The sequence below is a fragment of the Triticum aestivum genome, chromosome 5B, assembly GCF_018294505.1.
Source record: "Triticum aestivum cultivar Chinese Spring chromosome 5B, IWGSC CS RefSeq v2.1, whole genome shotgun sequence".
NCBI lineage: Eukaryota > Viridiplantae > Streptophyta > Magnoliopsida > Poales > Poaceae > Triticum > Triticum aestivum.
In genome coordinates, this window is record NC_057807.1 from 228,680,808 (window position 1) to 228,752,896 (window position 72,089).

General features: G+C 43.9%; 2 protein-coding genes and 1 long non-coding RNA gene across 6 annotated transcripts; 1 reads left to right on the forward strand and 2 right to left on the reverse strand.

Moving 5' to 3' along the window:
* Nucleotides 1–21,984: 21,984 nt before the first annotated feature.
* Nucleotides 21,985–25,440, reverse strand: LOC123115910 (uncharacterized). 3 transcript variants are annotated; one of them, XR_006456826.1, is made up of 7 exons: nt 25,155–25,440; nt 24,957–25,036; nt 23,964–24,844; nt 23,725–23,805; nt 23,588–23,632; nt 23,260–23,339; nt 21,985–22,327 (listed from the first exon to the last, which is right to left on the reverse strand). It is a non-coding gene; the product is annotated as an uncharacterized lncRNA (long non-coding RNA). The 3 variants fall into 3 exon arrangements; XR_006456827.1 differs by lacking the exon at nt 21,985–22,327 and adding an exon at nt 22,745–23,144; XR_006456828.1 differs by lacking the exon at nt 21,985–22,327 and having other exon boundaries at nt 22,745–23,339.
* A 5,776-nt stretch (nt 25,441–31,216) lies between these two features.
* Nucleotides 31,217–41,269, forward strand: LOC123111123 (uncharacterized). Of its 2 annotated transcripts, XM_044531813.1 has the most exons (7): nt 31,219–31,638; nt 36,440–36,522; nt 37,746–37,834; nt 37,921–39,522; nt 39,608–39,820; nt 39,907–40,031; nt 40,272–41,269. In XM_044531813.1, exons 4-7 carry the CDS (start codon nt 38,189–38,191, stop codon nt 40,697–40,699), a joined length of 2,100 nt encoding a protein of 699 aa, XP_044387748.1. In that variant the 5' UTR covers nt 31,219–31,638; nt 36,440–36,522; nt 37,746–37,834; nt 37,921–38,188; the 3' UTR covers nt 40,700–41,269. The 2 variants fall into 2 exon arrangements, with proteins under 2 accessions (XP_044387747.1, XP_044387748.1); XM_044531812.1 differs by lacking the exon at nt 37,746–37,834 and having other exon boundaries at nt 31,217–31,638.
* Nucleotides 41,270–45,653: 4,384 nt separating this feature from the next.
* LOC123111124 (transcription factor LHW) lies at nt 45,654–57,608 on the reverse strand. The gene is made up of 10 exons (XM_044531814.1): nt 56,995–57,608; nt 56,238–56,384; nt 56,052–56,133; nt 55,267–55,308; nt 55,114–55,173; nt 47,457–49,160; nt 47,223–47,324; nt 46,592–46,732; nt 46,359–46,484; nt 45,654–46,177 (listed from the first exon to the last, which is right to left on the reverse strand). The coding sequence occupies exons 1-10, from the start codon at nt 57,084–57,086 to the stop codon at nt 46,016–46,018; spliced, it is 2,658 nt and encodes an 885-aa protein (XP_044387749.1). The 5' UTR covers nt 57,087–57,608; the 3' UTR covers nt 45,654–46,015.
* Nucleotides 57,609–72,089: the final 14,481 nt, after the last annotated feature.

Here is a 72,089-nt window from a genome sequence, read left to right on the forward strand (position 1 = left end):
ACACTCGCCATCATAGTGATTTTTGGTCGCATTTTTTCATCCTCGTTGCCCTGATTTCTGGAAAAAAAATTGTCAAAATATTTCGTGCCTATCCTGTTACTTTGACTTGGGAAGAGTTTTGAGACACTCGCCATTATAGTGAATTTTCGCAAAAAAAAACAAAAAATAGGAGTGCAAAAAAAGAGCAAAAAAATCCAAAGTGTGCTTTTCCTTTGTTTTCGTGCCACACCGTGATTTTGTTAGTGTTCTAGGATTGCGTCTCTAGCACGATCTAGCCTAGGGCCAGAACAGTACCGTCGTCGAGCATTTATTCAACTTTGCATCTCTGAATTGATTATTGTTGACCCTTTTTGCTACCATATTATAAGCCTTCCTAGATCCACATACATCTACATCATGCATTTGACTCTCCCTGGTAACCGCTTTATCCAAGCTTTGAGAGTTTTGACTACAACGGTTGCCGATCACCACCTGCTGCTGGGTAAGAACTGGTAAGAATTTGAGATTTGCTTGACGGATTTGTGACACACTGCCACTTACTAGTAGTCTGTAGGATCATATTCTTGTGTGTTTCTATTGCTGCTAACCATGGCAAGATCACAAGCCGATGAGACTGATTGGGAGAACATGAAAAACAAATAGCTAGATGATAAATTTCAGCAAATGATGAGTGGATAGGTGCAAGATGTGCTAAATAGATTTGAAGATGCCATGGAGAAGATAGATGGCATTGAGAAGACTTTTGAAACAAAGCTCGATAACAAGTTTAATGAATTGCTCGCGCGTCTTCCACAACCATCGCCGGCTGCACCTGTCGCACCTCTACAACAACAACAACAACAACAACAATGTCGCCTTCCAAATCAAGTGGGACGAGCACTGCGCGTTCCCCTTGAGCCTAGTCAAAATTCTGGTGCCGCTGCACCTATCGTTGATGCTTCTGTGGCACTGCTGCCAATGAGGACGATGTTCAGGAGGGAGATTACGAGGATGAGGTTGATCAAAATCAGCACTATGTACAACCACCAGCACCACACTAGGTCGTCCTCATGCCTATATTCGTCATGGTAGGGCTGCACCACCACCTCGGGTACGAGATTATGACCGTGTTCCTAAACTAAAATTGAATATTCCACCATTTGAGGGTCGATACATTCCTGATGTCTATCTTACTTGGGAGTTAGAAACTGAACAACGTTTCACATGCTTACAATATCCTGAGGGTATATGTGTTGCTACTGCTGTTTGTGAATTCGCTAGCTTTGCTTCTGTTTGGTGGTCTGAACATTGTAGATTATATCCTATTCCAGCTACTTGGGCTGCTTTGAAAACTGCTATGCGTACTTGTTGGGTTCTACCATATTATCAACGCGAATTGCTTCAAAAAATTGTAGCGTTTAAGACAAGGAAAAAATTCTGTAGAGGAATATTATCAGGAATTGCAAACTGGTATGATTAGATGTGGTATTGTTGAGGATAATGAAGCTATGCTTGCACGTTTTATGGGTGGATTAAATAAAGAGATTCAAACCATTTTAGAGTATAAGGAATATAATAATATCATTCAGTTATTCTATCTTGCTTGTAAAGCTGAACGTGAAGTGCAGGATCAACAGGCATTGGCGCGAACTAATTTTTCTGCAGGTTGATCTTCATTATGGACACCACATACATCCCCTACTCCCACACGTCCAACTGCACCACCACTGACTTCAGCTGCCAATTCCAATCGAGATACAAGAAAACAGGCACCACCACCACCATCTGCCAGGAGTACACCTTTCGGTCCCGCACAGAGCTCTTCCTCATCCATGGCATCAACAGGGCAAAAACATGATATTATTTGTCGTTGTTGCAAGGGTGGAGGTCATTATGCGAGAGAATGCCCATCTAAGCGTGTGATGATTGCTACTAAGGATGGTGGGTATGAGTCCGCTAGTGACTATGATGAGGAGACTTTGGCTCTTATTAGAAGTGAAGAACATGGTGGAGATGATTCTGATCATGAGACTCAATACATGGTTGCTAAAGATGCTGACAGGTATGAAAGTTTAGTTGCTCGATGTGTTTTAAGTGTGCAGGTCACACAAGCTGAGCAAAATCAGAGGCATAATTTTTTCCATACAAAGGGAGTTGTGAAGGAACGTTCTGTCCGCGTCATTATTGATGGAGGGAGTTGCAACAACTTGGCTAGCATGGAGATGCTGGAGAAGCTATCTCTCACCACAAGACCACATCCACATCCTTACTACATCCAATGGTTCAACAACAGCAGCAAGGTTAAGGTAACACGTGATGTTCCTGTGCATTTTAGTATCTCTATATATGCTGATTATGTTGATTGTGATGTGGTACCTATACAAGCATGTTCTTTATTACTTGGTAGACCATGGAAATTTGATAAAAATTCTGTACACCATGGTAGAAACAATCAGTATACTCTTGTTCATAAGGATAAACATATTACTTTGCTTCCTATGTCTCCTGATTCCATTTTGGAAGATGATAACGAAGCCAATAAAGCAAAACAAGAGAAAAATAAGAGTGAAAATCAGATTGTGACAAAAGAATTTGAGCAACAAATGAAACCTCATAATAAACTGTCTAGTGTTGCTTCTGAAATTAAATTGAAAAGTTCATGTTTACTTGCTACCAAATCTAATATTGATGACCTAGATTTCAGCAAATCTGTTTGCTACGCTTTTGTGTGCAAAGAGGCATTATTTTCATTCGAGGACGTGCCTTCCTCTTTGCCTCCTGTTGTCACTAACATTTTGCAGGAGTTTGCTGACGTCTTTCCACAAGACGTGCCACCGGGATTACCACCTATTCGAGGGATTGAGCATCAGATTGACTTAATTCCCGGTGCTTTGCTGCCAAACCATGCACCATACCATATTAATCCAGAGGAGACGAAGGAGATTATGCGTCAAGTACAGGAGCTGCTCGATAAAGGTTATATATGCGAATCTCTTAGTCCTTGTGTTGTTCCTATTATACTAGTGCCAAAAAAGGATGGTACATCGCGTATGTGTATTGATTGTAGAGGCATTAATAATATTACTGTTCATTATCGTCATCCTATTCCTAGGCTAGATGATATGCTTGATGAATTAAATGGCTCTACAATATTCTCCAAAGTTGATTTGCGTAGTGGATACCATCAAATTCGTATGAAATAGGGAGATGAATGGAAAACATCACTTAAACTAAGTTTGTATTATATGAGTGGTTAGTCATGCCTTTTGGGTTAACTAATGCACCTAGTACTTTCATGAGATTAATGAACAAAGTTTTACGTGCTTTCATTGGATGATTTGTGGTAGTCTATTTTGATGATATACTGATTTATAGCAGATCTTTGGAGGAACATTTGGAACATTTACATGATGTTTTTATTGCTCTACGTGATGCACGTTTGTATGGTAACCTTGGGAAGTGCACCTTTTGCATCGACCGAGTATCTTTTCTTGGCTATGTTGTTACTCCACAGGGAATTGAAGTTGATAAAGCCAAGATTGAAGCTATTGAGAGTTGGCCGCAGCCCAAAACGGTCACACAAGTGAGGAGTTTTCTTGGCCTTGCTGGATTCTATAGGCATTTTGTGAGAGATTTCAGCACCATTGTTGCACCTCTCAATGAGCTTACAAAGAAGGATGTGCCTTTTGTTTGGGGTACCGCACAGGAAGAAGCCTTCACGGTATTGAAAGATAATTTGACACATGCTCCTTTACTCCAACTTCCTGATTTTAATATGACTTTTGAGCTTGAATGTGATGCTAGTGGAATTGGATTAGGAGGTGTGTTATTACAAGATGGCAAACATGTTGCATACTTTTCTGAAAAATTGAGTGGGCCTAGTCTGAATTATTCTACTTATGATAAAGAATTATATGCTCTTGTTCGGACTTTAGAAACATGGCAACATTATTTATGGCCCAAAGAAGTTGTTATACATTCTGATCATGAATCTTTGAAACATATTAAAAGTCAAGCTAAACTGAATCGTAGACATGCTGAATGGGTTGAATTCATTGAGACTTTCCCTTATGTCATTAAACACAAGAAGGGTAAAGCAAATGTTATTGCTGATGCATTGTGTCGTCGATATACTATGCTTTCACAACTTGACTTCAAAATATTTGGTTTGGAGACCATCAAAGATCAATATGTGCATGATGCTGATTTTAAAGATGTATTGCAGAATTGTAAAGAAGGAAGAACATGGAACAAGTTCGTCGTTAATGATGGATTTGTGTTCCGCGCTAACAAGCTATGCATTCCAGCTAGCTCCGTTCATCTTTTGTTGTTGCAGGAGGCGCATGGAGGAGGATTAATGGGACACTTTGGCATGAAGAAGACGGAGGACATACTTGCTACACATTTGTTTTGGCCAAAGATGAGACGGGATGTTGAGCGTTTTGTTGCTCGCTGCACTACATGTCAAAAAGATAAGTCATGACTCAATCCTCATGGTTTATATATGCCTTTGCCTGTACCTAGTGTTCCTTGGGAGGATATATCTATAGACTTTGTTTTAGGTTTACCTCAAACAAAGAAGGGGAAAATAGCATATTTGTTGTCGTGGATAGATTCTCGAAAATGGCAGACTTTATACCATGTCATAAAAGCGATGATGTTGTTAATGTTGCTGATTTGTTCTTTTGTGAAATTATTCGCTTGCAAGGTGTGCCAAATACTATTGTTTCAGATCGTGATATTAAATTTCTTAGCCACTTTTGGAGATGTTTATGGTCTAAGTTGGGGACTAAACTGCTTTTTAGTACTACTTGTCACCCCCAAACTGATGGACAAACTGAAGTAGTCAATAGAACATTGTCTACTATGCTTAGGGCTGTTTTGAAGAATAATAAGAAAATGTGGGAAGAATGCTTGCCTCATATTGAATTTGCTTATAATCGTTTGTTGCATTCTACTACTAAGATGTGCCCTTTTGAAATTGTGTATGGTTTCCTACCTCATGCACCGATTGATTTATTGCCTCTTCCATCTTTGGAGAAGGTTAATTTTGATGCTAAACAATGTGCTGAATTGATCTTCAAAATGCATGAGTTAATTAAGGAAAACATTGAGTGTATGAATGCTAAATATAAACTTGTTGGAGATAAGGGTAGAAAACATATGGTGTTTGCACCTGGAGATCTTGTTTGGTTACATTTGCGTAAAGATAGATTTCCTGATTTCCGCAAATCAAAGTTAATGCCACGTGCTGATGTGCCTTTTAAAGTGTTAGAGAAAATAAATGATAATGCATATAAACTTGAGTTGCCTACAAATTTTGGGGTCAGACCCACTTTTAACATTGCAGATTTGAAGCCTTATTTTGGAGAGGAACATGAGCTTCCGTTGAGGAAAACTTAATTTCAAGAAGGGGAAGATGATGAGGACATCAATACCAGTTACACCCACAGCCCCTGCTGCTATACATACTGGACCAATTACTAGATCTCGCGCATGCCAATTAAATTACCAGGTACTTTCATTTCTTGGTAATGATTCTAATGTTCATGAGAATATGTTGTTGCCTAAATTGGATACATTTGTTTTGCTTAAAACTGAAGGGCCTAGCTTGGAGAAGGATGAACATTGGAGCAAGAACAAGCATGGAGATGATGGCATGCGCAAGGGGAACAAGAACGGAGTTTCAAGTGATGATTTCAGGACTATGAAGCCACCATAATGAGTGCATGAAGGCTTGGACGAAATATACAAGATGCCACTTCACAAATTTCGTCAAGAGGCTATTATAGGTGCTGCGTCACCTTATTATTGGGCCAGGCCCATGTAATTTCAAAATACATAAGTATAGGTTGTTTTTAGAGTCCGTATGTGTGGGCAAACAAGGGATAGGGTTGTTTCTTCTAAGGGTCACGAAATTCACCCCCTCTTCCTCCATATATACAACCCTTAGGGCATCGTTTAGACTTTGGATTTTTTTTAGATTAAAGTTCTCCATAGCTGCAACTTCACGTACTTCGTTTGTGTTCAACGACCAGACAAATACGTCACAGAACCCCATGTTCATCAATAAAGCTTTCCTCTTATATTCGCAATATCAAGATTGCAATCTCAGTTTCTTGCTTGTTTTTCATTTGCTTGCAGGAAATAGACCCTCGTGGTCAGGTTGATCATGCTCCTACATGGTCAATAACCTCTCGGAGTTGGTTTAGCGATTGCTAAGGCGCGACGTCTACTCCAACCAAAACGATAGCCACCATCTCATCAAAAGACGGGACACCTTTGCCTCTATCACATGCACACCGTTGCAGTTTGCAAAGCGTGTGCAATGTCAGACAATATCACAAATGGTGCAGGCAAACTAAACGTTTGTGATAGTTGCCTTATCATACACGATTCGCAACCATGAACTATTTCTGATGTGGTATGCATCGTAAATGTTGCACCACAGAATAGCGTGTGTGATAGTTGTCATGTACGATGATGTTACAACGGTCTGAAGTTTTGTAATCATGTCCGACACTTAGTTATCACATACGGTTTGGGAAAAGGGAATGTGTGTGATTGTCTGCTTATCATAGACGTTCTATCATAGTGGCTTTAATACTCAAGCATATCAACAAGCAACCATGTCTTTCAAAATATCAACGCTAAAACAAGTTATCCCTAGCCCATTATGCTCATTCATTGATCCATTCATGAAACACACTCGAATACTAGCTATAGCCAATGCTCAAGTACGATCATAGTGCCCCTTAGTTGGTGCTTTATAAGAGAAGGTGGAGACTCAAATTGAAAATAAAAATTGCATAAAGTAAAAGAAAGGCCCTTAAAGCGAAAATTGAGAGATAGAAACATTTTGGGAGGCATACTTTTCCCACCAATGAAAACGACTTAGATTTCCCAACACTTTCCATGTTAGATACATCATAGGCGGTTCCCAAACAGAAAATAAAGTTTATTCCTTTTTCCACCATCTTTCACTTTCCATGGCTAACCGTATCCACGGGTGCCCTCCATACCAACACTTTCCAAGGAATTTATTATTTGACAAGATAAAGTGAATTCATTTTTCATTTCGGGACTGGGCATCCCTAATAGCTTTGTCGTACTCTCGTGCAATGACAAGTGAATAAACACTCATCATGAGAATAACACATCTACAATGGAAAACATCGGCCACCCCTCACCGCCTCGTGAGTGGTACGAGCACACAAAAGATAAATTTATTTTGAAAATTAGAGATGGCACATGCAAATTTGCTTAGAACGGCACGAAAATACCACATATAGGTAGGTATAGTGGACTCATATGACAAAACTGGTGTAAAGGGTTTTGGATGCACAAGTAGTGATCATACTTAGTGCAAATGAAGGCTAGCAAAAAGGTTGAGAAGCGTCCAACCAAGAAACGAAAAATCTCATAAGCGAGCATTAAGCATAATTAACACCGAATAATGCACCACAAGTAGGATGTAATTTCATTGCATAACTATTACTTTCGTGCTTGCATAGGGAATCACAAACCTTAACACCAATATTCTTACTAAAGCATAATTACTCATCAACATGACTGACATATCATATCGTCATATCTCAAAACCATTACAAAGAACCAAGGTTATTTTGTCCAATGATCTTCATGAAAGTCTTTAGTATATCCTCCTTGGATATCTATCACTTTGGGACTAATTTCATATGTTGCTTTTAATAAGCTCAAACAAATTTAAGTCAAGAACATGAGCATAATATTTCTTTCTCTCAAGATAATCTAAGTGAAGCAAGAGAGAATTTCTTCAGAATTTTACTAACTCCCAAATAAATCTAAGTGAAGCATGAGAGCATTTCTTCAAAAGTAACAAAGCACACCGTGCTCAAAAAGATATAAGTGAAGCACTAGAGCAATTCCAAGGCTCTAAAAATTTAAGTGAAGCATAGGAGCAAGCATAGCATAATTTGTGGCTCTCTCAAAAAGGTGTGTCCAGAAAGGATTCAAGACTTAAAACACAAAGCAAAACAAGCAAAGACTCATATCATACAAGACGCTCCAAGCAAAGCTCATAATATGTGACGAATAAAAAAATAGCTCCAAGTAAAATACTGATGGTTGTTAGAAGAAAGAGGGGATGCCACTCGGGGGCATCCCCAAGCTTAGTCGCTTGCTTCTTATTGAATATTATCTTGGGGTGCCTCGAGCATCCCCAAGCTTAGCCTTTTGCTAATCCTCGTTCCTTCATCCATCGTAATCTCACCCAAAACTTGAAAACTTCAATCACACAAAACTCAACAAAACCTTTGTGAGATCCATTAGTATAAGAAAGCAAACCACTACTATAAGTACTGTTGAAAGCCCATTCATATTTTATTTTTGCATTATATCTACTATATTCCAACTTTTCTATGGCAAAAACTCTTCAAAGAAAACCATAGAATCATCAAAATAAGCACACAACACAAAGAAAACAGAATCTGTCAAAAACAGAACAGTCTGTAGCAATCTAACTACTTTGAATGCTTCTGTAACTCCAAAAATTCTGAAAAATTAGGACAACATGAGCAATTTGTTTATTAATTTTATTAAAAAGAATCAACTCAAAATCACTCTACTATTAAAAATGGGAATGATTTTCGTGAGCGCAAAAGTTTCTGTTTTTCAGCAAGATCAAATCAACTCTCACCCAAATCATCCCAAAGGCTTTGCTTGGCACAAAAACTAATTTAAACCAAAAAAACACATATAATCAGAGTCGTAATTGGGTATTTTATTGAAAACAGAAAGAAAACCAAAAAGCAAAAACATACAAGTTGGGTTTCCTCCCAATGAGCGTTATCGTTTTATGCCCCTAGCTAGGCATAACGCGTAGGATCTAAGTTTTGCCATCTTTATCCTTATTTTCCTTGGGGGTATTTTTGTCAGGGGTTTTGCAAATAAAACATAAAACATATTATCAATGGAAACCTTAGCACTATCAAGTTGCTTATTATCATAACCCTTTTGATTTCCTGCAGCATTCCAAGAACAATGTTGATTAACATCATTGAAAACTTGTTGGATCATGTCTAAAACAGGGACTTTCTTTTTAAGATTCTCATCGAAAATTTGGTTATCCCCAAGCAAATGTCTCAATGCATAATCACTATCATAAAGAATTTCATCAATCACAGGTTTTCACGATTCATACCATAAAAATCAAAGATTTCCCTAGCTTCCCATTTTATGTAGTCAAATTCATTCATCAGAACAAGAGTGGCTAACTTTTTAGCTTTAGGATTCTTTATAACGGGCAACTCATAGAACAATCTTTGCAAGGTATGATGAGTATGAATAAATTTGGTTTCAAGTTTCAGAACTAGTGCCGAAATAGCTTCCGCATAAGATTTAGTCTTTTTAAGTACAGGAGCATCATCAAGACTTAAATGTCTAACACAATTGAAAAATTCTTGGATACATTCTTTTCCCATAAAATTACCTTGCCCCAAGACGAAAGTTTTGGCATCCAGATTACCCGTATGCTCCATTTTAGCAGTTAGGCCATCATCTGTTTCTACCATACCAAAATCACTCATGGTGACTTCACAACAAGATTGCACCCAAAAAGAAGGCGAATAAAATGACATTTTTTTGTGAAGTGTGGGAGAGGAAAACAAGAGGCAAATGGCAAATAATGTAAATTGCAAGGAGATGAGATTTGTGATTAGGAACCTGGTTGATGTTGATGATGTCTCCTCGGCAACGGCGCCATAAATTCCTTTTGATGTTTGCTTGAACTACATCGGTATTTCCCCAAAGAGGAAGGGATGATGCAGCACAATAACGATAGGTATTTCCCTCAATGATGAGACCAAGGTTATCGAACCAGTAGGAGAACCATGCAACACAACGTAAACAACTCCTGCACACAAATAACAAATACTCGAAACCCGACGTGTTAAAGGGGTTGTCAATCCCTTTTGGGTAACGGCGCCAAAAATTGGCATAGAGACGTGATAAAGTTGTAATAGATTGGATAAATAGATCACAAATGAAATAAAGTGCAGCAAAGTGTTTTTGTATTTTTGGTTTAATATATCTGAAAATAAAAGCAAATAAAAATAGATCGCCGAGGCAAATATATTAAAGAAGAGACCCAGGGGTCGTAGGTTTCACTAGTGGCTTCTCTTGAGAAAAATAGCAAACGGTGGGAAAATAAATTACTGTTGGGAAATTGATAGAACTTCAAATATTCATGACGATATCCAGGCAATGATCATTATATAGGCATCACGTCCAAGATTAGTAGACCGACTCCTGCCTGCATCTACTACTATTACTCCACACATCGACCGCTATCCAGCATGCATCTAGTGTATTAAGTTCATGGAAAAATGGAGTAATGCAATAAGAACGATGACATGATGTAGACAAGATCTATTTATGTAGAAATATACCCCATCTTGTTATCCTTAATAGCAACAATACATACGTGTCATTTCCCCTTCTGTCACTAGGATCAAGCACCGTAAGATCGAACCCATCACAAAGCACCTCTTCCCATTGCAAGATAAATAGATCAAGTTGGCCAAACAAAACCCAAATATCGGAGAACAAATACGAGGCTATAATCAATCATGCATATAAGAGAAGAAGACTCAAATAACTTTCATGGATAAAAACATAGATCTGATCATAAACTCGAAGTTCATCGGATCCCAGCAAACACACCGCAAAAAGACTTACATCATATGGATCTCCAAGATACCATTGTATTGAGAATCAAGATATATATATATATATATATATATATATATATGTATAGAGAGAGAGAGAGAGAGGAAGCCATCTAGCTACTAACTACGGACCCATAGGTCTACAAAGAACTACTCACGCATCATCGGAGAGGCACCAATGGACATGATGAACCCCTCCGTGATGGTGTCTAGATTGGATCTTGTGTTTCTGGAACTTGCGGTGGTTGGAATTGATTTTCATTGACCCCCTTAGGGTTTCTAGAATATTGGGTATTTATAGAGCAAAGAAGCGGTGCGGGAGGCCACCGAGGTGGGCCTAACCCACCTGGGCGCGCCTGGGCCCCCAGGCATGCACTGGTGGGTTGTGCCCCCCTCAGGGCACCCCTCTGGTACTTCTTTGGCCCAACTTGTGTCTTCTAGTCAAGAAAAAATCCACACAAAAAATCACTGCGTTTGGACTCCGTTTGGTATTGACTTTCTGCGATGTAAAAACAAGCAGAAAAAAACAACTGGCATTGGGCACTATGTCAATAGGTTAGTACCAAAAAATGATATAAAATGATTGTAAAACATCCAAGAATGATAATATAATAGCATGGAACAATAAAAAATTATAGATACGTTGAAGACGTATCATTGATTTATCAGCCATTTGCAAAGAGATTTCAGTAGGTGTCAACTTATTCAAATCAAGTCTACGATATAAAGAGAAAGGCATAACACTATCATCGGCTCCCAAATCACATAAAGAAGTTTTAACATAGTTTATTTTAATGGAGCATGGTATAGTAGGGATTTCTGGGTCTCCTAGTTTCTTTGGTATTCCACACTTAAAAGTGTAATTAGCAAGCATGGTGGAAATTTCAGCTTCCAATATCTTTCTTTTATTTGTAACAATATCCTTCATATACTTAGCATAGGGAGGCATTTTTAGAATATCAGTCAAATGCACACACAAAAAGACAGGTCTAAGCATTTGAACAAAGCGCTCAAAATCCTCATCATCCTTTTTCTTGGATGGTTTAGGAGGAAAGGGCATGGGTTTCTTAACCCATGGTTCTCTTTCTTTACCATGTTTCCTAGCAATGAAGTCTCTCTTATCATAATGTTGATTCTTTGATTGTGGGTTTTCAAGATCAACAGCAGGTTTAATTTCCACGTCATTACAATTACTAGGTTGAGTATCAACATGAACATCATCATTAATGTTAGCACTAGGTTCATGTTCATCACCAGATTGTGTCTCAGCATCAGAAATAGAAATATCATTTGGGTTCTCGTGTGTATCTATAACAGGTTCACTAGAAGCATGCAAAGTCCTATAAGTTTTCCTTTTATTTTTATTACTAGGAGGACTAGGTGCATCAGTATTAATTCTTTGAGAATCTTGCTCAATTCTCTTAGGATGGCCTTCAAGATACAAAGGTTACTGGGTCATCTTACCACCTCTAGTCATAACCCTAACAGCATTATCATTGTTCTTACTATTCAACTCATTGAGCAAATCATCCTGTGCCTTACGTACTTGTTCTACTTGAGTTTTTACCATGGAAGCATGCTTACTAATAATCTTAAGATCACTAACAGTTCTACTCATGTAATCACCCAAGCAGTCAAGCATGTAAGCATTACGTTTCAATTGTCTACTAACATAAGCATTGAAAATTTCTTGTTTAACAATAAAGTTATCAAACTCATCCAAGCATTGACTAGCAGACTTATTATGAGGAATATCACCTTCATCAAATCTATAGAGAGAATTTACCTCTACTACCTATGTCGGGTTATCAAGACCATGTATTTCTTCAATAGGTGGTAAATTCTTAACATCTTCGGCTTTAATACATTTTTCTTTCATAGATTTGTTTGCCTCTTGCATAGCTTCAGGACTGAGAAATAGAATACCTCTTTTCTTCAGAGTTGGCTTAGGAATTGGTTCAGGAAGTGTCCAATCATTATCATTACTCAATATATTATTCAATGGCAATTCAGCTTGCTCAACAGTTTGTTCCCTGAAAACACAACTAGCACAACTATCTAGGTGGTCCCTAGAAGCATCTGTTAGTCCATTATAAAAGATATCAAGTATTTCATTTTTCTTGAGAGGATGATCAGGCAAAGCATTAAGTAATTGGAGAAGCCTCCCCCAAGCTTGTGGGAGACTCTCTTCTTCAATTTGCAAAAGTTAAATATTTCCTTTAAACCAGCTTGTTTCTTATGAGCAGGGAAATATTTTTCAGAGAAGTAGTAAATCATATCCTAGAGACTACGCACACAACTAGGAGCAAGAGAATTAAACCATAACTTAGCATCACCCTTTAACGAGAAAGGAAACAATTTAAGAATATAGTAATAGCGAATTTTTTCCTCATGAGCAAATAGGGTGGCTATATCATTCAATTTAGTAAGATGTGCCACAACAGTTTCAGATTCATAACTATGAAAAGGATCAGATTCAACCAAAGTAATTAACTCAGGATCGATAGAGAATTCATAATCCTTATCGGTAACAAAGATAGGTGAAGTAGCAAAATTAGGATCATATTGCATTCTAGCATTCAAAGATTTTTCTTTCCACTTGCATAATAATTTCTTCAGATCACCTCTATCATTACAAGTAAGAATGTCCCTAGCTACCTCACCATCCATAACATAACCCTCAGGCATAACAAGAAGTTCATATCTAGGAGAGCTAGTCTTATCAGGTGTTTCAAAGTTTCCAGTTTCAATCATTTCATTAGTTTCAGAAATATCATCATCTTCAGCATAATCAATAGTTCTAACTCTAGCAAGATGTTCATCAAGTAATTCACCCAGTGGCACAGTTTTATCAAGCAAAGTAGTAGCATCATAAGCATCATTAATATTAGAAGTAGCATCATCAATAACATGAGACATATCAAAATCAATAGCAGGTGTAGGTGTCGCAAGCTTACTCAAAACAGAAGGTGAATCAAGTGCAGAGCTAGATGGCAGTTCCTTACCTTCCCTCGTAGTAAAGGAAAAAAATCTTGGTTCTAGTATCTTTCAAATTCCTCATAGTGATCAACAGATATAAATTCCAAGTAACTTAGAGAATAGAGCTACTCCCGTGCAACGACGCCAGAACAAGGTCTTATAACCCACAAGTATAGGGGATCACAAAAGTTTTCGAGGGTAGAGTATTCAAACCAAATTTATTGATTAAACACAAAGGGATCCAAAGAATATTCTCAAGTATTAGCAGCTGAGTTTTCAATTCAACCATACCTGAAAGACTTAATATTTGTAGCAAAATATTTAGTAGCAAAGTAGTATGGAAGTAACGGTAACGATGGCAAAAGTAATAGTAGCAGTTTCGTAGCAATTGTAACAGTGGCAACTGATGACCCACAAGTATAGGGGATCTATCATAGTCCTTTCAATAAGTAAGAGTGTCGAACCCAACGAGGAGCAGAAGGAAATGACAAGCGGTTTTCAGTAAGGTATTCTCTGCAAGCACTGAAATTGTAGGTAACAGATAGTTTTGTGATAAGATAATTTGTAACGAGTAACAAGCAATGAAAGTAAATAAGGTGCAGCAAGGTGGCCCAATCATTTCTGAAGCAAAGGACAAGTCTGGACAATTTCTTAAATGAGAAAAGCGCTCCAGAGGACACATGGGAATTATCTTCAAGCTACTTTTCATGACGTTCATATGATTCGCGTTCGGTACTTTGATAATTTGATATGTGGGTGGACCGGTGCTTGGGTACTGCCCTTTCTTGGACAAGCGTCCCACTTATGATTAACCCCTATTGCAAGCATCTGCAACTACAAAATAAGTATTAAGGTAAACCTAACCATAGAATGAAACTAGTGGATCCAAATCAGCCCCTGACGAAGCAACGCATAAACTAGGGTTTAAGCTTCTGTCACTCTAGCAACCCATCATCTACTTATTACTTCCCAATGCCTTCCTCTAGGCCCAAATAATGGTGAAGTGTCATGTAGTCGATGTTCACATAACACCACTAGAGGAGAGACAACATACATCTCATCAAAATATCGAACGAATACCAAATTCACATGACTACTAATAGCAAGACTTCACCCATGTCCTCGGGAACAAACGTAACTACTCACAAAGCATATTCATGTTCATGATCAGAGGAGTATTAATATGCATTAAGGATCTGAACATATGATCTTCCACCAAGTAAACCAATTAGCATCAACTACAAGGAGTAATCAACACTACTAGCAACCCACGAGTACCAATTTGTGGTTTCGATACAAGATTGGATACAAGAGATGAACTAGGTTTTTGAGAGGAGATGGTGCTGGTGAACATGTTGATGGAGATTGACCCCCTCCCGATGAGAGGATCGTTGGTGATGACAATGGTGATGATTTCCCCCTCCGGGAGGGAAGTTTCCCCGGCAGAACAGTTCTGCCGGAGCCCTAGATTGGTTCCGCCAAGGTTCTGCCTCGTGGCGGCGGAGTTTCGTCCCGTAAGCTTGCTTATGATTTTTTCCAGGGTAAAAGCCTTCATATAGCAGAAGATGGGCACCGGAGGGCCACCAGGGGGCCCAGGAGATAGGGGGCGCGCCCAGTAGGGGGGGCGCCCCCCACCCTCCTGGCCAGGGTGTGGGCCCCCTCTGGTATTTTCTTCGCTCAATAATTCTTATTAATTCCAAAAGTGACTTCGTGGAGTTTCAGGATTTTTGGAGCTGTGTAGAATAGGTTTCCAATATTTGCTCCTTTTCCAGCCAGAATTCCAGCTGCCGGCATTCTCCCTCTTCACGATAAACCTTGTAAAATAAGAGAGAATAACCATAAGTATTGTGACATAACGTGTAATAACAGCCCATAATGCAATAAATATTTATATAAAAGCATGATGCAAAATGGACGTATCGGCAACGGCAAAGTAACATAGCAAAGATCAATATGTGAAAAGCTCGGAGGCAATGGATCAATGATGGATAATTATGTCGGATGTCATTCATCATGCAATAGTTATAAACTAGGGTGACATAGAACTAGCTCCAATTCATCAATAAAATGTAAGCATGTATTCCGAATGTAGTCATACGTGCTTATGGAAAAGAACTTGCATGACATCTTTTGTCCTACCCTCCCGTGGTAGCAGGGTCCTAATGGAAAGTAAGGGATATTAAGGCCTCCTTTTAATAGAGAACCGAAACAAATCATTAGCACTTAGTGAATACATGAACTCCACAAACTACGGTAATCACCAGAAAGAATCCCAATTATTGTCACCTTGGGGTATGCGGATCACAACTCATAATAGGTGTCTACAACTTGCAAGATAGGATCAAGAACACAAATATATTCATGAAAACATAATAGGTTCAGATCTGAAATCATGGCACTCGGGCCCTAGTGACAAGCATTAAGCACGTCAAAGTCATAGCAACATCAATCTCAGAACATAGTGGATACTAGGGATCAAACCCTAACAAAACTAACTCGATTACATGATAAATCTCATCCAACCCATCACCGTCCAGCAAGCCTATGATGGAATTACTCGCACACGGCGGTGAGCATCATGAAATTGGTGATGGAGGAAGGTTGGTGATGATGATGGCGATGATTTCCCCTCTCCGGAGCCCCGAATGGACCCTAGATTTGCCCTCCCGATGAAGAACAGGAGGTGGCGGCGGATCCCTATTGTAAAACGCAATGAATCATTCTCTCTGATTTCCCCCCTCCCCCCCCCCCCGAAAGTGAATATATAGAGTTGGAGTTGAGGTAGGTGGAGGTCCAGGGGACCCACAAGGCAGGGGGCGCACCGTGGGGGGCGCCCCCACCCTCGTGGACAGCTGGTGGGTCCCCTATGGTTGACTCTTCCGCCAATATTTTTTATTTATTCCAAAAATATTCTCCATAAATTTCCTGGTCATTCCGAGAACTTTTATTTCTGCACAAAAATAACACCAAGGCAATTCTGCTGAAAACAACGTCAGTCTGGGTTAGTTCCATTCAAATCATGCAAATTAGAGTCCAAAACAAGGGCAAAAGAGTTTGGAGAAGTACATACGATGGAGATGTATCTGTCACTCTAGCAACCCAACATCTAATAACTACTCCACAATGCATTCCCTTAGGTCCAAAGATCATGAAGTGCCATGTAGTCGACGTTCACATGACACCACTAAGGGAATCACAACATACATATCATCAAAATATCGAACACATATCAAGTTCACATGATTACTTGCAACATGATTTCTCCTGTGACCTCAAGAACAAATGTAACTACTCACAAATCATAATCATACTCAAGATCATAGGGGTATTAATAATGGATCAAAACATATATAGTAATCAACTACAAGATGTAATCAACACTACTAGTCACCCACAGGTACTAATCTGAGGTTCCGATACAAAGATTGAACACAAGAGATGAACTAGGGTTTAAGAGGAGATGGTGATGTTGAAGATGTTGACGAAGATTGTCCTCCCAAAGATGAGAGGGTTGTTGGTGATGACGATGGATTTGATTCCCCCCTCCGGGAGGGAAGTTCCCCCGGCGGAATCGCTCCGCCGGAGGGCAAAAGTGCTCCTGCCCAAGTTTCGTCTCGAGACGACGGTGCTCCATCCCGAAAGTCCTCTCCTATTTTTTCTAGGTCAAGATGACCTATATACCAGAAGATGGGTCGGGCTGGCCACAACCCACGTGGGCGCGCCCGGGGGGCCTGGCACGCCCTGGTGTATTGTGGTTACCAGGTGGCCCCCTCCGGTAGTTATTTGCTCCAGTATTTTTTATATGTTCCAAAATAATTCTTTGTAAATTTTCAGCTCATTTGTAGTTGTGAAGAATAGGCAACTCTGACGTAGCTTTTTCAGGTCAGAATTCCAGCTGCTGCTATTCCCCCTCTTTGTGCAAACCTTGCATCTTATGAGAGAAAAGGCATTAGAAATACTCCATAAAGCATTATTATGCATAAAAACATTATAAATAACAGTAGGAAAACATGATGCAAAATTGACGTATCAAGTATCCCAATTATTGTCACCTTGGGGTCTACAGATCAGAAAAATAACAAGTGCATACAACTAGCAGACATGATCAAGAACTCAAATATATTGCTGATAACATAAATGGTTCAGATATGAAATCATGTCACTCGGGCCCTAGTGACAAGCATTAAGCATATCAAATGTAGCAACCCGACCACAAACGATCAAGCCTGTGTATCTGTGCCATCCCTGGATCAGTATGCTGGCGCACACAGTACATCAATGTATATATCAAAGTGCAATCACATGTATAAATAACGTAAAACTGATATATACTTGATAAATCTTAGTGGGAACAAATAAATGGGTGTGAAGTCCCATCAACACCATCAGCAGGTTGAGTGTATACCTTAACCCTACAACGAAACTCACTCGTCGTAGAAAATCCTGCAAGATGATACGTTGCAGCCGTGTAGGTCAGTACATTGAATGTACCGGCAAGTTCACCATAAGAAAAACAAATGATAAAACTATTCTATATGCAATATGGCTTTCTGGCTCCATGTCTGAGTTTTGTTTGCATAAAATCTGGATTTTATTTTCCCTATAACAAAGGAATATCAGGAGTCTTCACTACAAAGTTATCTACTATGACATGGTTCCGCCAACTGATGTCTCATAGCCAAAATCATCATAAGTTGCCCACAATTAAGTTATCAGTCTCGTGTTGAGAGTTCCAACATAGATCCAAGTACAGAGGCTCAAATTGTCCGTAACCGTGGACACGGCTAATCGATTAGGTTTTAACCCTCTTAAGAGGTTTGTACACTTTACCCGCAAGATTCGATCCCTTCCTTTTTGTCGTCGCACTTCAAATTGTTTGAGAACAGGACAATTGAAACACGGTGTCCTGAAGAGTTCCCCTGAACACTGTCCGGTGCCCATCCAATCCTACCATAGTTCTACATCTGCTGGCATCGTCCCAGCCAGAGTCACCACTAAGGTCAACCAAGCCAGAGCCCATAGTGACTTGCAATTGCACAGGTAATCTTCGGGCATGAAGTATTCTTCCGTCTCTTTGAGCCTAGGTGGAGCTTTCCACATGATATCATGGCGCTTCTCTGGAATCACTGAGTATTGGGTGCACCAATGTACCCTTCTTAACCATTCTCCACCCAGAGGTATATTGAGTTCTTGTCTCGAGTCTTGAAGTCTTAAGGCCTTGAAGATGCAGTCCTTGTAGATGCCATCATGGAGTTGTCGTCATTGACGTAGAGTCCTCGTTCTTCACACCACTCCCGAGCACTCATACCAAACCTCGTCTACTATAGCGTAGCATTGAAACTATATAACGTCCCAGGCTTGATAACATGGAGATGGGTTCCTACCTCATGTATTCTACTCAACTATAAGAAGTCAATATCACTATTGGAGGGATTATGAATGGTGACACTAGATGCAATAAAAACATAGGTATGAACAACATGGTCAAAGTGAACTTGCCTGGTAAGGTTTGATGAAGATAATATCGCTCTCAGAATAACACTTGGGTAAAACTATTCGTCACTCCGATGAAATCTATAATAAACAAGCATGGCATTCACATAACCATCATTCTAGCATACAACGCTAGCAATCATGATAGCAAACAACAATTAAAATGAAATCAAAAAATCAACAAGAAAACCCAATACAAAGCAAAGAACATGATCAAAAGAACTAATAGGCAAAACTATAAAGAACCTACTAGGAAAACCTTTTGCCTTAACTACAAAAATAGTTGTGTCCTAAGTAAAACTTAACAAAAAAGAAAACACTAAACTAATAATTTTAACAGAAAAGAAAATATAAAACAACTAAGTTAACAGAAAGTATTTTTTCATAAACTTTATTTGCAAAAAGAAACAAATAAAAAGCTACCGTATAACTCTATTTATGACCTAATCAAGTTTTCTTACAAAACTAAACAAAATAATTTTTTAAATAATAATAAAATTGTCTACTGTTCAATAAGAGAAACAAAACTAAATTTATCAAAAGTGACAAAAAGAAATAATTTAAAACAATTAAAATTAGAAGTTTAAAGGTAAAACAAAACTAAGTCAAAACAATATTGTTTTGCCTAAAACCCTAGTTTAAAATAAACTCAAAATAAATCACTATATGCTACTGCGTAGACAAAACAAAAACAAAACCATAGCAAAAAGAATCAATCAAAAATCTATTCTAGAATTCAAACTAGAGCCAAAACAGTTTTTGAAGCATATTTGAAATGAGTCAAATTTAAATAAATCAAATTTTAAAACAAAGTACGCAAATAGAAACTCCAAGAAATTTTGAATCTAGTGCAAAAAGAATCACTCAATTTGGATTTAAAACCTAAAAGATATAAACAATCTAAGATTGAAACTATTTCTGTTTTTAAAACATGAACGAAAAAAACAAATCAAACAAGCGCTACATGTTGGGCTGTTATTGGGTCAAGTGGTGTGCGATGCGAAGTTATACAGCGCTAGGCCGATACTTAACTAAAACATGCGTGTTCGATTAATAAAAGAAAATCGATCAGTGAACCTGTCAGATCTAAACGGGATTAATCTGGACTAAAAGCCGAGCTAATAAACAAAAAACCTAACCATTTGATCAAATCTAATCTAATCTATGTCGTTGCTTACATATCGGACGATGGAAAGGGACTCCGGTGCTCACCGCGGTGGAGGAGGTCTCCGGCGAGGTCGACGATGATGGCGGTGGCCTCTGGGTTGACGGGGGAGGGTGCTCTAGGGGGTCTCCGGCGACGGGGAGGGTTCCACTCGATGCGGACGGGGACTGCAATGATGATGGTGACGACGGAATTGGATGACGACGAGCTTGGCGGCAGCGGCGATCATCGATGGTGATGGGGAACGGGGTTCCAGGGGCCTTCGAGCTCGCGGCGGTGGACGGGAAGAACCAGGAGAGCGAGGGGGTTGCGGTGGCATGCTCAGGTGGCGGCGAGGGGGTCGCGGTGGGGCGGCAGGGCGGTAATGGCGCGCGGCGGCGCTCGGGTTCCGGCGAGGGATTGCATGTGATGGATAGGGGTTCGGGGCGGAACGGAGAGAGTAGGATGGTACTTATAGGCGGACCAACTTGGGGCACAGGAAAGTCGGGGATACGATCCCGGAGAAATCAGGATTTGGCTGCAATCGGGCGAGCTTCGGCGTGGCCTGGCGTGGGCGAGGGGAAGAAGACGCCTACGGGGGCTATCAGTGGCGGTGGTGAGCGAGGAAGGGAGGGGCGACCGAGGCTTAGCGCTCTCGGCCTCGGCAGGCCATAAGGCCATTTTGGCTAGCTGGGTCGGCGGCTAGTACCTGGCCCGACGCTGGGCTCTCCTTTAAAAAAACATTTGTTTCCTTTTTAAAACAAAGAAACAAAATGAGATAAAAACCAAAAATAAAATTTCACATAGGCATATAATATATCAACAAATTCAGAAAAGGATTTCCTAAATCATGAACATGTTTTTAGAGGCAAATAAAATCCACAAAAATTCACAAAAGTCAAACAGTGCTGCTGTTGTAATAACTTTTAAATAAAATTGTTTTAAAATATCCAAATGATTTCAAAATTATTGTTCTCCATTTTTATGTTGAAGGGAATCATTTTACCCTAGTTTGCATATACTTTATTTTTGGAGAAAAATAATTTGAATAAAAACTAAATAACTCCAAATTGAAAATGTTTTCAAAATACCTTCAAAGGGACTTTCAATTTAATTCTTTTAAACTTCCAACTCATATTTCATATAATTTGAAGAAGTCATTTTATCTTCTCTCATGAAAATCATTGAGTTGCATAAAGTTTCTGCATTTGAAATATTTTCAAATGGAATTCAAATCTTTTCAAAACACATTTTTATTTCTTTTAATGGAAGCAGTCATATCATCTTCACTCTAGGATTTTGTGATGAAATGAATTTGAATTCTTTGAGATCAAAATGCAAAGTGAAAGTTTGGGAAAGTCGTTTTATTCCCTCTCATTCAACTTTCAAAAAGTTTCAAATTTCACTCAATTTCACTCAATCATTCACACAACAATCAAACAAACAAACAATCTATTTATTTAATATAACATTCCAAAATTTAAAATTTTGGGATGTTACAGCAAAATCATAGCAACATCAATCTTAGAACATAGTGGATACTAGGGATCAAGCCCTAACAAATTGACTTGATTACATGATAAATATCATCCAACTCCATCACTGTCCAGCAAGCCTACGAAGGAGTTACTCACTCCCAGTGGTGAGCATCATGAAATTGTTGATGGAGGAGGGTTGATGACGACGACGGTGGCAAATCCCCCTCTCCGGAGCCCCGAACGAACTCCAGAACAGCCCACCTGATGAAGAACAAGAGGTGGCGGCGGCTCATATTGTAAAACGCGATGAAGCTTCTTCTCTTATTTTCGCTCAGGGAAACGGAATTTATAGAGTTGGAATTAGGGCAGATGGAGCCTCGTGGGCCCCGCAAGGCACCAGGGCCCTGTTGCCTTGTGAGCAACTGGTGCACCCCCTCCGGTGGATCTTCGTTCCAGTATTTTTTATTTATTCAATAAAATATCTCCGCAATGTTTCGTCTGTTTTTCGAGAACTTATATTTCTGCACAAAAACAGCACCATGATAGTTCTGTTGAAAACAACGTTAGTTCGGGTTAGTTTCACTCAAATCATGCAAATTATATTCCAAAACAAGAGCAGGAGTGTTTGAAAAAGTAGATACGATGGAGATATATCAATATTCACTAGATCATTGATGGCGCGCGTTGCCGCGCCCGTCCATTTTGGCAATTGAATGATTGGAAATTGTATAAAAGTAGACACAAATCATGAACGTTAGATGGATATATGCTTGCAAGATTACCAATTTTAACATTTGATAGAATAATACTCTTAAGAATGTCATAAAACATGGATGCATAAGAAGCACCAGTTTTGGTTATGCTCATCTTGAGCAAATAAGACAATAATGGAGATCACTATTAGCGTAAGCAACATCAATTGAATTCAAATGGTCGGTCAGTGGAAAATCAGACAATACACAATAGAACACAAAACCTAAACCATACTTCACAAAAAGAATGGAACAATGCCACAATAGTGTCTCACTGCCTAGTTTACACTTCTTCAACCATAATGTTACTAAAACTCCAAACAAGTTATATGACCACATTGTGCTATTCATACTCTTTAAACCTAGAGTTGACGACCACCCACTCTTCTTTATGGCAACAATGCTTTAGAATACAACATCATCACTTTGGCAACCGCAAACAAAAATTAAAACATATATATCCGGATAATGTCACACCTAGGCAATTTCTACCATTTGTACTGTTCGGTCATTTTGGTAAGAGTGCCTTCTACTGTTGTGAGATTCTCCATCGTTGGATGTCAACGCAGAGAAATTGGTTTCTTTGTTAATTTTAATTTAGATATGAGGAAGCCTTCAACCATGCAATAGAACAAAAGATGAGATAAAAGTGATTTAGTGCAACCAAAATAACACAAAATATGTTACGTGCCAATTTACTAAACGTGTAACACCAATGCACAACTTACTCTGATCAATCATTGTAGCATTTCTGAGCTTATCGAAAATCATGTGCATAATGGTAGATGATGATTGCACTCAGGTAAGCCTGCACACACAAAAACACTTTATAATTAAATACTTTTGGCATTCAAATCATGATGCTAACAAATATGATCGTAAGACATTTTTCATTTTTTAAATGAATATTTTATTAGGGGTAAGCTTCAAAGAAACAGATAGCATGCTATTTTTTATTCAGAAAACTTATTTGTTTTCACTGCAGAGTCCTCCCACTTTGCATCGTAAGTACAAAATCACCTAAGTAAGGGTATTTTAGTGTATAAAAAATATTACCATACATTGGTTGGTGATACATGGAAAGCAACGGCATCCAAGTACCTGTCAGGAAATTGAATGAATGTAAGATGAGTAAATTGTGAAGCACTTTAATGGAGAGAAAAATTTAGATATAGACGAAATCATTTATTTACCCCTCAGTTTTTGTCAAAAAGAAGTTTAAACAACCAACTCTTCCTGTACCATCAGCATCCCACCTTTTTCTAACCAGTTACCTGCAAGCAATATGAATGATGTATATATCACCTCCTGGATTGGCTCCCGTCTACAATCGACTGACGGGAACCACAAAAAACGTATATAATTAACTAACGAGTTAGCTGTTTGGATCCACACGATCCAGACCAAGGACAAGGATAGGGAGGAGACGCACCATCACGGTCATGTAGAAATGAACGGAGTAGAAGAGATCAAGCGAATCATCCTCCCACATATCCTCCTTGCATGGCTGAGTTCTTGCCTTGCTGAAGCTGGCTTTTACACTATTACAGCTCGCATGAAAAAATAAGAATCAAGTAGGGAGTGGAGAACATGTGGGCAGCTAGGATTCTTGCTGCCAGATAGAGGAAGATGGGGGCAAGGGAAGAAATAAATGGTGTGAACTCCTAATTTTGAAACTACATTAACGAAGGGCTAACAACATTTACATATCCAAACAAAGTGTGTCGTTCATGGGCTGCACAATTGTATAGAATTTAAGAAAATGTCATACAACCTTGTCATACCAATCGCGAGCTGGTCCAACTTTTTCAAATCATTTGACCTATGTATGAGAAGATAACACATGGCAAAGGTATGCATACTTGAAGGCACATAAGCAAAAAAGCCAAATTCAGAGTTGAACCTACAAAATATATGCATTTTTTGCCTAATTTATTGTTGACTTTATCATCAGTTTGACTTCAATATATTGGTAGAGAAATCATTGGTAAATTGATTAAAGGAGCTCCAGAAGAGGGGGCCTGAATCAGGTAGTGGTTGCCCCCATACATGCCAAGAAACTCGAGGATGTATCAAGTCTCAAACCTACAGACTTTCGCCCCACTTTAATCTCTCTATAAGAATAGTATACCCGAAGAAGCATCAGACAGTAAGTTCTATTTTCTCCCTTTTTTATCCCATGATGGGAAGATTCAAAATCTTCAGCACATGCACAATCATGTTACCGAAATTCCTTTGTAGATCGCCCATTGAGCATCGCTCATGCAGCAGCCCAAATGAAACAAGAATCCACGTCAACATCCGAAGAGGACACTGATGGGAAACAAATGAATCAATCAATCAATCAAATACTTGAGTTGGGGTGTGGGAAAAGAAGACCAATAAGTCATTGTTGTTGTTGGGGTAGCCCATGAAGCTAAAGCACCTTGTCTCGGCACAACCATGTCCATCGTGAACGCGGGCGAGACGATCGTCACGTCGTTACCCGGGAGCTATAGGATTTGGCTGTCAAACAAAATAAGGTCGAAGGCGATACGAATGTGAGACGGATGATGGTGGGCATCATCTATAAGGAAACAGCTGAAGATTAAGAGGCAAGTAACGCATCTTCACTCGCCACTACCATAACGAGAAGAAGATAGTCGAGCTTCATCGCCGTCATTACGGTGCCGCCGTCTACACAGCGACGGAAACGAAAGGGGCGCTTCGACGCTGGGCCAGTAGCGGCCGTCGATGAAGAAGGCTGAATCGCCTGGGAAAAGGTAAACATGACAGGCCTCTCATAGCGCTTTCTCCGATGTGGTCACGCGGCCGCGGTGGCGCATCTCGGAGTTTCGCCGTACGTCGCCAGAGGAGAGTGATCGAGATCCGCCGCCACGCGAGGGACGTGACCTAGTGTCCTATTCTTTTTTCTGGCTGCAGGACGCGATCGATACAAGCCTATTAGGCCCAAGTTAATATCGGACGTCCAAAAATGTCACTGGAGCAGCGGCCCGGCAAGGTTAGCGCTTGTTAGTAACGTACGCGTGATTCAGAGCTAATCTGATGGCCAAACATGCTTAAAAATAAGGATTGAACGGCTGGGAATGTTGATGGCATGAGAGGGCTGGAAAAGCGCTCGGTTATAATGCTTCTAAATGTCTCAAAGTTTTAACACCTTGCATTATGCTTTGCCAGGTATATAAAGGGTTATTCAGCTTGCAATTTAATAATTCACCATCCAGAAAATACTTTGCTTCCAAAATACGTGGACACAGGGAATCTGGATTATTAATAAGCCTCCATGTCGGTTTGGCCAACAAGGCTAAATTAAAGCAATGAATATATGTAAAACCCATGCCTACTTGATTTTTTGGGACACACATCTTTCATCATGCAAATCAGTGCATTTTGCTCTGAGCATTCATCTCCTCACCAATAGTGCGACATCACGTTAGTTATTCCCTTGCAAGTTTGTTTGGGAATTTTGAAGACTCACATTGCATACGCCGGTATAGATTGGGAAACCGCCTTGAGGAGCACTTCTTTCCCCCTACCGAGAGTTGTCTCTCCTTCCAAACATTCACTCTTTGCCATACGCGATCAATCATATACTGAAAAGTGTCAGTTATATCCAATCCTGCGTGTCCTGGTAGGCCCAGATACTTATCATTAAGAGCTTCAATCATAATATTTAGGGTGTTGCAGGCTTGCACCCTCACCCCAACTTCCGTTCATGGGCTAAAAAGATGCTAGACTTATCAACACTAACCTTCTGGCCTGAGGCGGCACAATATGTGTCAAGTGTATGCTTCAAAGTATTAGCATTTTTCAAATTTGCCTTCATGAGAATCAAAGAATCATCTGCAAACAATAAGTTTGGGATAGTGGGTGCTTCTCTACAAACCTTAACTCCCTCCAACAAACTTGTTTCTTCAGCATGATTCAAAAGGGTTGTGACTTGTGAGGCCTTTGGTACACAACAAAAGCAGATACAATGATAATGAATCACCCTGTCGCTCTCAGTAATTTTAAAATTAAGGCGACACAGTATTCAACCGGAGCAACATAATTCATGACCATGTCCAACCAACTAGCATGAAATCTCGGCTTCAATAAAATATTTTCTAGAAAGACCCATTCCACTCAGTCATAGGCTTTATGCGTATCCAGCTTAACATCACATAATCCTTCTTTCCCTACATGCTTATGTGTGAAAGCTCTCATATGCAACTAACACGTAGTCTCTCATTAGTCTTCCCGGTACAAAAGCACTTTGCGCAGGGCTAATAATGTTAGAAGTACTTCTAACTTAGGACATGCAGCGAGCACTGGCCTTTTGGTTCAAATTCCTCTATTCTAAAGAATAAAAATATCTAAATGATAATGCCGGCACGTGTGACATTTAGGCCTCGTTTGATAACAAAGTATTACAAAAAAACAAAATATTGAAAACCACAGTAATTTAGTCCGTAGGTACACAAAACCATGTTTTTGCCATAACAAAGTATTTTGAAGTATTTATAATACTTGGACCTGTTTGACAAGAGCTGTTTGAAGTAGTTTCAAATGGTGTGTTCAGCTAGCTACACACATGCAAACTGATTAACGGCCATGCACTAACTGAATGGCCAAGCTAGACGCGCCATGCGCAATCTCGGTGTTACACTTACAAAAGCAAATAGGAGTATGCAGTCAACGGCGGAGCTGCACGTTGCCCGGACCAGCTTGGTTTTCTTTTGCGTCTGAGATCACCGAGAGCTGCGCGTGGAGGCACGACCTAAAGCTCCGCAAGATGGTGGTCTTAGTAGTGGATCATGCGGCGAAGCTAGCTTCTCGTGAACTGAAACAGCTTGGCCTTCATCCGCGTTGTCGTCCAGGTAGTTGTTACCGTGGAAAGAGACAGGCCTAGCAGCTTGCTCCTCCCCATCAACCATGGCAGTTTGCACTGCACTGTACTGCTTTTCCTTGATCTGTCCATGACTGCCCGATCAAGACGACCTCCATAGAGGCATGGACAATGGTCCGGCAGCTTGGGAGCGAGCGAAGATAGCAATGAGCTCGCCCCTTTCGCGTGCTTAGTTTAAAAAAGAAGAAGTCTGGGGTTCTTTTTTTAAAACAGAGAAAATACCATGGTATTGTGATGAGGACATGGCTACCACAATTACACCCATATCCCCTACTGTTTTACCTCTTGAAACAGTTGTTAGAGCTCAGATACGTCAATTAAATTATCAGGTACTTTCATTTCTTGGTAATGTTTCTAGTGTTCATGAGAATATGATGCTGCCTAATTTAGATACATTTGTGTTGCTTGCAATTGAAGGACCTGACACGGATAAGAAGGTTGAACATTGGAGCATGGTCAAGCATGGAGATGAAGGTGTGTGCGAAGAGAACAAGAACGAAGGTTCAAGTGGAGATTTCCGGACTTTGAAGCCATCATGATGACATACAAGATGATGGACGAAATATACAAGATGGCCTTTCATAAATTTCGTCCATAGCTTATTATTGGTGTTGCGCCACCTTATTTTGGGCCAGGCCCATGTAATCTATTTTTAAAGTCCATATTATAGGGAAAACGACTTAGGAGGTGTTTTATTCCCACCTTGCCAAGGGTGGACAAAAACCCCTCTCTTTTCCCTATAAATATAGCCCTTAAGGCATCGTTTAGACTTGGGTTTTGTTTAGATTAAAGTTTGCCATAGCTGCAACTTCGCGTACTTCGTTTGTGTTTAACGACCAGACAAAGGCGTCTCAGAACCCCACCTTGATCAATAAAGCTTTCCTCTTATATTCGCAATATCCGGATTGCAATCTTAGTTTCTTGCTTGTTCTTCGTTTGCCAGACCTTCGTGGTCAGGTTGATCGTGCTCCGGCGTGGTCAATAACCTCTTGGAGTTGGTTTAGCGATTGCTAAGGCGCGACGTCCTCGCACGTTCGTAGTCGGATCGTCAAAGTCGACTTCCTCCAAAACGATAGCCACCATCTCATCGAAAGACGGGACACCTTTGTCTCTATCATATTGGAAAAACTGTAGTATCAATATCATAGTTTTTAGTGGTTGTCAAACAGCTCAAAGTAATTAAAACCATGCTAATCCTAAAAATTGTAGTATTTCAAGAATACTTATAAAATACAGAGCTATCAAACAGGGCCTTATTAACATGGCCCAAACGCAGTCGATGCCGTTCAATTCATTTGCACGAATACTGAAGCAGTTGTCATCTGGGTCAAGAGCCATGTAAGCATCCATCATCGTGTGAGCGTTATCATTTAGTGCCGCACGTGTGGGTGCTCCTCACCTGGATGGACAAACGATGCTCGCCCGAACGTGTGGGCGAACTTGCTCTTCTCCCACACGACGATCGCACTGTGGTATATGGCAATTACAATTGTGCATATGTGACAATTAGTTAACCACACACGGCAATTATGATTGACCATACATGGCACTATGGTTTGACCACACGTGGCAACTCCAATCAGTTACACATGACAAATATATTTAATGATACATGACAGACATGCCGAATATAGTTAATAACACATGGCAACTAAAGTTGATTACACACGTGCTTGCGCTCACGGGATGGGGTGAGCAGTTGCCACACATGGTCATGTCGGTCGTCGTACCTGCGCCCGAATGTGTGGGCAATTTTAATATTCGCCCATACAGGATCGTGTGGGCTGACTCCTGGGTACGACCGTTCAGTCATATGGTCGGGTGTCCATTGTGCCACACGTGACAGTTATCGGCGTCCTAAAAATATACCCTTAATCTCTACTATCTAAAAGAAACGTAAGGTTCCCTCTCCCCTCTTACGTCGCCCACCCTTCGTCCATCCTTTCGTACGACCCCCACGGCCCCACCCCACCACCGATTTTCTTTCCTCCCTCCACCGGTTTTCTTTCTGCTGGTTCCCTATTTGCCGGTTTTATTCACATCTGGCTGGATGGACCCGCTATATTTTTGGCAACCAAATAATTCATGTATGGTAACCAATCTTTTGTTTTGTAATACAAACGTGATCAGTACATGTATGGTACGGTAATGAATACCCTCCTTGATTGCGCAAAAAAAATGAATATCCTCTTTGGTAATGCAATAAACTCAATGGAGGTCATCAGTTTCCTTTCTTTTTTCCACCAATCGGTAAACAAATCAGAAGGAAGCAATCAGATGCATGTACGGAAGATAATCGCGGAGACCGCGCGTGGCATGCAGGAAGAAATTGTCGAGATCTGCGGAAACGAAGGAAAGAAATCTCTAGGCTGCTCGCACTCCCCCATCAACGGCCCTACACATGCACTATCCATTTGGATTTTCTGAAAACGTGATTCATATATCTCTTTCTTATCCCTATGGCCTATCGTTGTGGGCACGTTTCATCTGTATAGACGCGGGCGACCGAACGGGCTCACCGGTGTACCGCACCTCAAGACCATGATTCTCAAGATGCTGCGCCACGGCCGCCCGCCATGTCCGTAGCACCCACTGAGGTGAGCTCCTTGCATTCGCGTACGTGCATTAGCAACCATCACATCAGCTTTTTAATTGTGCTTATGCGTGGTAAGAAAGCAGAGAGATCACCAATAAAAAGGCGGCAGCAGCAGCTACTGCTGCAAGAGCAAGACAGGACAACGAGAGCATGTGACTCCAATTAGAATTCAGATAATAACAATCCTGCGGTAGTGGACAGTGCTTATCTTCTCAGATCATGCTGATGTTGTACATGAGAAATTATAAAGGGGAAGTACAGATTCAGGTGGTGAAACAGTTAAGGAGTACAAGCTCAAGACAGTCAATGATTCAAGGCATGCACTAATGTCCAGATTTCCATACATTCCAGTATGTTGGTATATGTTAATGTATAACCTATAAATTGTGATCATATGCCATGGGCACTGCTGATGGGATTTCGTCTCGAGAGACTCGATCGTCATCGAAGAGCAAGATGACAAGGGTGGAAGCTGGACCACATAACATCATGTTGTACTACTCTGTATTTAGAGTGATCATTGCATGCATCTTTCATTATTTTTGTAAATAAGAAATTTAATATGACGTCTCCTGTGCAGGTAATAGTTGTTTCACTTGCAAATTAGACATACAATACACTTCATCTCCCAAGCGAGGTAGACGACAATATGATTACGTATGTGTTGGTGTTCGAAAAACACAAGCAGCTATTCCCTTTGTAACATAATATAAGATATTTTTAGACATTATTGTAGTGTCAAAACATATCTTGTTGTAGAGGGAGTAGAACTCAATCTTGGGGTTTCATTGCCCGTTCATATTCTGTCCATATAAAAATGGGACCGAAGGATGCATTACATCTTATATTTGCTTTCTAGCTAAATGTTTATGAACAAGACATGATTTGGCAAGATGTGCATGAGGATTGTAAAGGTATATATTTGCCATGATTGTACTGAACCATTAGAATATTTATGCCCTGTTGCAACGCACAAGCAATTACCTAGTAAAAGAATAAAAGCCAGGCGCGAGTATGGCCGTTAACGGAATCATCATGATACATAAGCCCAACACGATCACCGTCAAAATCGGGATCCAACCACATTTTACGCGCCCGATCTCGTCTATCGCCGCGGTTTACGTGGACCGTTTCCTTCCGGGCCTTCCTTAACCTACGCTAAGGCGTTAAGCCTCTATAAATACGAAGGCATTGTCACGCAGCTTCCGTTAATCATCCTAATCCTACTGCTCCGTCCCAGGAAGGAAGCCATTATTGCTCCGTTCACCTGCTGCTGCCCTCTCCTGTGTCACGCACGCCGCCTCTCCCTCCCCCGCTCCCAGCCTGCAACCTCGGGTTCACCAGCACAAGTACAACCGGAGAGAAGCGGGGTTTCGCCTCCAAAATCTCTCGTCGATCAAAAGAAGTTCTTGAGGTCGATGTGACCCCGTTTCCATCTTTGGAGGTTTCGTAGAGAGGATGGGTTTTGCGCGGGGAATGTGCTGGATGGATTCCCGAGGTCTCTGTTGAATCCAGTTTCTTGGAGATTTGGGAGGTTTGATTTCGTCCGAGCTCAGGACGCCCAAACCGTTGTGCTTGTGTCCCGGGGAGATTATTTGAAGCGGCGGAAGGTGGTGCGACATGGTACCTGCTCTTATCTCATCTCTTCGTCTCATGTAGTTTTTTCTTCTTCTTTTGTTTCGTGGTGTGGCCAGAGCCAGAGCCAGATTCGTTGGTAATCTAAAACAGAGATATGTTTTTTTGGGTCGATTGTGCGTAGAGATATTGGCTTATAGTCGACTTGGGCATTGTTGTGGTGGACGCAGATCCCATTCGGCCCGGTGAAAGGCCAATCTGTTTAAGGGCCTCTTTGGATTGCAGGAAATTGAAAACGTAGGGCATGTACAATGCTAGGTGCTTAAGGAGGCCCTTAAACAATGTTGGGTTCTTATGCACCAGTACTTAGGGTACAATGCTAGATGCTTAGAAAACAAACAGAGTTTCTCTTAAGCACCGGTGCCTATTTCTACATGAGAGATACCTAATTAAGCGTCTACCCTCTACAAATAAGCACCGTGCTTAAAGAAACTAATGTTTATTTCTCTAAGCACCTCCCCTAAGTGCCTTGCATTGTACAAGGCTTATTAGGAGAGACAATCCTTGCGTCTCAAAAAAAAAATTTGACTTGCAATGCACATAGGTGCTTACGTTAAGTAGACATGTTAGAACTGTATGGGAAAAGGGGTGGTTACTTTGGCAAGCACCAGGACAGGAGTACAGGACCGAAGCAAACTCAAGCACTCGCTTCATTCTCCAAGCACCGGCTTATCTTGATGTGCACAAAAAAAGAACCTGGATATTTTTATTGGGGCAGCTGTCTAGGCACCTGCACTGTACAGGACCTTACTATGAATTCCTATAGGATTTCGAAATACTGAAACAAGGCATTCATTTGTTGCTGTCTCTTTGTGGGTTGGGCCTCTCCACCTCTTCAAGGCCATGTACATACCAAGAAGTATCAGGATGTTGATGATTTTCCCCCTTATTTTTCTGATTGCCAGTACGTAGCATGATATCCGACCAACTGACCAGTGACACTCAGATCGGATATCGTATGGTAACTAGTATGTTTTCCCATTCGAATAGATAGTTTTATAGATGTTTTTCAAGAGGTCTCATTGGAATTTGATAAATTGAGTTTATCCCGATATGGTTACGAAGAATACACATATTTTGTTCCTTTTCATGTTATGCTTGGCATTTTCTCAATCCAAACCTAGGTAAACAATATATCTGTTACAACTAGAGAAGGTTATATTTTTTTTTGCGAGATACTTCTACGCTCACCAATGCACTAGGCGGTGGTTCTATGCTCACCAATGCACTAGGTGGTGGCCAAACTGAGCACCTTTGGTCCCAGGTGAATGCTATAGAACGAAGGCTCAAGACGAGCTCGACTTTGAATTAATAAAGCTCTCAACCGGCCAGGAATTATGACGACCATCATCTTACAAGGAAAAGAAAACGACAAATACAAAGCGCTACCAAAAAGATTACAAACACAAGGAACAAGAAACAACCAACGAAATGAAAAATGAAAGATCTGCTTGACATCAACCATGCCGCTTGAGAACCTCCGTCCCCGATGGGAGGCGATCACGCAGAAGCTGCCACATGAAGATCTTGATCTACACCGAGGGCCGCTTTCCACAAAGATGTGGTCCATGCAAGAGTATGCACATGACATAGGGCGCTATATGTTGAGCCAACAGAGAAGAACCCCAAAGGGGTCAAACGCCAACATATGGCGTCCGGATGGTCCGGAAGCATCGGCGGGAGGGCCGCCTGAAGGCAGGCCAAGCAACAGTTTCCTCAGGGCCAAATGTTCGTCGTAATGAGACATTCCAGTTTCCATTTTTAGTGTCCGAGGAAACCAACATCATCGGGTCCACGCAGAAGAGGGTGTCATCTCCATTTCCTATAGAAACGAAAAGCTAGTTGAATCTCATGCTTGATTGATTGAATATACTTCCAGAATTGAGACCCTTCCCTATGTTCACAAGTAAGAAGAGGGCCACACTATAGATACTTCGTTTTAATAAGCTGCCCCCCCCCCCCCCCGCAACCCCCATGATCCGCCATACCCATCTCCGCATAAGGGCCACATTCATGCGGCAGGACACGGGAGTACCTAGACCCGCAGGTCCTTGTGCAAGCAGATGTCTGCCCACTTGACCATACGGTATTTGTGGCGCCCATCCGCCGCCTGCCAAAAGAAGGCAAGATATACAAACCCATCATATACATGGGGAGGCTAGAGACACGAGTCAATAAGCATGGATTTACTCCCTTTGGACACAACCCGTCCCACAAGCATGTCAAAATCCCTGACAAGGATCCTTGAGCCAAAAAGCGACATCTCCAAGTACGCAATGGGGAAGGAGGATAACTTGTAGTTAAGGTTTTTTGCAATCCGCTGCTGATCGGCGGACCAATACCCCATCACCACAATCTCACTCTTATCAAAATTGATCTGAAGGCCGCACATGACCTCAAAGCAGAGGAGAAGGAACTTGAAGTTGATGGTATCAAGTTCTGACCCCTCTACCATGATCATGGTGTCATCTGCATATTGGAGGTGGGTCGCCTCCCTTTTGATGTTAAGTGTTGTACTACCGCTCATGATCCAACAACACCAATGGTCACTGAACCACCTCCACTCCAAGACTAGGCGGAGGAAGGACCAGTCAAGGCGATCGTATGCCTTTTGGAAGTTGAGATGCGCCTTTCTGGCACTCCATATGAACAATTTCATGAAGAGCCAAAATCCCATCATGTATAGGACACCCCTTCAGAAAAGCGAACTGGCGTTCCACCACGGGGGCAAACCGCGTCGCACACACCTTACATACGACTCGTTGAAGAACATTGATCACTGTGATCGGCTGATCGGCCCAAAGTGTCGGATATCTGTCGCCCCAACAATTTTGGGAATCAGGGTAATGACACCAAATTTCAAGCGGGGCATGTACAATGTCCCAATATAAAATTGGTGGAACATTATCATAATCATCGGCCGGAGTTGCGCCCAGAACTTTTGGAAGAAGGAGATCGGGAGGCCATCTGGCTCGGGGGTCGAATTAGCCTTCATCTCAGCAATTGTTCGACCAACCTCCTCTGGCGAGTTTGGCAGAGTAAGTTCTGCATTCTCATTCGCTAAGGTCCTGGCCTCTACCGGCTAGCAGTCAGCAGCCAAAGAAACCCTGGATCATGGCTCTGCCATGAAGAGCTCCTTATAGAAGGAGTAAATGTGAGTAGAAATCGCTCCTGCTTCCTCCAATAGGACATCTCCATCCCATAAACAAGGAATGGAGCACCTCCGCCACCGCCCATTTGCAATGGCATGAAACTATGGAGCTATTTTATTTGGTATAAAACTTTGTTTTAGAATCTCGGGGATTTACGGTTGCAGATTGGTTGATTATTGTTATATATGGTTTATGGTATGTCTATTTTGTATGATATATGACAACATACTTGTATTCTAGTGATTTTGATCAACTTCATATATTTGTAATCAGCAGTTGAGCACCATCCATGCTCAAATCCAAATCAACTACTTTTGTAGCCTCAGTAGCTACTCTATGCTACATGCATGAAATTTGTCCTGTAAACATTGGTTGCATTTTCTGTGCACTCTTAATTGTTGCTCTATCCGTTCACATTCACTTGTCATATGGATCTGATAGCCGGTAAGGCTAGCCAGCTCTTCAACATACTCTTGACTGTTAGTCCCTCATTTCATGTTTACTTTACACTTTTGACCATGTGATTTGGTCACAAATACATGTCACCTCACCTTTCACAAAGTCACATTTCACAAGTTACACTTATCCACCCCCACCGACTCCACGATACATTTTGTAGGCCCATGCCATATGTTTTACTACCTCCTTTCTGGTTTATTAGGCTTGTGTGTATCCCTAGATTAACAATTTGACCAACATAATACAATTTATATATCACAAAAATATATATCATTAGAAACTTCCAAGTGGTATATTTTCTAGTGGTATAAAATTGGGATATATTGCTATTATTATATTGGTTAAATTGTTAATCTAGGGATACACGCAGGCCTACTAAACTGAAAAGGAAGTAGTAGTTATGAAGGGCATTTTGGTGATTTTGCACGAAACCTGATGATTGCGTAGTTCTGCCTAAGTCAAATGTGACAACTATTTTTGAAAGGATAAGGTAATTAATTTAGTTTCTACAGATATTTACAAGTAAGGAAACAATGTACATTAAGTTTTTCTTAGACAATGTACGTCTATCATGTGTTGGATCACAATAGCATTAAAAAAAGAAGTGTTGGGTCACAATCTATACTCGTAAGTTGGAATATAAGGTCATTCCATGTTAGTACGCATGCCTAATATTTGGAACTATTGAAATGTATCATGTGGCAACCAACTATGTGTAGGATAGCCTACGAGCGAGCCTGCTAATGCCAAAAATACCAATTCCCTACCTCTGCCTGTGAAGGAACGTGATTTAAAGCACAGATAATTTGCCTTGTAACATATTGAAGTGACTATATTGAGAAATTTATGGCTAAACTCACAAGTTTATTAGATCTAAGAAAATAGTTTGAAGCAGGGCCTCAAGGTATTTAACTACTATACCCATCGATGGCTTTTTGCTGTCTAAGTTGCTTTATCTATTTCATGTCTACGCCTCCATAATTCTCCCTACTTCCTTTCCCATTTCCTCATGTTTTCTATCCGTTTCCATTCTGTTTGTTGTGGATAGACCTTTCTTCCTTTTCTATTTTCTTCATTCCTTTTGTTTTCTCCGTTCTCCTCACCTTTTCACCATTCTATTTGTTTCTTTATGATAGTACTGTGTATAACTTCCCTAACATTTTTTTATCACCATGCAGGCTGCTGTATGTGAAATCTGTGGAGATGTTGGTTATGGACATCTTTTGCTATCTTGTGATCACTGCAAGTGTGCCATGCACCAGTATGATTTTTTATCCACTATAATTATTTTTCTTCCAAGTACAGCATGCAGCAATTTAGCATAGATGCTTCGTTTATAGCTGTTTGTATAAAGATTAAGTAGTCAGTTCAATGTAAGAAAAGTCTGATGATAATTCCAGACCTGTCATGTGTATTAACTATTAAAATGCTTTTTCTGTAAGATGTTTAATACTTCCTCCATTCATAAATATAAGATGTTTTAATACTTTTGTGAATCGGATGTATAATAGACACATTTTAGTGTGTTTGTTCACTCATTTCAGTCAGTATGTAGTCCATATTGAAATATCTAAAACATCCTGTATTTGTGAACAGAGGGAGTACATGCATAATAATTTTTGTCAGAAAAGGAATACTAAAATGTATACATCCAGGAAGTGATGTAGTGTGCTAATGCCTATGTTTTTAAAGCGTCCCTAAGGCGACGCCTAGGCGACGCCTAGGCGTCGAAGCGCTCCCCCTCCGCTTTGGAAAATCGACCGCTTTGGGCGCCTAGGCGTCCAAAGCGCCCGCCTAGGCGTCGCCTAGGCGCCAAAGCGCCCCCCCTCCCTAAGGCGGTAAGGCGTCGCCTTAAAAACATAGGCTAATGCTTTGCACTCAAACATGTTGGCAAATAATGGTGTACAATTTGAAGCAACACTATAATCATCGGGAGTCTAAAGTGCTAAAACTTATCAATGTAGGTATCAAACTTTTCCATGAAGGGAACTAATAGCACATCACATGCCTTTACCTTTAATAAGGCTAAAATATGTGTTGCACTGTTTATTTTCTGGAGCATATAGTTAATATGTGCTGTCACTTCTTAGTATTAATTTACCTATGATGATATAATTATGTAGCTATCTCTGAATAGTGACTGTGTGGACAGATACTTCAAGTTCTTTTTGTACGTTTCCTGGATGCATAATGCATGGATGATTGCAGAACTTCTACCTCACATATGAATGTTTCTTAGACCTTGCAACTCATGTCTGCTTCTGTTGATTTCTGGACAATATATTATCATGGTGCTATGTTTTCAATAGCTGCTGCAACCAATTAGTTAGATTGTTGAAACATTTGCAAAATAGGTGGCTGCATTCATAGCTTGCTCATCTGTTCGCCACTTGTCCCGTAAAAGTTTTGGCTGCACTCATGGTGGAAGTGTAAATCAATACTCAATCAAATCTATTTTATTTCTTGACGTTATGCTTGTTACAGGACAAACCCAATAAGTTTTAATGTTCTCATGGGAACTTATTATTGATCACGTCAGATGTCATACATTGATTACAGGACAAGCCCAATAAGTTCTGTTACTACGCTTCTTATCTTTTTGTTGGTTCCCCCAAAAGTGCTACTTGCTCTCTGCTTATTGTGAGTAATCATTTTGTAGATACTGTCTGGCCAAGGTTCTTTTTGATGGATCATTAGTAGAACGCTGGTTCTGTGATGAATGCCTGCCAAAGCGTGGTGAAGTTACTTATGAGGGATTTTTGCAGAAGGCGCCAAAACATGCTCGTTCTGGTTGTGTAGTACGCCGGGCAAGTACCATAAGTGTGAGGTCAACAAGGGAAGCAGGGCCATGTAGAAACCATAAGAGTAAGTCAGAGAAGTCTAAAAGTAAATCTCGAAGAAAGAAATGTTCGTCAAGCAAGAATTCTATGCTAAGGAAGCACAAACAAAAGGGGTCTGATATGCAACCAATGGGTAATAAGACCATTACACGAGATTGCAATGCTCCCAATATTTCTTGTGATAGTGAGAAGGAACTTCATTCCTGTGAAGTCATGACCATTGAAACATCCAAGGCCGGCAAAGCGGAGAATCAGCAGATTGACCATGGACATTGTGTTCATACATTAAACAATGATTGTGTTGCAAATTGCTTGCCAGCAACGGTAAAACAAATCAATCTCCAAAACCCATTGGATGAATTTGAACCTCCTCTAGGTGATGCAAGGCAATTGAACCCCTCAAAGGACAGTGACTGCCTGTCGCCAGGGAACGTTGAAATTGAAAATCTAAAGGGTCATGTTACACCAGTCGTAGCACGGGGAAATCAGAGTGTACCCAATATTTCTTGTGATAGTGGAGAGGCACTTCATTCCTCTGAAGTCATGACCATTGAAACATCCAAGGCCGACAAAGAGGATAATCAGCAGATTGACCATGGACATGGTGTTCATGCATTAAACAATGATTGTGTTGCAAATTGCTTGCCAGCAAGGGTAAAACAAATCAATCTCCAAAACCCATTGGATGAATTTGAACCTCCTCTAGGTGATGCAAGGCAATTGGACCCCTCAAAGGACAGTGACTGCCTGTCGCCAGGGAATGTTGAAATTGAAAATCCAAAGGGTCATGTTACACCAGTCATAGCACGGGGAAATCAGAGTGTACCATCAACACTACTGGATCGGGTGGATTCAGGTTCCTTCCCAGGAACCAATTTGAAAGAAATCGTTCTTCTGGAGGACAGTGATACATCAGCGGAACTTTTTTATACTGTGGAGAATTGTGTTAAGGACAATCAAGGGAAGCAAATACAGCTCATTATACTGGACGATGATGAAGAAGAGGCTGCGGATGTGCAGTCAGAAGATTACAATCATCGGTCGCTTGAGTGTGATGGATCACTGAGCAAGCGTAGAATAGGCATGGAAGATTGTGTCAAACAAGCTGTACAGACTGGTGATTTGAATGGTCAAAATCTCAATGCTGTACACCTAGATATTTTGATTCCTGAATCTTGTGAGATTACTCAGCCTGTGAAGAAACGGAGGAGAAATATAGAGGCGAATGAAGATAACAAAGATGAAGAGGTTTTAATAGGTACCAGTAATCGTAAATGTGCTCTTGATAATGCTTCAAAGTTGACATCAGAAACTTTAGTTGCAACGGATCCTGTTTTCGGATCCAGGATGGCATTTGATTCAGAGTTTGCCAATCAGCAATCTTCTATGTACTCACAACCCACTGATGAACCTATCTGGAGGTCTGCTTTTCCTCAACAATCATAGTTATATTATTATTGTGTGAAATACTGATGTCTCCCCATTCTTCTGTTTTCATGTCAACAGTGGAATACTTAAGATAAACAACGAAGTATATATCTCGTTGACTGCACACCTGTCGACCACAGCTTGTGGGTTTGTGCGGGAATTCTCAAGGTCGTTGCAACCAGTAGTTAAAGTAATCAAGCTCCCTCGGTTGGAAGCCTGGCCAGAGAGTTGGAGGACATCAAGGCCTACTGATGGCGACATTGCATTGTATTTCTTTCCGCCCAGTGCGAGGTGTGTAATGTGTTTGCCTTTATGATTCTCCGCATCTTTTTCTTCAGCTCATTGTGATACTAAAGGTCCCATGTCCTCATCTCTAGCCCAAATGAAGAATCGGATGGGCCAGTGGAGGAAATCATTGATAGTGGTGCTGTCTTACAAGCTGTTATTGGTGTCGCTGAGCTGCTAATCTTCCCCTCCACAATGTTGCCAGCGCAATATCATTGTACGTGTCCAACTGGAGATTAATTTTCTTATTTCTGCATTGTCTTCATATGCTACACATGGCATGCCATTCCACATAGTCAACATGCTTAAATTGAGATTGAACACGGTTATGTGGTTATTATCAATCTGCTTACTTAGAGGTCTGTTCTTGAGCCAACAAAAAAATGATTGGATAAGCTTTGCTTTGCATCATAGACCATGGCTTTACCAGTCATTGATTAAAATTTGTTATGTACAGTGTGCCAGGGCAAACGCTACCTGTGGGGGATGTTCAAGCGTAGGGAAGATGAGTCCGACAGTGATCATCTAGTTGAAGAACAAGATGGTTCAGCATGTGCCAAAGTAGGGGAGATACAAGAACACATTTTTATGGACCGGCAATATGAAGTACAATGTGTTTCACCAGATCATGAAACTTCGGCTGTGAAGCATGTCGTGCATGTTGAGAATCAATTGCTGGTGGAGCAGAACTGTGGAGGGCAAGAGACGGCGATGAGTGCTACGATGGGCCTTCACTCACCTGGCAACAATTCGTCATCTGCAGAGCCGAACCCACCAAAGGCTAGATCAAACTGTTTCACACAGCCAAGAGCTGACAGTAAACCAGATGTGCCTGAAGAAGTGGACCACCAAGATGAGCAAAAACTTCACCAAGCCATCAGCTGACTCTGCGGGACCTGCTGCAGCCACTCCCAGTCCAATCGATTCTGCCGAGTGTGGGGCAGTGCCTCCCATGACTCAATTGTTTGGGTTTGTCACGGCTCGGACACCAAGAGCGCAGAAGCTCATCCAGGAGATGGTCAGTGAAGGTGCGCTGTTATTTTCGGTGACTGAAGAGATTGCGACCGGCGGATCTGCAGTAGGCAGTAATACTGGAGCACAAGTACATCTGGCACCTGACAGTGCGTCTCCGCCTATGCAGGAGCGCTGCCAGCCCATCGGATTCGTTCCACTGGATGATGATGTGGCTTCTGAAGCCTGCCTGGAATTGTTCCCAGTTCGGCAGGAGCATATTGGATGGACTCCTAGGGTAGAAACTAGCAAGGAGGTAGATCTTGACCTGAGCCTTAGCGCGCGTTCCCGGGCATCGTCTGGGTCGCTCCTGTAATATTTGCTGCCGAGGCAACTTACGAACCTGGCCGAGTACAATTTTGCTGAGATTTCTTTGTTGTCTACCAAGCCGGCAATCTTTTCTCTGTTATTTCCAAGCCGGCAATCTTTTCTCTGTTATTTCCAGTGCATTCGTTTGCAATGTTGCTGGCCATGCTTTTTCTTCTTGTAGTGAGTTACTTTTTTGTACTAGTAATAACCTTAATAGCATCAGATTTGGACTGCGGACCGGTTGGAGCGGTGTGGTTGGGAAAATTGTGGACTTTGCCCACTTTGCAAGAGGGAGCAAGAATCAGGCATCCACCTTTTCGTCAAGTGTCGCTTCTCCATTCGGCTCTGGCGATTAGTCATTGACAAGTTTGGTCTTGCGCACATTGACACCTCCGATTGGCACCTTGAGGACTCTCTTATGCATTGGTGGGATAGAAGAACTGACATGCGAAATCCAGACAAACGAGCGATGGCCTCCCTCACCATGCTCGTCTCTTGGACTCTGTGGAATGAGAGAAACGCTCGGGTGTTTCGCCACAAGAGTGCGCCACCGCCTATTCTTCTTCAAAATATTTTGCTGGAGGCCAACCTGTGGGTTACAGCGGGTGCTAAGAAACTAGGGCGTATTGTTGTACGAGAGTAATTGCCATGCGGTTTTTTTGTAGGGTCACTTGCAATCTGTCAAACTCTATTCTCCTCTTATTTAATGGATGAGGCAAATCTTTTACCTCCGTTTCAAAAAAAAAATAACCTTAATAGCTAAGCTATTAAACTGATGTGTTGTTCCAAAATGGAGTATTTATTTAACCTTAATAGCTAAAGTGACGTGTTGTTGACGATACGTCTCCTAGTAATTTGGTCTGGAGAGTGAGTTAGCTTTTTTGATAATGATTATCAATTTAGTAAGCCCCCACGGCTAATTAGATGTGTTGTTGATGTATAGGACGTAATTATTTCAAGTATTTTAGGGGTGTTTAATTCCTTCAAGTAACATTGCATTCTGGGTGTAACTAGCAGGGTAGGGAAGGCAGCTGAGGAGTCGCCCAAGAAGAGGGCCGCACATGTAGGGGCACAGGGCAACCTACATGGCAGAAGTCCCGACTGATTTATATGTCAAATTTGGATATTGCAAAGGTCTTGGACTGGACTGCTACTCCCTCCAATGCATAATAAGTGTTGTGGTTTCAGTTCATATACTTAATTTGTGTCCAACGACCATGTCAAAACCGTGTATGGAACCCCAACTTTCATCAATACTTCATCTTTACTCGCAATATCTAGATTGCAGTTACTTGTTTTTCGATTGCTTGCGAGAATTAGACTTCATGGCCAAGTTGATCGTGCTTCGGCAATGGTCAATAACCTTTCGAAATTGGTTTAGTGACTGCTAAGGCGCGGTGTCTTTGCACGTTATAGTTGAATGGTCAAAGTCTACTCCACCCAAACCGATAGAGACCTCTCACTGAAAGACCGGGACATTGTTGTGCCTATTAGTCGGCTATTCTGAGCATGTTACCATAATTGTCTTGGGTTGTTTGTTGATATGAAGTCGAAATTGTGACGGTGTGATCTGGGTGGCTAGTAGTATGTTCGATGATCTTCCACTACGTCGGGCTTGTATAATTCTCCTTCGTAGCTCGCCGTCTAAATCGGATATGTGTTGTTGCCGACACGTGTGGCTAATTCCTTGTCATGGGCCTTCGTGTTGCTTGTCATGGCCTTTCCGATGCTGGTTTCATCCATGGCTATTTTTGGTGAAGCCGAAGTCACTTGCTCCAGGAGAAGTGATGACGATGATGTCAATATGAAACCTTGACGGGTTTTCCTTGCAATAGTGTGTGTTGTATCTTGAGTATGCCCGGTTAGCGAGTTGTGGTGGCTTTCCGTAAATTAATTAGGCAGCTTTCTTCTTCTTAATGAATGGACGAGCTAAATCATGTGCCTCCATTTCAGTAAAAAAATATGTGAATCTAAGAGGCCCTTAGAGCGTCAACAAGCGGACCCCTCAAACCCTCCCCAAACGTCCAGCGGACAGCCCGATCACTGTCTGGTCACAAAATTGCCACCCAACCAGACCCCCCAAAACCAGGCCAAACGTTCAGGTTGTCCGGCACCCTCAAACTCAACCCATATGTGGGGTGGATTTGTGGATGCTTGGGCGCGTCCACCACGCTGGATTCGACGGGTCGGACCTACTTCAAATATGCTCCAAATTGACCAATTCCACCAAATCAACAGTCCTGCACCCGTGTCCAACTCGCCGCCCTCCTCCACCCTTGCTCCTCGTTCACGCCGTGAACTGATTCCGCCGTCCTAGATGTTTATGTTCACAAGTGGCTGGCCAGAACCAAAGTGGGACTAGAGTCCATAGCTATGTAAGTTTGACATGCTTCACATTATCATCATTTGTATTGCTAGCTCCCTTCGTTGCATTGTCTTGAGTGATTCTTATTTGCTAGTTGGGGTTGGCGGCCACTTTGTACAACCAAACCGAGGACAAGCCATTCACTTTATCCCATTGTTGGTTGAAATTGAATGGGAACTAAAGTGGCAACTCACCCTTGATGAGCTTAAAAACCCCACCAAGAAGTTGAAGACAAAATATGCCTCAAGCTCCCAACAATCTATTGGATTGGATGATTATGATGAGCAAAGTGAAGGAGCGGACGGGCAAGCAACCATGCCAAAGAGGAACCGACATGTGATGGAAACAAGTGGGACAAGGAGAAGGACGTGTGTGACGCCGCAGCAAGCAAAGTGTTTGCCACATGGACGAACATTTTTTTCCGTCAAGGAGAAGAAGAAGGAGAGGTACCTGCTCTTCCTGTATGTGCAAAGGGAGGGGATGTGATAGGGCCGTAGGTGTCCCGTCTTTCGATGAGATAGTAACTATAGTTTTTGGTGGAAGTCAACTTTGACGATCCGACTAGGAACGTGCGAAGATGTCGCGCCTTAACAATCGCTAAACCAACTCCGAGAGATTATTGACCATGCCAGAGCACGATCAACCTGACCACGTGGGTCTATTTCTTGCAGGCAAACGAAGAACAAGTAAGAAACTGAGATTGCAATCTGGATACTGCGGATTTAAGAGGTAAGTTTTATTGATTGAAGTGGGGTTCTGTGACGGTTTGGTCTGGTCGTTGAACACAAACGGAAGACGCGAGTTGCAGCTATGGCAATTTTTAATCTAAAAACACCCAAGTCTAAATGACGCGTTAAGGACTATATTTATAGGGGAAAGGAGAGGCGATTTCGTCCCCCTTGACAAGGTGGGACTAAAACACCTCTTAGTAGTTTCCCCTATAATATGAACTCTAAAAACAGCCCACGGAAAGGTATTTCGAAATTACATGGCTTGGCCCAAAAATAAGGTGGCGCGACACCTATGATAAACTATGAATGAAATTTATGAAAGACCATCTTGTATTTTTCGTCCATGTCCTTGGATGTCATCATGGTTGCTTCAAACTGTTGAAATCTCCACTAGTAACTTTGTTGTTATTCCCTTCGCGCATGCCTTCATCTCCACGCTTGATCATTCCCCGATGTTCATCCTTCTTGTCCATGCTAGGCCCTTCATTCGTAAGCAAAACAAATGTGTCCAATTTAGGCAGCATAATATTCTCAATTTCTCATGAACACTAGAATCATTACCAAAAAAACAAAAGTACACGGTAATTCAATTGGCGCGCGAGCACTAGTAATTGGTCCAATATGTGTAGCAGCAGGGGTTGTGGGTGTAACAGTGATAGTGATGTCCTCATTGGGATGTTGTTCGACCAAGAGAGGGTGAAAGAGAAGTTAAGCATTGAGAGGAAGAAGATGGATTTGGAGAAGATGAGAAATATGTAAAATGAGAACTTGAAAAGAAGAAGACAATACAACAATTGAGCTCCACGGAGAGAGGTTGAAGCTTGCAAAGGACGCGGAGGATTCGAGAATCATGTTAGATGCTAGTGTCTTGGATGAAGAAAGCAAGTGGCTCCACATGAAAGAGATCAACACGTGCAAAGTGAGAGGCAGATGATTCATTCTTGTATCGCCTGAATTGTTGAATTTTATTATGGCGTGTGCTGAATTGTGATTTATTTTGCTCTGTCAAATTTATGAAGAATTGATGCCATATGATGGGCGTGCATGGCTTTACATGAATATGAGGATTTAGATATGAGCAGTGCATGCATGGCTTTGCATGAATATTTTTTTCCAAAACGGAGGCACAAGCTTTGCCTCGTCCATTAATTAAAAAAGAGAATAGAGTTTGTTTGTTACACCACACATATTACATAAGGTCCATTATTCTCCTGGCATTATGCTACCCAATTTGTGTGCACCCGCAGTAACCCAAAGTCTAGCTTCTCTTTTGATGGTATGGCTTTGCATGAATATGAGGATTTAGATATGAGTGCGTGCTCAGGGACGTTTAGGGGGTCAGATTTTGTCCAGTCCAATTGTAGATGCTCTTAGGAGAAGCACAACAAAAAGTATTCCAAGTCCAGTAAGACAGCATGACACATTTGAAAACAAAGCCTCGTGATTTGGCAATAGTAAAACTCATGCTAGACAGATCAACCTAGAATTGTCATTCAGTAGATCAACAGAACAAAACTCGCTAATAGAAGAAACATCAGTAACAAAACAGGAACAAAGATTTTACAATCCAAACACTTCCTAGTGATCATTTTGTTAAACCAATTGTCGATGCCTTCATGGTTCTACTGTGTTAGGATTTCTGCACGCCCGGTTGTGAGAAAGATCCGTGGTACGTCACAAGAAACCAGCTAGTCGTGAGCTGACAACGCTAGTCATTGCAGAAGCGAGCTGAACCCCTGCTCTTAGCTCTTGAAAGGTGCCTTGATGGTGCCCATGCTCGATCACTCATCTAAGGTGGCCTGTCGCTGGGATAATCTGGTGCTGCGCAATCCCAAGAGGCATTTTTCCATTTTCTTGATTCTCTCCTGATCCACTGCCATCACAACTGGGTTCCAACAAGCGCACAAGTGAGAGGAAAATCTCCATTCTAGTCACGTCCCTGTTGGCCTGCACAAATGGAACCAAATAAGGAACACCTGTCAAAGGCAGGCACGGAAGGAAGCAACTGACAATTAAATTCATAGGAAGAAAATGTTGCAACTCGTAGAATCCAAGGATGATCTGTACAAGTGCATTATCCGTGCAACCTGACCCAACCAAGGGATCTTAATAACATTGAACTACTTACCTCAACAGTGAATCGTGCCCAGATTTTATTTTTGCGTGCTTCCATCACACCCCTCAAGATGGTTAGTCCAAGACCTTTGATAAAGTCGGCTATTTCCAGGAAGATACCTCTGTCATCACAAATCATCTGCAGACATACTGATGTCAACAAATGGGAAGTATGTATATATAACAATATGTGAACTGAGATTAACAGGATGGATACAGAGAACAAACAATAGCAGAATCATTTACCTCCACAAGCATCTGACGAGGCCGGTCGAGATCCTCAACTATGATTGGGCATGTCATAGATTGGCTGCCGACGTTGAAGGCCCATGTTGCACCACCCTCAAAGTAGTCTTTCCAAAGAGGACCATTGTCACCGCTAAGTATCTGTTTGAAGATTATCAAATAGCACAGGAAAAGATTATACAGGGTTTGCAACTATTTTCTCATGGAATAAACTGCAGCAAAAAAATAACTGAAATTTGAGTGCGGCGATTCGGTGCCCAGGTGCATCTGCATTGGGGTGTGAACGGTAAATTCAAATAAAATAGCAAAAGAATCGACATTGAAGATGCTCCAATGCGCTAGGTGCGTGCAAAAAAATTGTGGTGAAATGGCATTTGAGGAGCTCTCAGAAAAAAAAAACTGGTCTCAAAGAAACTATGAAAAAGAACACTTCGGAGCCGATTTTTTTCGTGTGTTTAGAGCTCCTCGAATGTCATTTTGCCCCAAATTTTTGCACGCAGCTAGTGTGTTGGAGCATCTTCGATGCCAAATAATTTCAGATTGTTTTGAACTTTTTACTATTTTTTTTTTGAATTTACTGTTCATCAGGTGCAGATGAGCCTGGGCTCAGACGCGGAATCCTAGTGTATACCTTAGATTCATTAGAATCTTTGAGATTGTCAGCATGCTTTGTCACACTCTGCAAGAAAACCATGTGCTTGATGGTCTTTTCCAGTAAAGCATCAATGCTACACTGTTGACAACAAATGACATGAGAATAGCAGTTATTATGCTACAAGTACATGAGCATTTTAAAGTGAAGTGATATCTAAATAAAAAAAATCACCAAAGGACCATAAAATGCAGAAGTCAAACTAGAGGGTACCTTTGCACCATTAGGTACAAGTTCCCGGAGCTCCTTTATACGATCCTGAATAAGCTGACGGTCTTTTGGCCGGGGCTTAGAACTCTCTCCTGGTCGAGATCTCTTTCGATTTGCCTTGTTTGGTGTATCATGACCTTTGCTGTTTGAGGCTGACACGCTTTCACACTTCATGTTATGTCCACTCTCGATCCAAAGGCGTAACTGAGATTTGTGCATTCCATTGTTTTGGGAAAGACAACAATCCTCGGTCTTCTCTAGGAAACTTGGTTGTTTAACAAAATTTGATACAGCCAACTCATCCTTGACTAGCAAAGGAGGAGCACCAGATGATTCATGTTGCTTCATCACTTTTGAGCCACAATAAGAGCTGCTAGGCATGTCTGTCAATGAAGTCCTGCAAGACGCACTGTCACCAGAGATCTGCTTGCCACCAGGATTGACACTGGAGATAACTGCGTCCAATAATTGGTCACTATCAGTTAGTGAGAAGATTCCAGAAAAGGGGAACTCATCTTCCAGTGCACCAAAGACTGGAGAGGTATCGAGATAAACTGAGGATTCAAGTGCATCTTTTCCTGAGCTAGCTGGTTTTGCAGTGTTCCAGGTCGAGTCGCCATCCACATTGCGGCACAGATGAGGAAATTCAGCACCAAATATATCAAACAAATCATTTCCTGCAGTTGGATCCACACGAAGTGAGGAAGATCGCTCACTTGAAATGTCTGGGAGCTTCTGCCGATCCATATTCTTCAAACCTTGTATTCTTACAGCAAAACTGGAGTCATTTACTTCTTTAGCCTTTCTGTTTTGGCAAACACGATCCGAAATATCCACTTGATTATCTTGAGAAAAGTCTGTTTTAAATTCACTAGAAGTTTGAACTTCAGAGCCAGTGGATGGAGCTGCAACAGCATGACATGAGTCTCTTTTGGGACTCCCCATTTTCATAATGAATTGAGCAGATTGGGGGGTTTTATATGAAATAGCCGGTTTGTGCCCTATCATCCCAGAAGTAGAGTTACATCTTTGGTCTAATAGTTGACTTGCTGAGCAGTCATACAAGTTAGACTTGACTATGCTATTACCTTCAGGAAGAAAATCAAAGTTTCCATGACTGTTTAGAAAATCTAACACCTCACCCCCTCCATGCGATGGAGGCAGGTTCCGGAATGCAAGAGATTTTAGCAGAAGATTTCTGGTATCAGACGCCTCTTCCATGTTTCCCATTCCCAATTGTCCATCATTCATCAACAGTGGATGCTTTTCTGCTGATGTTGAGGTAGAAGAGAGAAAATCTGAGTTAACCACACTGCTTTGTGTGGTGCTTTCAACTCTCCTGTCACAGTAAGGAGTTTGTCGTCTGAACCTCACATCAGGAGCATATAAACTGTGGTCTCTGATAGCTTCACCATTTCTCTGTGCCACCTTAAGCAAGGAAGCTTTTCTTCCTATGTTTACTGATGCACTACTTGAGACTGCTGTCGCATCAGGAATATAGCACTGTTCATAAGTCGCTGGAGAACCACTGAAGGCTTTTGAGCAACCATCTGTAGGGTAGACACTCAGAAGACCATGTGAAGAGCGTGATTGGACCTTCTGGCTAGAATCATTTTTAGCTGAAGTAGATGCAACCATACTTGATCGATTGTTTAACTGAGAACACAGCTTCTTATACTGAAGCACATAAGTTGTATTTTCCATAACCTGTCATAAAATAAGCATTTTATGAGCTCTAACATGTTGGAACCACAAAGACAAGAGCTAAGTCCTAGTTCTAATGGTAAAACGCCAGAGCAAGTCCTCTTGATGTAGTTCTCAAAATGCTAAATAAGTAAATGTATAACAGAGGCAATTATATATCAATTTTTCATTCCAGTTCACCGCTCCAATCACAAGAAGCTTTGGTCTTCCTAGAACCTCACCGCAAATATAGTTTACATAAGGATTCGAAGGACAGAATATTTGCCCAGTCAACTACATAATATTCACAAATTAGTATCACTGTTCTACCTCATGGCCCATACTTAAAAAAAAGAATAATGTTATGACCGGACAGGTCTATACTAGGAAGAGGCCCACCGGGCATTAGTATTAGGGGCTTGTCCCGCAAGTTATCTTAGGCAAGTTATCTTAGGCAAGTTATCTTAGGCTAAAGTTATAAATACTAGTTGTAAGACACCGTTTGAGATCAAGCAATAAAGATATTATAATCTTCTGTTGCCCGGCTCCCCAAGGAGCCGGAACCCTAGCCGCCTCTCCCAACCCTAGCCGCGACGGCGCCCGACCGCCGGCGCGCCCGCTCCAGCCTCCGTCCCCCTCCTCCCTGTCCATACAACCTACGCCGGAGGCCTGGTAGGAACCCTAGTCCTACCAATTTGGTATCCAGAGACACCAGGCCGATCATGTCGCTTCCTCCATCACCGCTGCCGCTGCCATCTACCTCCGCCCCACCACTGTTGCTGCCGGCCACCTCCGCGCCGATGACGGCGATCACGTCCGGGACTGTCACCACCACCGCGCCGGCGCCGGTCACCACCACGGCGGATCCGCCCCCGCTCCTCACGCCCGAGGAGATGTCGGGCACCCTGCGGGAGCTCGTCCACGCCGTCCGAGGCATCAGCCTCTACCTCGCCGGGCACCAGTCCCCGCCACCGAACGCCGCCACCACCGCCTATGGGCCGCCGCCGCTACAGTGGCCCGCCCCGGCCTTCCAGGCGCCCTACGGAGGGGCGCCCCCGCCGCCGCTCCTGCTGCCGCACTACCCGGCCGCGGGAACACCTTGGCCAGCGTGGCCGACCACCGCCGCAGCACTGGGGGGCCCGCCTCAGCAGTCCCTCCCGGCGCCACCGCCGGCCCCCACGACGCAGGCGCCGGTGCAGCCGCACCACCAGGCGCCGCCGCCATCGCCAGCACCACCACCCGCGTCCCGGCCTACTGGTCGGCCCCTGCACCAGGTGCAGTTTCCGTCCTCGCCTTCGCCGATTCCCGCGTGGGCGACCGGCTCGTCTCCGGACCCGGTGTATACTACGGCGCCGGAACACCCGATGCCCTCTCTCCGATTTGATCGTCCCTCCATCTCGGCGAACTACGCCCCAGAGATACCCGACCCAGCACATGCGCTGCCGTTTACTGCAGCCCCCGGGCACGGTGGTCCGACACCCCCTCGCTTCGCCAAACTAGATTTCGCCACTTACGACGGCACGGAGGACCCCCTCAACTGGCTCAACCAGTGCGAGCAGTTTTTTCGAGGGCAGCGGACGCTCGCTTCGGATCGCACCTGGCTCGCGTCCTATCATCTCCGAGGCGCGGCGCAGACTTGGTACTACGCCCTCGAGCAGGACGAGGGCGGCATGCCACCATGGGAGCGCTTCCGGGAGCTTTGTCTCCTCCGGTTCGGGCCTCCTATCCGCGGGAGCCGATTGGCGGCCCTCGGTCGTTTGCCTACATCCACGGTGCAGGACTACGCCGACCGCTTCCAGGCCCTGGCATGCCATGCGCCGGGCGTCTCCGCGACTCAGCGCGCCGAGTTATTTGTGGGCGGATTACCAAACCATATCCGCGTGGACGTCGAGCTCCGAGATCCCCCCGACCTCCAGACGGCCATGTACTACGCCCGGGCCTTCGAGCAGCGGGCTCAGACGCTACAGCAACCGGCCGGCCGGGGCGGCCGCCTTCCCAGTCGACCCGCACCATCACCTGGCCGGCCCCCTCCAGCCTCGGCGACCACCTCTTCGGCCACCACCCGGACCTTCCGTCGGTTGTCCCCGGCCGAGCAGCAGGAGCGTCGCCGTCAGGGCCTCTGCTTCAACTGCGATGAGCCCTACTCGCCGACCCATGTCTGCCCCGCCTATTTTACTTGGAGACGGTCGACTACACCGAGGCGGACGACTCGACCAACGAGCCACCACCCGCGGCGGCCGCGGACGCGCCCGCGGATTCTACGGCAACGGCGTGCGTCGTCTCCCTCCACGCTCTTGCCGGCATCCGTGGCGAGCGGACCATGCTGTTACCGGTGACGGTCCATGGCGAGCGGCTGGTGGCCCTGCTGGATACTGGCTCCACCCATAATTTCCTACCCGCGGCGACCATGCGTCGGCTAGCACTGCCGACCACGAGCGGGGAGCGCCTGCGGATCACGGTGGCAAACGGTGATCGCCTCCAGTGTCATGGGCTCGCCCGTGACGTTCCCATCTCCATCTGTGGCGAGCACTTCTCCATTACCTGTGCCGGGATCGACCTCGGCTGCTTCGACTTCATCCTCGGGGTGGACTTCCTCCGGACCCTTGGGCCCATCTTGTGGGACTTCAACGTGCTCACGATGACGTTCTGGCGGCTAGGCCGCCGCATCCGGTGGGACGGCCTTGGGGGCGCCGCGCCGGCCGTGCCACACCTCCAGCTGGCCGCCGCGTCCCAGGAGGCCGAGCACCCCCTGCTGGATCCCCTTCTGCAGCAGCACAGCGATCTCTTCGACGAGCCTCGGGGTCTTCCGCCCGCCCGGGTGTACGACCACCATATTCACCTTGTACCGGGTTCCACCCCCGTGGCGGTTCGGCCCTACCGCTACCCGCAGCTGCAGAAGGATGAGTTGGAGCGACAGTGTGCCCTTATGCTCGCGGCAGGCATCATCCAGATCTCCACGTCGCCCTTCTCCGCACCGGTGCTTCTCGTCCGCAAGACGGACGGCATGTGGCGTTTCTGCATCGACTACCGCGCCCTGAACGCGCTCACGCTCAAGGACAAGTTCCCTATACCGGTGGTCGACGAGCTCTTGGATGAGCTCCATGGGGCGCGCTTCTTCACCAAGCTCGATCTCCGCTCGGGCTATCATCAGGTGCGCATGCATCCAGACGACATCGCCAAGATGGCGTTTCGCACCCACCATGGCCACTTCGAGTTCTTGGTGATGCCCTTCGGCCTCGCCAACGCCCCGGCGACTTTCCAGGCCCTGATGAACGACGTCCTTCGACCCTACTTACGGCGGTTTGTGCTTGTTTTCTTTGATGACATTCTTATCTACAGCGCCACCTGGGCCGAGCACCTCCAGCACGTCGCCATTGTCTTAAACGAGCTTCGGGCGCACCACCTCCACCTTAAGCGCTCGAAGTGCTCGTTCGGGACACCTACCGTCGCCTACCTCGGCCATGTCATCTCGGCCGACGGGGTGGCGATGGACGCCGACAAGGTGGCGGCCGTCTCTGCATGGCCGACGCCTCACTCGCCGCGGGCTCTCCGCGGGTTCCTCGGCCTCGCCGGCTACTATCGAAAATTTATCCGGGAGTTCGGGCTCATCGCGGCGCCCCTCACGCGGTTGCTTCGCCGCGACGCTTTCGCCTGGGACGACGAGGCGACGACGGCGTTCGAGGCCCTCAAAGGGGCCCTCACGACAGGCCCCGTCCTCCAGATGCCCGACTTCGACCGCCGTTTGTGGTGGACTGTGACGCCTCGGGCGCCGGGTTCGGCGCCGTGCTTCATCAAGGCGATGGGCCACTCGCTTTCTTCAGCCGGCCCTTCGCTCCGCGCCATCTTAAGCTGGCGGCATACGAGCGGGAGCTCATTGGCCTCGTATAGGCCGTTCGTCATTGGCGGCCGTACTTGTGGGGACGATCCTTCCACATTCGCACGGACCACTACAGCCTGAAGTTCTTGCTGGACCAACGGCTATCGACCGTGCCGCAGCACCAGTGGATCAGCAAGCTCTTCGGCTTCGACTTCTCCGTCGAGTATCAGCCGGGCCGTCTTAACATCGTGGCCGACGCGCTGTCCCGTCGCGACTCCGACCTCGCTCCCTCCACCGACGAGTCCACCGGGGCGGCCCTGTGCATCCGCTCTGGGCCGACGTTCGGTCTCTTCGCCGACATTCGCCGCGCCACTGCGACGACCGACGATGTCGTCCTTCTTCAGCAGCAGCTCACGGCCGGCGACCTGGAGGAGCCTTGGCGCTTCTCTGACGGACTGCTTCTCCATGGGCGCCGGATCTTTGTTCCGGCGCATGATGATCTCCGTCACCAGGTGTTACAGCTCGCCCACTTGGCGGGTCATGAGGGTGTGCAGAAAACCCTCCATCGTCTTCGCGCCGACTTCTACATCCCTGGCGATCGCGCCCTGGTCCGCGATTGGGTTCGGTCTTGTCAGACTTGCCAGCGCAACAAGACGAAGACCCTGAGGCCGGCTGGTTTACTTCAGCCTTTGGAGGTGCCGTCTCAGGTTTGGACGGATATATCCATGGACTTCATCGAGGGCCTTCCCAAGGTGGGCGGCAAGTCGGTCATTCTCACAGTGGTCGACCGCTTCTCCAAGTACGCCCACTTCATCGCGCTCGGCCATCCATACACGGCGGCGTCAGTGGCCAGGGCCTTCTTCGACGGCATCGTCCGTCTCCACGGGTTCCCTGCTTCGATCGTCAGTGATCGAGACCCAGTGTTCACAGGCCATGTCTGGCGCGACCTTTTCAGGATGGCGGGTGTCCAGCTTCGCCTGAGTACGGCGTTTCATCCTCAGACAGATGGTCAGTCTGAGGTGGTTAACAAGGTCATTGCCATGTATTTGCGTTGTGTGACAGGTGATCGGCCTCGCGCTTGGGTCGATTGGCTCTCTTGGGCGGAGTACTGCTACAACACCTCTTATCACTCCGCCCTACGCGCGACGCCGTTTGAGGTGGTCTATGGTCGTCCACCCCCGCCTATACTTCCGGTGGACCCGGAGACGGCTCGGACGGAGGTTGCAAGTGGCCTTATCCGCAGTCGTGACGAGATGCTTGCTGAGGTTCGTCAGCGTCTCCTTCAGGCACAGCAGCTGGCCAAGCACTACTACGACGTTCATCATCGCGAGGTGGAGTTTGCGGTGGGTGATTGGGTGTGGCTGCGTCTTCTCCACCGCTCTACGCAGTCACTCGATCCACGTGCGAAGCGCAAGCTCGGCCCTCGCTACGCCGGGCCCTTCCCTATCTTGGAGCGCATTGGGAAGGTGGCCTATCGTCTTCAGCTTCCGGCCCGCGCTCGCATCCACGACGTCTTCCATGTTGGGCTGCTCAAGCCTTTCCGTGGCGAGCCACCGGCGGCTCCTCCAGCGCTTCCTCCAATCGCCGATGGTCGCATTCTTCCCGAGCCAGCAAAGGTGTTGCAGGCGCAGCTCTGTCGTGGCGTCTGGTTCGTCCTCATTCAGTGGGCGGGCCTTCCGGAGGAGGAGGCTACTTGGGAGCAGCGTGACGAATTCCGCCAACACTATCCAGACTTTCAGCTCGAGGACGAGCTGTTTGCGCAGGCGGGGAGAGATGTTATGACCGGACAGGTCTATACTAGGAAGAGGCCCACCGGGCATTAGTATTAGGGGCGTGTCCCGCAAGTTATCTTAGGCAAGTTATCTTAGGCTAAAGTTATAAATACTAGTGGTAAGACACCGTTTGAGATCAAGCAATAAAGATATTATAATCTTCTGTTGCCCGGCTCCCCAAGGAGCCGGAACCCTAGCCGCCTCTCCCAACCCTAGCCGCGACGGCGCCCGACCGCCGGCGCGCCCGCTCCAGCCTCCGTCCCCCTCCTCCCTGTCCATACAACCTACGCCGGAGGCCTGGTAGGAACCCTAGTCCTACCAAATAAACTTCAAGACATGTTGTGGGATATGTATGCTGATATGCATTGTCAAAAGCAGGGCATCTTACCACACTAGTAGAGCCTAGCTGTAGTACACCACGTGGTAACACAGGAATTATTGCAATAGTCTGCGCAACAACCGAACAAGTATAAATTATTAAGAGATCAGAAGTTAAAAAGTCAGTAAATAATCTACCATGCAAGGGCGAAATTCTACTAACCTGAATGCCAGCTCTGAACTGATGATTCATCTCCGCAGCAACCTATCACCACCAGAAGACAACAGCTTATTGTTCCATTATGAAAGGGCACATAACAATTGGGGATAACCAAAACAGCCAGAGCAACAGATAAAATCAAATTGCATTGTTATTAAAAGAAAATTAGAAATCATTATGGAAAAAGATCATGGTTAGCTCAAGCCTGTGTGGCAAATCATGTTAAGTTGTTAACGAGAAACTCTACATGATTTCCACTTGTTCAAATACCATTTGTGTGCTTTTGCAACTAGCTTATCAAGTGACCACTTATGTGGCAGAACAATAGATCAAACTCACTACAAGCCAAAATTTCAACACAGAAGGAACAAATATGTGAGGAAAAAATAACCCCACAAGGATTGTTGCGATGACATAAATTCCTGGACAGCATGCTATTAATGACACAGCAGCAAAAATGAACCAAACAAAACTGAATTAGGGCTACAGGCATGTTTGGTTCATAGCTACTTTGCCACAACTAAACTTAGGCAAACTGTGGATGCCACAAAAAATGTGGCGAACAAAATGGCCACCACAAGTGTGGCAAGATTTGGCAAATAAATGAGTCTATGACATGTGGACCATGTAGTTAGAAAAGTGTGGCAAGCCATAAGTGTGGCAATGAACCAAACACATGCCTAAGGTTTTGTGGCACGACTAATGTTAGGTGTGGCAACCTTAGGCTACAAACCAAACATGCCCTATATTTATATCAGTTCACGAGAACGAAGAAGAAGAATTTATACCTCGGATCTGAGCCTGTGATCATTGGTAGTATCATGGATAATCCACTGATGACTCCCAGTAAAAGCAGCACGGCCGATGGTACTGAAAAAACAGAAAATGTAGCATCTATCCATCAATAAAAGAAATCAACCAAGAACATTGTGCTAGCTAGTAACAAACAAATGATGTTCCCGGTTCTTCCTTACCCTTCTCCAACAATATGAACCTGCGATGCCATAACCTTCCTAACTAGGGCGCACACAGTGCCACCTGATTCACAGCCAACCTCAGAAGCCTCAGATCCAGTTGGACAAGATGCGTGGCCACAGTAGCCATCCTCCCACACTAGATGCCTGCACATCACCAAGGGAAAACAGTGCGCGCAAATCATCAAAGAAAACCCAAATTCCCAGCGCATCAAAAAGTTCATTCCACATTGCATTCAGCATTCCTCCATGATCCCCACATCGTGTCCCCATTTCTCCCTCTCCCAAAAAAGCTTGCACGGAATTGCAACAACATCTCGCACATTCACGCTCTTTTAAGCCTCAGGAGCTAACACGAACTTGCACAGACAAGGTGGTAGTAGCTTTTTGGTTCATGTTCCTTGTTGTAAAGGCGTTACTAAATTTGCAAGCATGAGTGAACGCCCACACGAGCGTACGGGCGTTCTTTTTCCAGGCACTATCTTTCCCACAAGGAAAGGAGTCCCTTATTAGTAATTGCTGAGGAATATACCCATCCTACGAATCTTCCTCGCGGATGCTTCATTCGTACGAGACAAATCTAGCTGAAATGGAATGTTCAAGACTTTGAACCCAGAAAAATGAAGAAAAGACACTGAAGCCTGGGGGGGGGGGGGAGAGAAAAACTAGAACTTGGTTTTGAGATTTTCCGCAAGATCGAGCGGGGGGAGAAGATTGTGACAAAAAAAGAAGTCCAAGAGAAGGATGGAAGGCTTACACGGGGTCAGCAGCGCCGATGGCCTTCCAGAAGACGGCGTAAGACCACCCGACCTCCTCGCAGAGCCGCCGCAGCGCCTCCCCCACCGCCATCCCCGCAGCCCCACAGCCCAACGGAACCCTAACGAGCAAACCCTAGCTTCTTCGACGGGGGGAGAGAGGGCGACGAAAAGACGAGCAAGGACGCTGCTGCCTCCCTAGGCGCAGCGAGAGCCGGCGCGCCCGGCCTGCCTCGCGCGGACCCCGCCGTCCCTCTGCTCTGCCGCAACAGGAACGCCAACACTTGCTCCGTTGGCCGCCGGCGCGCGGCAAGCGGCCATCAGTGGGGCTCGCCACCAGCCGCGGGCGCTGGTCCCAGCGTCGGTGGGGACCTCGGGACCACGGCGCAGCACCAGAGATGGCCGGCAGGAGAATGGCGCGGGGTCCCCGGAGGAGCGTCGCAGCCGCACGGCGGCGGGCGAGCGAGCAATGCGGTCTTGGATTTGGCTGCCGCTGCGCGTCCTCGTCAATCTCTTTGTTCCTTCTCCGCTTTCGCTTTGGTTTCTCACTCTGGTCTGGTTTGGGAGTCTTTGGCCTCTCTAGGGTGTGCTTGGCTTGTGTGAGTGTGTGAGTAAAATTTCGCTCTGGCTTTTTCTTTGTCGCTTTCTTTGGTTGCCCCTCCTTTTCCTTTGGCCATCGCGGCTCCCGAGGCGGGCATCATTCCCTCCACGAGGGGCAGGATGGGCATTCCCCCAGCTACCCCTCCTTTTCCTTTATGTATTTTCACCTAGGTTAAATAGTGCTCCTCTCCAACACATCACCATCCGCTAACAGCTAATATTGATCTAACTATAACCCTATGGTCTTATTCAAAACATATCTGAATTTACTGAATTAATTGTTTAAAACTACTCCCTCCGTTTTATATATATAAGAGCATTTTTTAGCATCTTCAAGGCGGACCCGTAAACCTCCACAACCATTCGAACAGCGTTGTTCGGATCGCGGAAGCCATCCAAGGATGTCCTGTAACGGTCCGCGGGGCGGTCCGGGCACGATTTCTTCCGCAAACCGGAGACAAAACATGGGGGCTTTGAGAGAGTCCGGACCAATCCCAAACCCGCTTCTGACCGCCCTGTCCCACCAAAGCCCTTCCTCCCCCTTCCGCGTGCTTTCTCGCCCGGCGCCGACTTCCCACATTATGCCGCTATAGAGCGTGTCGCTCAACATTGAAGACGGCTCAGGACTGACGCGACCTCTCACCGCCGCCGCCATTGAAGCGACGCGTCGGCCGAGAGCGACGCGTCTCTGGTGTCCGCGTTGTTCAATGCCGGAGGCGCATGACTGGACGGGACATGATGGATATCTACCACGCATGTTCAATGTTGTTGTCCGTCCGTATGCCGACATTGACCAGGCTCACCGGCCAAGAAACCCACTCCGGCGCCATGCATTGACGCACCCAGACGCCTCGCCTCGCCTCGCCGGAATACGCTATTTAAAGACGGCTATACCCGGCTAACTCCACACCACAACACAAGCCCATACCCATCCTTTTTCCTTGCATGCATCTGCCATGACTGCAGGCGGCGAAGCTTTGTGGGAGAGCCTTTCTACGAGCACGTCGTGGCCACGCTCGCCACCGCCTGGCAGAGCCGCCGTGCCAAGCGAATCGAGACTGGCTTGCCGGCCAGCTCGCCCGAGGTCTCCAACGACGAGGACAAGACCACGATGAAGACGTGCTCCGACGACATCGCCCCGGCTCCCGTGCCTCCTGTGCACGACGTCATCACCATGGAGCAGGCCCAGGCGCACTACAAAGCCGCCATGGTGGAGGTGCGACCTGCGCCGACGAGCCACTCGCCATGGTAGAGGCCACGGGGAACCCCAACTTTGTGGCGGAGCAGCATGCCATCTATAATGCCATCCGTGCTCAAGCAGCCGCTCCCTAGGAAGTGGCCGCCGCGGAGGTGCAGTTGCAGGCGATCGCGGAGGAGAACAACGCCAGGTGTGCCTCCTACATGTTGTCGACAAACCATCAGGCGGGCCGGTGGGGCGATGACAGCGCCGGCACCACCATTTCCATCGTAGACCTCACATCCACCGGCGACGGATAGGTCGCTGACTCCTCCGAGGATGAGTAGGCCACAGGAGGCGGCATGGCTTGGTGTCACATATGGGTCGGCCCGTCTCTGGTGTTCTACTCTTCCTCGTGCGGCAACCGCATCTTCACTTCATCGGTCTTATCGCCGGTGCTCATGAAGATGGCGGATGAAGGACAACACGGGCTTGGACGTCGGGCGCCGCCGTCGTAGGATGGGTTTAGAGTCGGGTGTTTCTTTTGTTCTAGATGTTCGAAATGTAATGAAATCCGTCGTGCTTCTATAAAATCCGTCAGGTTTGTATGAAATTTGGCCGTATTTGCATGAATTTCATCCGGGTTGTTGAAAAAGAGTTTAAAATGTATGTGGCTAGCATTGGGTGGCGGCCTCCTGCATCCATGTCCGCGGATTGGTTCCCCCGACGGGTGCGGGAGAAAATTTGCGGGTTGTAATTTCCGTTAAAAAAACAACAAGAAAGTAACTTCCTTATTAGAAAAAACAATAAACTGACTTCTAGACACCATGGAGGTTTTTTTTAACACAGTATAACCGTAGATGATCACATACACTTTTTACTATGAACACACTCGTCCATATCCTATTCTTATGAGCACATCCGGGATAATAAGCCAACACAACATTTTAAGATTCACAAAGTCATTATAAACACCTTGTAGTCAAGGGGATTCTCTTCCTATTAAACGAATATAACCGAAAAATCTGAAACAAATCCAAAAATTACGAGCACCAGTGTTATTGTGTCCAATCCCAGCAAAAAAAAAAAGTTGAGAAACTGCGCCAACTCACCTATGATCGTGGACCAAATTACCAAACAGTGGGTTCGATCTAACTGATAACAGATTAGTTAATGTGTACGTACCTCTGCACAACTTGACAGTTCATATAAAACTGCGAGCACCATCCTGTGCCACAAGCTTCAAGCAATGTATGATTAATTAGCCTATCTTTTGGATTAAAAAAAGATAGAAATAATTATATATCTGCTTCTCTTTCTACCAAAAAAAAACTAATCAGTTGGAGAAGCTTTCGTCAGATTGTACCATGTAGCATTCATTTTAAATTGAAAAGCTTCACATAACATAACTACTCGTCAGAATCCTATGAAAGAAGACAAACCGGATAGCTTATAGTATTATCCAACGAATGACCTGTCATGTACCAAAAACAACAACACTTTTGTACCCTGAAACTCTATATTAGTGCTATGACAGAGACGGTTATGCCCTCACCGTTTGTGAGTAATTACTAATATGTCAATATGGGGCATTCAAAAGGTGGGCATTGAGTGCAATTATGTGGTCGTGTATGCTTTTGAGGGGTGGTGGGGTAATTCTTAAATTAACATACACATAGTATATTTTATATTTTAACAGTGAGGGTACGAAAAGACATATGCTAATGGACAACACTAAATGTCCTTGGACACGTCTGCGAACAGCTTGGCGGACGAAGGTCATTCGACCGTAGTAAGACAACTTCAATGTGTCGACCCATTTCATCCGCGTGCATTCGTTTGAATCGGCGGGGACAGAAAAGTCAGCCCAACGCGCCGACTCAATCGGACACGCGCCCGCTTTTTGTCCGCCTGCTGAACCATTCCCGGCCCAATTTTGAGTCTGATTTGCGTCGGCGTGGAAACGAAGCAGACGCGCGCGATGCGCGCCTACTCCTCCACTGGCCCGCTACTCGGTGGCACATTGGTCATCCTCTCCCACCCCATATTGACAGCAAACCCTCGCCCGCCCCCGCCCCGTCGTTGTCGCTACCCATTTCCGGTGTCTCTGCTAGCAGCCGGTGCCGACACACCTCCCCCCAATGTCGCCACCTCCCACGTCGTCGCCACCACCGTCAGGGTACCGAAGCTTCCCACCACCCTCCCCTCTGACGCCGCCGCGAGCAAGAAGCCGCCTCCCCGCCCCGGGCAGCTCCTTCGTCCGACAACACCCGCTGTCTTGACGCCGGCACGCTCATCGGACGCTGCCAGTCCAGCCATCTGGTCCAAGGGAGGCGCGCATCTCTTTGCCGGCCAGCTTCTTCGTCGACGCCCGCAAACTATTCGACGGTTTTCCAAGGTACAAAATGGATTCCCGACGAGTTCTTTTTCCACAATTTCCTTTGCGACTCCGGCGATTCCTCGTCCGATGAGGAGGAGATCTTGGCTTCCGTGTTGGTCCATGACCACCTTAATAGGCAGCTACCATTGTTCCGTGGCTCGATCCTAGGGCACCTTCTGGCATTGAATCAAACCGATAGAGCAGCCATTTCCTTCTTTGGAAGGACTACTTTGACACAACCAACCTATTGTTCAAACATCAGAAATTCCGGCGTCGTTTTCGTATGGGTAGGCATCTTTTCAACCGTATTAGGGAGGGGGTGGTTGAATACGATAATTTTTTCGAGTGCAAAGAAGATGCCCATGGAAAGGTTGGCTTCTCATCTTATCAGAAATGCACAGCGGCCATCCGGATGCTTGCATACGGAGTGCCCAGTGATCTCATTGATGAGTATGTCCGTATGAGCGAGTCTACATGTCTAGACTCCATGTACAAGTTTTGCAAGGCTGTGACTGTTGTGTTTGGCAAGGGCAGTATAAGGGCCATGTCAGGGCTTGCACTGTCATACTTGAGGCCCTGGCCTCACAAGATCTCTGGATCTGGCACTCTTTCTTCAGCATGGCCGAATCGCACAATGATATCAACGTGCTTCAGCGCTCGCGGGTGTTTGCAAGGCTTGCCGAAGGCAACAGCCCGCCAGTGAATGTTACCATCAATGGCCACAACTACGACAAAGGATATATACTACCTAGGTGATGGTATCTACCCTAAGTGGAACACTATTGTGAAGACAATACCCAACCCTGTCGAAGAGAAGAGGAAAAGATTTGCCCAAGAGCAAGATAGTGCTAGGAAGGACGTCGAGCATGCCTCTGGTGTTCTGCAGTCTCGATGGGGCATTGTTCGGTATCTTGCTAGGACTTGGAGCACCAAGAAGTTGTGGGAGGTGATAACTGCTTGTGTAATCATGCATAATATGATCATAAAGGATGAGTGCCCGGAACGTATCTACGATCAAGGGTTTTAGTTTCAGGGTGAGAATGTTGTGCTTGAGCATGGAGGAGGAGCGGCAATGTTTGCATAGTTCATCCAATTTCATCATAAAATGCGTGATTGGGAAACTCACATGCATTTTCAAAATGATTTGGTTGAGCATATGTGGGCTCATGTTGGCAATCAATAAAAGTATCTTTTTTCACATGTATTTGAGACAATTTAATTTTTACCTGGCTTGTAAAACTATGCTAAATTTATTTGGTTGTGAAACTATGCTATTTTTGTTTGCTTGTGAAACTATGCAAAATGTGTGCATATTGGTTGAAAAACGTCGGCCAGCCGGCAAATATGGGTCGGTGTGTTGGGCGCACTGTCGACCTAAACCATAAACGGGGCGGACGTTGAGCGGGCGGCCGACCCAAACGGTCAAGTCCGTTTGGATCGGCGCGTTGGACGCACTTCCGACCCAAATCATAAACAGGGCGGACGCTGAGCGGGAGGCCGACCCAAACGGACAAGTCTGTTTGGGTCGGCGCGTTGGAGTTGCTCCAACCAAATAAAACACCAATTTTTCATTCATTTTTGGATCAATTTTTACATACCAAAATAACCCTTAAAACAACTTTAAATTTTTTTAAAATGCGACCAAGTCAACCATAGTAACCCCTTTGTCTGGCCCACGTGGGATTGTCTAGTCTTGTCGATGTTGACATCCAGCGCGACCAGGTAGAGGTGACGACGGATGCCTCTTTGGCATCATCGTTGTGTTACTCGGGCGCTCGTCGTCCTTGGCCTCCTGCCCCTCGAAGAGCCGGTTGAACTCCGCCTCATTGACGTGGAGCGGCCAATGCTCGCGGCGGCGATGAGAATGGAGGCGAGCACGACCCGGTTAACGTCGATCATCGGGTCCACCGCAACCTTGACCGCGAAGATAGCTTCGGACACGCGCTCCATCTCCAGCTGGTCCTCAGCCAGTCAATGCTCTCCAGGAGCTGGAAGTTGTAGTGCTACTCTGTCTGTAATAGTCTGAATACGGACACCTACAACTCCTTCACTTGGGCTCACCTCCTCCTCGTCCTCCTCCGTCTCTTCCATGGACATAGGGGAGCCCTCCTCCTTATCCTCCTCCGAGCGCTCCGGAGAGCTCAGAGATTGGCATGCATCAATGCGGGACTGGCCCCGGCCTCGATGTCATGGACCTTCACCATGATCTAGGTGCAGCACGCCGACGTGAGCCTCCTTTACCTCATATCAAAGGACCAGACCATCGACGGATGAGGATGCGAAGGTGGTAGGACGGTGGCGCAAACAGTGAGAGAAGGGCTCAGAGGGGTTGAGTTTTGGGACGTTACCACTACTGTAGGATGCTGCTAGCGCGACACTACGATTAGAGACCCTTTGACGAAATTGTGTGTGATGCATTAATCGTAAATGGTGATGTAAAAAAATTGTCAAAAAAGATGCAAAACATTTGCGATGGCGGAGCCATCAAACACGATTCCAATTTTAGTTACGTGTGCGATGCAGGGCACATGGTTGATCCATCCGAACTATTTGCATTGAGGCAGAACAACAGAAGCGGGCAACCATCACTACAAAAAAATACATTTCCGTGATGATACATGTTTGTCACAGTAGGTCATGTTTTCTGTCATGTATGTACATCCATGACGATTTTATGACAGAATCAAGATAGTCATACATGTGTTGTCGTAGAAGTGTTCCATGACAATATCAAAATTATCATCACAGAAGTGTTCACTTCCATGACGATAAATGATGCGTCATGGAAGTGCTTCCGTCAAGGGTAACCGACACGTGGCATCCACCATAACAGGTCGCATTAAGCTATCAGGTCCGGTTTTGGATCCGATAACCCGTTAACAGTCCGGACCAATGGGGATTTTCCACGTGTAAAATTGTCACTGGCCGAAGGAAACACGTGTCAGCTCGTCATTGGGTCAGATAGGCGCCTATGATATGTTGACACGTGTGATGGCCCAACACTGGCCCATTTAGCTTACGAAGGCCGGACTATTTGACTTGGTCAAAAGTTAGCGGGTCGGCCCATGAAAAGCCTATTAATGGTCTGTTCGCATGTAGCCCATTTTACGGCCTGGTAACTCACGGCCCGTTAGGGCCTTCCCAAAATCGGCCCAACAGCGTCATGTGGACCGTCGAATATAACACCAGCCCATTTCGCTTTCGGCCTATGTATGGCCCACGACGTCTTTCAGCCCATATGAGGCCTTTCATATCTTTAGGCCCTTTAGTGGCCCACGGTGACTCTGGCCCATAATGAACAGTAAATTTCTTTGTACCCATTAACGACCCATGATTCACATGGGCCGTTTCCAGCCTGTGTTAGCTTTTGGCCTACTAACGACCCATACGTACTTGGGCTCCTTTCTGGCCCTCAATTACTTTTGGCCTGTTACTGGTCTGTTCCCCTAATGGGCCAAATTCGGCCCGTGGTTAGAATCGGCCCGTTTGTGGCCTGTTAACCCGTTGCGACCCGTTATGCCTGTGACAGAATTAAGCCTTTGCTGTCTTCCGTCCTGTTAATTCCCCGTTACCGTGTTGGCCTGATACCAATTATGCCCATTTACGGCCCATGTGGACCCATTTATCCGACGGCCCGAGGCCCACCGATTCTATAGCCCGTTAGAGGCCCATTTATCCGACGCCCCGTAGGAGGCCCATGGATCCTACAGCCTGTAGTAGGGTCAAGGTTACCACGACCCGTATATGGCCCATGGTTGTTGCGGCCACTAGCAAACCAGGGAAAAAGAAGACTAGGAAATAAATAAGCCCGAAACTAATACTAGGCTATTAAGGCGATTGCACAGATTACATCCACTGTGCATTAAAGGTTGCCACCAGTGCAAATATAGGGAACACCCTACACCATACAAAAATGGCTTGCTCTTTTCTTCAGCTGGTGGCTGCACGTTAAGAACAAATTTTGTATCACAACAAAACAAATTACAACCATAAAACAAAAGGAAGGTTGGCATAAAAGTTAACAGTCCGGTAGATAAATGCATCACCAGAAGTTCAGAAGCTCAGTTCATTTGACCTGACTGTTACGTTTTCATGATGTACTGTCCGATGGAGCACCATAACGTTCGTCTTCATTTCTCCTAGGCTCCTGGACAACATAGAGAATGTCTGATAGTCTGGTTTCAAAACCATGCATACCTTGACGACATCGAACAACGATTGTCTTTGCTTTACAAAGGGTCTCTGTTAGGGAATGGACTTGTGTCTGGAGCGCAGATATAACATTGTTTTGAGCCTGCATATCTTGATCATGAGGCAGTTTGGACGAGATTGCCTTAACAACCAACCCAATATTACACAGGAATGTGCTTTTGGCACTGTTAGTGGATAGGTACTGACCCACTGCAGCAAGAGGTGACATTGCGGTTATAGTTGCCTCGTCACCTTCAGAAGGTGGAGGTTCCGCCATTTTTTCCATAGCTTGCTGAAAAGTTGAGTTTTTACGTTAGTAGTACCAGAACAGAAGATATTAGGGAGGCAGCAAAACCAAAGAAAATAGCTTTGGTCTATATACAGAACTTATTCTGGTGAAGCCGTGTAAAATATTAGTTGTATTTTACTGCAAAGTACATAATAAAACCAGGTTCCAAACATATGGCCATGTACCATGGCTAATGTATTGTCTATTTCTTCACATTGTATTGACAGCTAAGGATAAAGAGACAAAGTTTATAATACATAAGCATAGTATGACATCATTCATATAACAAAATAATTGAGAATAGACAAACATGCAATTGTAACGTTGTGTGTGCAAGTCCAGCACGGAACTAGATTACAGATCAAGATCAAAGGAACATCACTCCTCTCTTTTAAACCTTGTAAGGTGCAATGATACGCTAAGACAATTGTGTATAAAATTGAAAAGAATAATAGAAATTGGATGCAAATCGTGCAGTTCAATGCACGAGTCAGAGTAAGTAGTAGTTAAAAGGCATGAGGATTAAGGAGTTACAACAACGGCTTTGACTGGTGTAGTCATGCCCTTTGTCTTGCTGGTGTGACACCTTGAAGCTTTCCACAACATTTAGTTCAGGTACTTTTTGGTCCTTACGGGCTTTCGTCTGCATTTGGAACAAGTCAATATAGATCTGATAATATGGCACAACAAAAAGAGTGAAATAGCAGCTAATTACAAGAGCCTCGCAGTGTGCAATATAGCTACGAGCTGTCGTCTGTTGGAATTTCACTTTCGTATGGTTGGCCTTGTTCTTTGAATAGTTCACCTACAAGAAGATAGATTTGTGAGGCACATGCGTAAATAGGAGTTCAACATGTGATCTGATCACATACATATAACACACTTGGTACTTTGGATCAGACCAGTGTTTAACGAGGCCTCTTGATGACCCACAAGTATATGGTGTCAATTATATCTTTTTCGATAAGTAAGAGTATCGAACCCGACGAGGAGCAGAAGGAAATGGCAAGTGGTTTTCAGTAGGATAATGTCTGCAAGTGCTAAAATTGTAAGTAGCTGAGTAGTTTGATAGCAAGATAATTTGTAACGAGCAAGTAACGATAGTAGTAACAAAAGTGCAGCAAGTTAGCCCAATCCTTTTGAGGCAAAGGACAGGCCAAAACAGTCTCTTATGATAAGCAAAGTGTTCTTGAGGGTACACGGGAATTTCATCTAGTCACTTTCATCATGTTGGCTTAATTGGTGTTCGCTACTTTGATAATTTGATATGTGGGTGGACCGGTGCTTAGGTGTTGTTCTTACTTGAACAAACCTCCTACTTATGATTAACCCTCTCGCAAGCATCCGCAACTACGATAAAAGTATTAAGAATAAATTCTAACCATAGCATTAAACTTTTGGATCCAATCGGTCCCTTACGGAATAGCGCATAAACTGGGGTTTAAGCTTCTATCACTCTCGCAACCCACCATCTAATAACTACTCCACATGCATTCCCTTAGGCCCAAATATGGTGAAGTGTCATGTAGTTGACATTCACATGACACCACTAAGGGGATCGCAACATACATATCATCAAAATATCGAACACATATCAAGTTCACATGATTACTTGCAACATGATTTCTCCCGTGACCTCAAGAACAAAAGTAACTACTCACAAATGATAATCATGCTCAAGATCGGAGGGGTATTAAATAGAATAATTGATCTGAACATATAATCTTCCACCAAATAAACCATATAGTAATCAACTCCAAGATGTAATCCACACTACTAGTCACCCACAAGCACCAATCTATAGTTTCGGTACAAAGATTGAACACAAGAGATGAACTAGGGTTTGAGAGGAGTTGGTGCTATTGAAGATGTTGATGAAGATAGCCCTCCCCAAGATGGGAGAGTTGTTGGTGATGATGGTGACGATGATTTCCCCCTCTACGAGGGAAGTACCCCTGACGGAATCGCTCTGCCGGAGGGCAAAAGTGCTCCTGCCCAAGTTCCGCCTCGAGGCGGCGGCGCTTCATCCCGAAAGTCATCTCCTTATTTTTTCTAGGTCAAAATGGCTTATATACCAGAAGAGGGGCGCCGGAGGTGGGCCGAGGAGGGCAACACCCACCAGGGCGCGTCTGGGCCTCCTAGCGCGCCCAGGTGGGTTGTGCCCACCTGGTGGCCCCCCTCTGGTACTTATTTTCTCCAAAAATTCTTATTTATTCCATAAAAAATCCTCGTGGAGTTTCAGCTCATTTGGAGTTGCGCATAATAGGTAGCTTGACGTAGCTTTTTTAGGTCCAGATTTCCAGCTGCGAGAATTCTCCCCCGTTGTGTATACCTTGCATATTATGAGAGAAAATGCATTAGAATTACTCCAAAAAGCATTATTATACAGTAAACAACATAAATAACAGTAGGAAAACATGATGCAAAATGGACATATCAACTCCCCCAAGCTTAGACCTTGCTTGTCCTTAAGCGAAAACCGAAATCAAAAAACATGTCCACATGCTTAGAGAGAGAGGTGTCGATAAAAACAAGAATACAGACATAACAGCATCATGTAACTTATTATAACAGCAACAAACTTTAACATAATTTTTTATCACAGAACTTTTTATCATAGACTTCTCATGAACAAGTGACAATTCATCACAACATTGAAGTATAAAGCATAAACATTATTGGAAACCAACAAACTATGTTCTCAGTCAATTTTGCAACTACAATTCAGCATCTTTTCAGGAAGGGTCACGTATTGGAGCCTTTAGGCAAGTCCACATACTCAACCATCATTTAGTCTTCTATGATTACTAACACTCACCACATACACATGAGCAAAACATTTCAACCCGACACATGGAAAGACAGGGGCTTATAGTTTCGCCTCCCAACGTGTTCACCTCAAGGGTGATGTCAACAATAATAACTCATGCTACCCATATTCAACTGGATATATGTGCCTAGATCTTTCCTAACCACATGATGCTTGCCAAAGAGAAAATAAAAAGGAATAGAGAGAAAAACTTTGACTGTTGCATGGAAGTAAATACGTGAAAATAAAAGATAGGCCCTTCGCAGAGGGAAGTAGAGGTTGCCATGCGCTTTTTGTTTGTATGCTCAACCCCTTAGTGCAAGAGAACGTCATGTTATATTGCCCCTTGTGATGGCAACCTTTATTATGCAGTCTGTCGCTTTTATTCTTCACCATCACAAGTTCCTACAACGCTCAATTTTCCCTTACACTAAATGATCTTACACTTTTAGAAGCAATTTTTATTTCCCTTTTTGCACCGATGACAACTTACTTGAAGGATCTTACTCAGTCCATATGTAGGTATGGTGGACTCTCAAACAAGATTTGGGTTTAAGGGTTTTGGATGCACAAGTAGTATCTCTACTTAGTGTGGAGTTTTTGGCTAGCAAAGATAGGGGTAAGCACCACATGTTGAAGGATCTATGACAATATAACTTCTATGTGAATATGAACAAACATAAATCATCAAGTTGTCTTCCTTGTCCAACGTCAACAATTTTGGCATATAATATTTTGATGAGTGCTCACAATCACAAAAGATTTCCAGGATAGTGTATTTGCATGTGAATCTTCTCTTACCTTATTAATTCTTTCATGAGTTGCATCATTGACCAATGCTATGTTTGTCAATCTACAATAAAATTTACTACCTACACTTTTCCTTGTGTAATGTCATCACTTACCATAAGGTTAGCATATGATCTTTTTCATTTATTTCCTTTCTTTTTATTGAAAAAAGAGAGTAAAGAAGGCAAAACTCAAGCTAAACTTTATTATATATCTCGCACACGATTACAAGGATTGGTCACTAAGCAAACTCTCAAAAAGAAAGGATCAAACTAAACTTTTATTCATCTAAAAGCAAAAGATAACCATGGATCGAACTAAGAAAGTAAAGGCAAAAGATAGTGGAGATGATACGATACCGGGGCACCTCCCCCAAACTTGGCGAAAGCCAAGGGGAGTGCCCATACCCGACACTCAGTTTTATTTTGGTGGTGAAGAAGGAAATGGTGATGATGAAGTAGTAGCGATCTTGTCCAATATATCTCTGAGTGTATCTCTCAAGCTGTGAATCTCCCGAATAGCTTGATCAAGCAGCTCAGTGTTCTTCTCTACTTCAGCCATGATATGTTTATTTTCCGGCCCCAAGAGTTTGTCCCTGCATCACTTTCTCTTGGATGAGATATGTCCCAATTGGACGGTATATGCACACGAGAAGTGTTTTGAATCCATAATTATGAATCAAAATGTGAAAACTATTTTGATGTAACCTGTGTAGAGGTATCCTTGTAGGGAGTTCTTCCTGATTTCTTGGGTCCATTTGATTGTTTATGGGCCTCATGGCTTGATGGGGGTTAGGATGAGTGGAGATGCCTGCCAGAGTGCCTCTCTCAGAGGCCGGAGGGTGAATTCCAAACGAGCCCCCCTCATCTTCCTCCATAACGACCTCTTCAAATCCCTCTCCCATGGACTCTGCCTAAAGCAACCAAGCATCGCCTTCTTCAGTGTTCGAGGAGGGAGAAGACATGATGTCTGGCTTAACAAATCTGACAGAAAACAGCAAGAAAAGAAAACATGAGATTTCTCCGCGATACAGAGGTCAATAGGTTTGGGAGGTATATAAAGATTTTTTTATCTTGGAGAACAAGCAGAACGGAAGAAAAATGGAGTCTGGAAAGTACCCGAGGTGGGCACAACCCACCGGGGCGCGCTTGGCATGCCAGGCGCGCCCTGGTGTATTGTGCCCACCAGGGTCACTTTCCTGGACGTTTCTTATTTTCCTAATTTTTTAAATATTCCAAAACTAACAAAAATATTTTTGCAGATTTTTTGGAGTCCGTTTACTTATCGTATCACGTACCTCCCTTTTTTCATGATTCCGGAGTGTTCCGGAAGGTTTCTTTTATGTGTTCTTCTGGTGTCAAAGTTTGGATGATATTGCTTTTAACATTAATGGGCGTACCTGAGATATAGTGTTTTATTCATTGCCCATTGACAACCTTCGGGTTAGTACCTTCGGCATTATTTATTTTGATAGCTCCGGATCGATAGACCTCCTCGATGACATAGGGTCCTTCCCATTTGGAGAGGAGTTTTCCTGCAAAGAATCTGAAAGGAGAGTTGTACAAAAGAACATATTCTCCAACTTTGAACTCACGCTTTTGGATTCTTTTGCCATGCCATCTTTAACTTTTTCTTTGAATAACTTTGCATTTTAATAAGCCTGGGTTCTCCATTCATCTAATGAGCTAATATCAAATAGCCTCTTTTCACCAGCAAATTTGAAATCATAATTGAGTTATTTAATTGCCCAATATGCTTTATGTTCTAACTCAAGAGGAAAATGACAAGCTTTTCCATAAACCATTTTATATGGCGACATACCCATAGGATTTTTATAAGCTATTCTATAAGCCCAAAGTGCATCATCTAATTTCTTAGATCAATTCTTCCGGGACCTATTGATAGTCTTTTGTAAGATCAGTGTTATTTCTCTATTGCTAAGTTCAACTTGACCACTAGACTGAGGATGATAAGGTGATGCAATTCTATGGTTAACATCCTACTTAGCAAGCATTTTATGGAAAGCACCATGAATAAAGTGTGAACCACCATCAGTCATTAAATATCTAGGGACTCCAAACCTTGGGAAAATAACTTTCTTAAGCATTTTAATAGAGGTGTTGTGATCAGCACTACTGGTTGGAATAGCTTCTACCCACTTAGTAACATAATCAACAACAACCAAAATATGTGTATACCCATTAGAGGAAGGAAAAGGTCCCATGAAATCAAATCCCCAAATATCAAATGGTTCAACAACAAGTGAATAATTCATAGGCATTTCTTGACGCTTATCGATATTACCTATTCTTTGGCATTCATCACAATATGAGACAAACTTACGGGCATCCTTGAAGAGAGTAGGCCAATAAAAACTAGATTGCAATACCTTATGAGCGGTTCTGTCTCCCGCGCGATGTCCTCCGTAAGCTTCAGAGTGTCATTTCCGTAGGATTTGTTCCTGTTCATGCTCAGGTACACAACATCTAATAATACCATCTACTCCTTCTTTATAAAGATGCGGGTCATCCCAAAAGTAATGTCTTAAATTAGAAGAATTGTTTCTTTTGTTGGTATGTGAAACTAGGTGGTATGTATTTAGCAACAATATAATTAGCATAGTCAGCATACCAAGGTGTACTATTAGAAACATTTATTGCAGCTAATTGTTCATCAGGAAAGCTATCATTAATAGGTTGTGGGTCATCAAGAATATTTTCAAGCCTAGACAAGTTATCAGCTACGGGGTTCTCTGCTCCTTTCCTGTCAGTGATATGGAAACCAAATTCTTGTAGCAGAAGAACCCACCAAATGAGTATAGGTTTAGCATCTTTATTTTCCATAAGATATTTTATAGCAGCA

Coding starts and splice junctions, on each gene's coding strand:
- LOC123111123 (XM_044531812.1), top strand. Junction 39,523..39,607: donor ACTGATGAACCTATCTGGAG/GTCTGCTTTTCC, acceptor TCATGTCAACAG/TGGAATACTTAAGATAAACA. Junction 40,032..40,271: donor GTTGCCAGCGCAATATCATT/GTACGTGTCCAA, acceptor TGTTATGTACAG/TGTGCCAGGGCAAACGCTAC.
- LOC123111124 (XM_044531814.1), bottom strand. CDS start 57,086: ATGGCGGTGGGGGAGGCGCTGCGGCGGCTCTGCGAGGAGGTCGGGTGG. Junction 49,161..55,113: donor AGCTAGGCTCTACTAGTGTG/GTAAGATGCCCT, acceptor ATTTTATGACAG/GTTATGGAAAATACAACTTA. Junction 47,325..47,456: donor TTGTACCTAATGGTGCAAAG/GTACCCTCTAGT, acceptor TGTTGTCAACAG/TGTAGCATTGATGCTTTACT.